The 72,089-nt window shown below is 31.1% G+C and overlaps 4 protein-coding genes and 2 long non-coding RNA genes across 6 annotated transcripts; 3 read left to right on the top strand and 3 right to left on the bottom strand.

The window, feature by feature from the left end:
* Positions 1 to 12,698: 12,698 nt before the first annotated feature.
* Positions 12,699 to 16,086, top strand: LOC115697034 (protein CROWDED NUCLEI 3). The gene is made up of 3 exons (XM_030623930.2): positions 12,699 to 12,865; positions 13,441 to 13,525; positions 13,818 to 16,086. Exons 2-3 carry the CDS (start codon positions 13,442 to 13,444, stop codon positions 15,933 to 15,935), a joined length of 2,202 nt encoding a protein of 733 aa, XP_030479790.1. The 5' UTR covers positions 12,699 to 12,865; position 13,441; the 3' UTR covers positions 15,936 to 16,086.
* A 17,711-nt stretch (positions 16,087 to 33,797) lies between these two features.
* Positions 33,798 to 35,589, top strand: LOC115697060 (uncharacterized). The gene is made up of 2 exons (XM_030623971.2): positions 33,798 to 34,289; positions 35,369 to 35,589. Exons 1-2 carry the CDS (start codon positions 33,861 to 33,863, stop codon positions 35,441 to 35,443), a joined length of 504 nt encoding a protein of 167 aa, XP_030479831.1. The 5' UTR covers positions 33,798 to 33,860; the 3' UTR covers positions 35,444 to 35,589.
* An 876-nt stretch (positions 35,590 to 36,465) lies between these two features.
* Positions 36,466 to 39,399, bottom strand: LOC133029276 (uncharacterized). The gene is made up of 4 exons (XR_009683429.1): positions 37,454 to 39,399; positions 37,155 to 37,318; positions 36,955 to 37,072; positions 36,466 to 36,872 (listed from the first exon to the last, which is right to left on the bottom strand). It is a non-coding gene; the product is annotated as an uncharacterized LOC133029276 (long non-coding RNA).
* Positions 39,400 to 46,018: 6,619 nt separating this feature from the next.
* On the bottom strand, positions 46,019 to 47,952 carry LOC115717107 (uncharacterized). The gene is made up of 2 exons (XR_009683428.1): positions 47,150 to 47,952; positions 46,019 to 46,266 (listed from the first exon to the last, which is right to left on the bottom strand). It is a non-coding gene; the product is annotated as an uncharacterized LOC115717107 (long non-coding RNA).
* A 1,911-nt stretch (positions 47,953 to 49,863) lies between these two features.
* Positions 49,864 to 52,919, top strand: LOC115697058 (BAG family molecular chaperone regulator 4). Its single transcript, XM_030623967.2, has 4 exons — positions 49,864 to 50,223; positions 50,500 to 50,756; positions 50,842 to 50,988; positions 52,541 to 52,919. Exons 1-4 carry the CDS (start codon positions 50,010 to 50,012, stop codon positions 52,736 to 52,738), a joined length of 816 nt encoding a protein of 271 aa, XP_030479827.1. The 5' UTR covers positions 49,864 to 50,009; the 3' UTR covers positions 52,739 to 52,919.
* A 7,340-nt stretch (positions 52,920 to 60,259) lies between these two features.
* Positions 60,260 to 66,404, bottom strand: LOC115697041 (ammonium transporter 2). Its single transcript, XM_030623940.2, has 4 exons — positions 65,594 to 66,404; positions 65,206 to 65,491; positions 64,392 to 64,495; positions 60,260 to 60,916 (listed from the first exon to the last, which is right to left on the bottom strand). The coding sequence occupies exons 1-4, from the start codon at positions 66,209 to 66,211 to the stop codon at positions 60,449 to 60,451; spliced, it is 1,476 nt and encodes a 491-aa protein (XP_030479800.1). The 5' UTR covers positions 66,212 to 66,404; the 3' UTR covers positions 60,260 to 60,448.
* Between the last annotated feature and the right edge of the window lie 5,685 nt (positions 66,405 to 72,089).

Here is a 72,089-nt window from a genome sequence, read left to right as displayed (position 1 = left end):
TGTCCTTATAAATTAAAAAACATGATATTATATTGACACTTAATTAAAATCTAATTAATCTTTAAAGTCTTGATTTTTATTTTTTTAATTATAAATTCTAATTAACTAAAGTCTTACTGTTGCTATATTTTTAAACACTACGCAAGTATACGCAATCAAGTAGTAAATCTCACACAGGTGAGGTCGATCCCACAGGGAATTGGATTAAGTACTACTAAATTATACTTATGATTCTATTCGGTAAATCGAAAGCAATTATGATTTAAAAACAGTAAAATATGAAAGAAATTCAGAAAACTTAAGAACACAATTTAAAGTTAAGCAAGATGAGACAATAGGGAGGAGAATCCTGTTGTTGTTTACCCAAATCGTTAATGATTAATTACTATCCTATTCTTGAAGTGAATGACAGATTATGAAACAACCTAGATCCTTTCAGATCTTCTAGATTCTAAATCACATGTTATCTAATTAATTCCTTAATTAAACTAACATGAAATCAGCATTAAGTAATAATCTACTCGTCACATAAGTCATGCGAATACTTTCGTTTCACATAGAACATCGATTATCTTAATTTTAGCATTCTCAATTCTCACTTTTCAGATTTTGAATTGAGATCATAGAGCATGCACAAGGTGATCAATCTTAAACATGAAATTAAACACAAATTAAGATAATTTCACAAACAAGAATTGAGGAATGGTAATTAAACATTAACTAGGCAAAACATTAAACAACAATCATCATCCTCCCTAAATGGGAAATTTAGTTCAGAAACAAATCCATAACCATTCCTATGACAATATTCAACATAAATAAATTAAAGAGGAATAAAGAAAAGAACTGTTGGTGGATGAATTCTGGATCTTCACTTGAATCTCTATGCTCTTCATGCCGCTCTCAGCTGTGTTTTAGGGTTCCAAATCGCTCTCCCTGACTTTCAATCGCAGTTTTCTATTTATAATTGAAATTTAGGGTTCGATGGACGAAAATGCCCCTGGTCCGTACGGGATCTCGCCGCGGCCAAGCTTCCTCTCGCCGCGGCGAGAAATTGCCAAATTTAGGCTCTCTCTCGTATCTCGTAACTCGCCGCGGCGAGCCTCTTCATCGCGCGGCGGCGATGCTTCGAATTCTCGAGATCTAGCCGCGGCCAAGTTGTGTTTAGCCGCGGCCAGATATGCACAAAAACTCAAAAATTGAGTTTTCTTCGGCTCAGCACGTCTTTTAATGAATTTCTGCACCCGAGACCTCTTTTATTCCAAAGAACCTGAAAACATAGAAAACAAGCGTAATTCCGTCCCAACACAGCTAGAAATGCACATAAATTGGATCCAAAACATAGGCTAAAAATAGCCTAACAAACTCCCCCAAACTGACTCTTTACTCGTCCCCGAGTAAACTAAGACTAAACTAAAAAAAAAAAAAAAACTGACAATGATAGCTGAACTTTCCAACAATTTAATTGTTACCACCACCTGCACAACTTCAATCCATCAATAACCAGAATTTCAACTTGCCAACTCTAAGAACTAAGTTGAATGTGCAATTTACAAGTAAGTAATTCATACAAACATAAAGCATCGCAATTTCCATCAATATCACAACTGTTCTAACTTTCCAACATCCCACTAACACATGATCAATAAGTTTGAATGACATACCTCTCTCCACTAATGTTGACAAATTTCTATTCGGAATCAATAGGTCTTTTTCGGTTAACATCACATGGCTTAGGTACATGGGTAGGTGAGAAGTCATTTAGGCTTTACTATACCATAAGCACTATTAACCAAACAAGCCTAGACATTGATTTTGCTTTCTTTCCATATATCCCAAAAACAGAAATAAGAGATTGCAATTTTTCTTATGTGTGTACCTCATAATTTTCTTAACTTTTTTTTTTCAAGAAGACACATTTTTTTTTTTTTTTCATAGGCACAACACACAATATTATTCTTTTTTTTTTCAATCTCTCATTCCTACACTTTATATTTTTTCACTTACAGCACTTATTCCCCCCAAACTTGCTTCAAGGCTCATGGCATAATAAGATATGTTCAGGGTGAAAAAAAGTTCAAGATAACGCTCAGTTAAGTGGTGAAATTTTTTTTTCAAACAGGCTAAGGCTCAACTTTGGGTATACTATGGTAAAAAATTCATAGGCAGGCTTGAAAGGCTCAATCGTTCCAAAGAAAACTTGCCTAAATCACTTTCCAAACAAAAATCATCAAGGATTTCGCTTCAAGAGAGTATGTCAAACAAATTCTATTCCATGTTCAATCAATCATTCCACAAACCAAATAGAACAGAGGTGATATGTGAGAATAGCAAATGTTTTAAATCTACATGAATCACTTCCTAGCACACATCCAATTTAATTCAAACAGTTGCAAGTCAAGCACACAGTTATGTTTTAATCCATTGCACAAGTGAATAACAGTAGTTCAATCAATATTCCAGCTCAGATATCAATACATGACACTAACAAAAACTAACTAAACGAAAAAAAGAAAAAAAAACTGAAATAAACTGAAAAAAATTAAATCTCTCCCCCCAAACTAAAGATGCACATTGTCCCCAATGTGTTATTATAAAATTGTGGTTGAGAGAGACTTACCTGAGCGCCACATCAACAAGCGGTTGACGCCCGTAATAAGCGTCATGCAAGACAACTTGAAAATTGTTGTTGTACTTGCCTTCAAGCTTGGCAAGTGATGAGTTTGAACCAAAATCAGCACCAACAACATAAGACTTTGGATGATGAGCTTGGGGAGAAGCCTTTCGTAGCTCGTAGAGGATATGATATGATGTAGATGAAATATATGGATTCATTGGTGGTTTATCAGTCAATATCATTGATGAAGTCGAAACAATGATGTCATGTTCTTCTTCATCCTCCAATGTCACAGTTTCTACACTTTCATCTAACAACCCTTCTTCTTGTTGCTCACTCTCCACTTGGCTATCCATACCCTCACTTGTGATTTCATATTCAATGATTTCCTCTTCACAAGGATCTTGATCTTCAATTGTAGGCTTATTATCCTCCTTGTATTCAAATAATGACCCTTCTTCATTGTACCAACAACTCTCATAACTTTCATCATTGGAGTTATTACATTCTGAATCATGAGTCATTGAATTATCACATAAGGATCTCACCATGTCAGTTAAGCGGTTAATCTCTCCTGGAAGTGATTGTAGAAGTGATAGTAGTTGCTCCTCTTTTTCAGTTTGTTGGGATGAATTTGGGCAATAAGGTGGGTATTGGTGACTCCAACCCTGAAGTGATGGATCCCAATGCCAGTCGTAATCAAAATCTGCCATATCATTCAACAGATTTATTACATCATAGCCTCTCATTAATAGAGGTGCTCCAGTTGCCTCTGCTCCATAATCAACCCAGCTTCTTGTTTCATCATTAAGCCCATTATAAAAGAGCCACGTAAAACACCCACTTGAGAAAGTGGGATAACATCTCTCTCCAAGCTCTTTAAATCTCCTCCAAGCAGAATAGAATGGTTCATTGTGTTGTTGGGCAAAATCCTCAAGATATAACATCTGGATTTATCTTGCAGGTCAAACTCATAAGTAACACATTAGTAAAATTAAAAGAAAAATAAAACTAAATTAATACTAAAAAGATAAAAATTTGAAACAACAAAATTAATACTAAAACTAAAAAGTAAAACCAAATTAGAACAAAATTTAATTTTTAATAATATTACAAAAATTAATCTAAAAGAAACAGATTAGAAATAAGCAAAAAGAACCAAAGTAGAAGTTAGTATAATTTTATGTAATATCAATCTTTAACAATTCCCCGGCAACGGCGCCAAAAACTTGTTGCTATATTTTTAAACACTACGCAAGTATACGCAATCAAGTAGTAAATCTCACACAGGTGAGGTCGATCCCACAGGGAATTGGATTAAGTACTACTAAATTATACTTATGATTCTATTCGGTAAATCGAAAGCAATTATGATTTAAAAACAGTAAAATATGAAAGAAATTCAGAAAACTTAATAACACAATTTAAAGTTAAGCAAGATGAGACAATAGGGAGGAGAATCCTGTTGTTGTTTACCCAAATCGTTAATGATTAATTACTATCCTATTCTTGAAGTGAATGACAGATTATGAAACAACCTAGCTCCTTTCAGATCTTCTAGATTCTAAATCACATGTTATCTAATTAATTCCTTAATTAAACTAACATGAAATCAGCATTAAGTAATAATCTACTCGTCACATAAGTCATGCGAATACTTTCGTTTCACATAGAACATCGATTATCTTAATTTTAGCATTCTCAATTCTCACTTTTCAGATTTTGAATTGAGATCATAGAGCATGCACAAGGTGATCAATCTTAAACATGAAATTAAACACAAATTAAGATAATTTCACAAACAAGAATTGAGGAATGGTAATTAAACATTAACTAGGCAAAACATTAAACAACAATCATCATCCTCCCTAAATGGGAAATTTAGTTCAGAAACAAATCCATAACCATTCCTATGACAATATTCAACATAAATAAATTAAAGAGGAATAAAGAAAAGAACTGTTGGTGGATGAATTACGGATCTTCACTTGAATCTCTATGCTCTTCCTGTAGCTCTCAGTTGTGTTTTAGGGTTCCAAATCGCTCTCCACCGACTTTCAATCGCGAGTTTTCTATTTATAATTGAAATTTAGGGTTCGATGGACGAAAATGCCCCTGGTCCGTACGGGATCTCGCCGCGGCCAAGCTTCCTCTCGCCGCGGCGAGAAATTGCCAAATTTAGGCTCTCTCTGTATCTCGTAACTCGCCGCGGCGAGCCTCTTCATCGCCGCGGCGACTGATGCTTCTGAATTCTCGAGATCTAGCCGCGGCCAAGTTGTGTTTAGCCGCGGCCAGATATGCACAAAAACTCAAAAATTGAGTTTTCTTCGGCTCAGCACGTCTTTTAATGAATTTCTGCACCCGAGACCTCTTTTATTCCAAAGAACACGAAAACATAGAAAACAAGCGTAATTCCGTCCCAACACAGCTAGAAATGCACATAAATTGGATCCAAAACATAGGCTAAAAATAGCCTAACAAACTCCCCCAAACTGACTCTTTACTCGTCCCCGAGTAAACTAAGACTAAACTAAAAAAAAAAAAAAACTGACAATGATAGCTGAACTTTCCAACAATTTAATTGTTACCACCACCTGCACAACTTCAATCCATCAATAACCAGAATTTCAACTTGCCAACTCTAAGAACTAAGTTGAATGTGCAATTTACAAGTAAGTAATTCATACAAACATAAAGCATCGCAATTTCCATCAATATCACAACTGTTCTAACTTTCCAACATCCCACTAACACATGATCAATAAGTTTGAATGACATACCTCTCTCCACTAATGTTGACAAATTTCTATTCGGAATCAATAGGTCTTTTTCGGTTAACATCACATGGCTTAGGTACATGGGTAGGTGAGAAGTCATTTAGGCTTTACTATACCATAAGCACTATTAACCAAACAAGCCTAGACATTGATTTTGCTTTCTTTCCATATATCCCAAAAACAGAAATAAGAGATTGCAATTTTTCTTATGTGTGTACCTCATAATTTTCTTAACTTTTTTTTTTCAAGAAGACACATTTTTTTTTTTTTCATAGGCACAACACACAATATTATTCTTTTTTTTTTTCAATCTCTCATTCCTACACTTTATATTTTTTCACTTACAGCACTTATTCCCCCCAAACTTGCTTCAAGGCTCATGGCATAATAAGATATGTTCAGGGTGAAAAAAAGTTCAAGATAACGCTCAGTTAAGTGGTGAAAAATTTTTTTCAAACAGGCTAAGGCTCAACTTTGGGTATACTATGGTAAAAAATTCATAGGCAGGCTTGAAAGGCTCAATCGTTCCAAAGAAAACTTGCCTAAATCACTTTCCAAACAAAAATCATCAAGGATTTCGCTTCAAGAGAGTATGTCAAACAAATTCTATTCCATGTTCAATCAATCATTCCACAAACCAAATAGAACAGAGGTGATATGTGAGAATAGCAAATGTTTTAAATCTACATGAATCACTTCCTAGCACACATCCAATTTAATTCAAACAGTTGCAAGTCAAGCACACAGTTATGTTTTAATCCATTGCACAAGTGAATAACAGTAGTTCAATCAATATTCCAGCTCAGATATCAATACATGACACTAACAAAAACTAACTAAACGAAAAAAAGAAAAAAAAAAACTGAAATAAACTGAAAAAAATTAAATCTCTCCCCCCAAACTAAAGATGCACATTGTCCCCAATGTGTTATTATAAAATTGTGGTTGAGAGAGACTTACCTGAGCGCCACATCAACAAGCGGTTGACGCCCGTAATAAGCGTCATGCAAGACAACTTGAAAATTGTTGTTGTACTTGCCTTCAAGCTTGGCAAGTGATGAGTTTGAACCAAAATCAGCACCAACAACATAAGACTTTGGATGATGAGCTTGGGGAGAAGCCTTTCGTAGCTCGTAGAGGATATGATATGATGTAGATGAAATATATGGATTCATTGGTGGTTTATCAGTCAATATCATTGATGAAGTCGAAACAATGATGTCATGTTCTTCTTCATCCTCCAATGTCACAGTTTCTACACTTTCATCTAACAACCCTTCTTCTTGTTGCTCACTCTCCACTTGGCTATCCATACCCTCACTTGTGATTTCATATTCAATGATTTCCTCTTCACAAGGATCTTGATCTTCAATTGTAGGCTTATTATCCTCCTTGTATTCAAATAATGACCCTTCTTCATTGTACCAACAACTCTCATAACTTTCATCATTGGAGTTATTACATTCTGAATCATGAGTCATTGAATTATCACATAAGGATCTCACCATGTCAGTTAAGCGGTTAATCTCTCCTGGAAGTGATTGTAGAAGTGATAGTAGTTGCTCCTCTTTTTCAGTTTGTTGGGATGAATTTGGGCAATAAGGTGGGTATTGGTGACTCCAACCCTGAAGTGATGGATCCCAATGCCAGTCGTAATCAAAATCTGCCATATCATTCAACAGATTTATTACATCATAGCCTCTCATTAATAGAGGTGCTCCAGTTGCCTCTGCTCCATAATCAACCCAGCTTCTTGTTTCATCATTAAGCCCATTATAAAAGAGCCACGTAAAACACCCACTTGAGAAAGTGGGATAACATCTCTCTCCAAGCTCTTTAAATCTCCTCCAAGCAGAATAGAATGGTTCATTGTGTTGTTGGGCAAAATCCTCAAGATATAACATCTGGATTTATCTTGCAGGTCAAACTCATAAGTAACACATTAGTAAAATTAAAAGAAAAATAAAACTAAATTAATACTAAAAAGATAAAAATTTGAAACAACAAAATTAATACTAAAACTAAAAAGTAAAACCAAATTAGAACAAAATTTAATTTTTAATAATATTACAAAAATTAATCTAAAAGAAACAGATTAGAAATAAGCAAAAAGAACCAAAGTAGAAGTTAGTATAATTTTATGTAATATCAATCTTTAACAATTCCCCGGCAACGGCGCCAAAAACTTGTTGCTATATTTTTAAACACTACGCAAGTATACGCAATCAAGTAGTAAATCTCACACAGGTGAGGTCGATCCCACAGGGAATTGGATTAAGTACTACTAAATTATACTTATGATTCTATTCGGTAAATCGAAAGCAATTATGATTTAAAAACAGTAAAATATGAAAGAAATTCAGAAAACTTAATAACACAATTTAAAGTTAAGCAAGATGAGACAATAGGGAGGAGAATCCTGTTGTTGTTTACCCAAATCGTTAATGATTAATTACTATCCTATTCTTGAAGTGAATGACAGATTATGAAACAACCTAGCTCCTTTCAGATCTTCTAGATTCTAAATCACATGTTATCTAATTAATTCCTTAATTAAACTAACATGAAATCAGCATTAAGTAATAATCTACTCGTCACATAAGTCATGCGAATACTTTCGTTTCACATAGAACATCGATTATCTTAATTTTAGCATTCTCAATTCTCACTTTTCAGATTTTGAATTGAGATCATAGAGCATGCACAAGGTGATCAATCTTAAACATGAAATTAAACACAAATTAAGATAATTTCACAAACAAGAATTGAGGAATGGTAATTAAACATTAACTAGGCAAAACATTAAACAACAATCATCATCCTCCCTAAATGGGAAATTTAGTTCAGAAACAAATCCATAACCATTCCTATGACAATATTCAACATAAATAAATTAAAGAGGAATAAAGAAAAGAACTGTTGGTGGATGAATTCTGGATCTTCACTTGAATCTCTATGCTCTTCCTGCCGCTCTCAGCTGTGTTTTAGGGTTCCAAATCGCTCTCCCTGACTTTCAATCGCAGTTTTCTATTTATAATTGAAATTTAGGGTTCGATGGACGAAAATGCCCCTGGTCCGTACGGGATCTCGCCGCGGCCAAGCTTCCTCTCGCCGCGGCGAGAAATTGCCAAATTTAGGCTCTCTCTGTATCTCGTAACTCGCCGCGGCGAGCCTCTTCATCGCCGCGGCGACTGATGCTTCTGAATTCTCGAGATCTAGCCGCGGCCAAGTTGTGTTTAGCCGCGGCCAGATATGCACAAAAACTCAAAAATTGAGTTTTCTTCGGCTCAGCACGTCTTTTAATGAATTTCTGCACCCGAGACCTCTTTTATTCCAAACAACCTGAAAACATAGAAAACAAGCGTAATTCCGTCCCAACACAGCTAGAAATGCACATAAATTGGATCCAAAACATAGGCTAAAAATAGCCTAACACTTACTCGCAATTATCTTCTTTCATTCACTCTCCACCACACTTACATTGAAAATGATTGACAACGAAAACATAGAACCTATAGCAAATTTGTCCGAAGATGAAGATAATTTTTTTTCATTTCATGAGTTTTGTGAAAAAGAAATGTGAAGAAGATGTCTCTGACATGAATAACAGTGGAATTGAGCATGACACTAAAGATGTTAGCCATGAATGGATTGATACTGATGTAGCTGTTTGGAGTGATTTTTTAAATTTTTTGCAGATTGATAAAAATTTAGAAGATTATATAAGTCCATCCATACCTGTAGATTAGGATGTGTTAGACAAATTTCTCTCCTCTTATGGACAACTTTAAGCAACCAATTATTTTAGGGTTGCATTTGGGAGACAAACCTTTTGGGTAGCTGGGACAAGGAATATTGGAACTTTAACCTTTTTGCCCTGTACATAATGAAATACCATTCAACCTTGAGCCCGAATCTTTAATTAAAATTACATTGAAAGGCACTCATCAATGGAAACTAGTTCTAGAAAGAAAGTGCTAGCAACAACAATAACATTTAAAATTGACTCTCATTCCTATGGCACATTATCTTGCAATCATAAACTGTACTGTACCCAAGCTGGATCGATAAAAAAACATACTTTTCAAACACACATAGTTGATGATGAAACAAATCTAAACAAGAATAAGATAACAAATATAGTCAGAACCTAGATGAAGTACAATATTGACAATACAAGAGAGGATATTATTAAGATACATTGAAATACAAGAAGTATAAGGAAGTGTAATCATTTAAAATTAATATTATAAGTATAATAAAATTTTAATTATGAAATTATATGTGTATAATTTTAAATTATTAAGAGTTTTGTTATATAAATTAAAATAATTTAAGTGTAAAAAAAAATTGCTAAAAGATCTTTATTTAATAATAAATTACAAAAAATTAATTAATAATCATACTTAATTTAATTTTATAATATAATTAATCTTAATTAAAGTTTTAAAAGGAAATAAATTAACAGGTTAATATCAGGTTACAGGTCATTTTTAATTTTTTTTATTTAATTTCCAAATTAATCACAACCATTTAATAATGATCTAATGGCTAAAAAAAAATATAACCACGTGGTTACAATAAAAATGTAACCATTAGAACCTCCTCCTTTACTATTATACTCATAAAAGTAACGTTTCTTATAGTGAAATAGAATGAAATTTTATCGTAAAACTAATTAGTAATAAAAAAAAAAATAACACATTCTTACTATATATTCTATTCTTTCTACACATTAGTCATTGTGGTCTACGGATGCTTTTAGGCATTTCTTAGCATTTGTCTTAAGATAATGATAAGATGTATATATATATATATCAAAACTTTGTCGTTATCTTGTTGACTTATCGTTCTCTATATGTAGTTTTGTCAATCTCGATCGATCCATCTATTGTTCTAGAACGTAGAATATACATAGAATGGAATCATGACTGCATGAAACGTATATATATAGCTATATATATACCTAGCAATAATAATAATAATAATATATAAATAGCATAATAACACTTAATAGTGATTGTTCACTATTACAAAGTACACTAAAACTGCCATTTTGGGCTTTCCCACAACAGTCATAATCAAAAAGCAAAAATTAAGACAACACACGTACTAATTATTATTACTATACACACTCTACTCTTCTACTACTGTTGATTAGTAATATCAAACTTTATTTATTTTTATTTATTTATTTTAGTACCTAAATAGTCAAAACGATGATTAAACGGTACACTGATGACTACTGAAGTGATGAGTAGTTTGTATAAATCTCCCCATTTTTTTTAAGCTTTTTCTCATAATTGACAGTGCTAATTTGTCAGTGCTCGGTACTAAGTAGGTATGTGCTACACATCTTTTTTTCTTGTTTTATTAAAAATAAATAAATTAATTGAAAAACACCAATATATAATTTATAATTAAAAAACAAATTGGCTCCCCTTTCTAGATTTTTTATTTATTTTAATATTAATCAACCTTATTATGCTATGTGGGTCTAACTGATCAATTTTCAAAATTTTTGTGGTCTTGTACTTGCAAACAGGCTCTACTATTCGGCCCTTAGAAGATAGAGCTGGCCCAAAAGAGTTACATTAGATGGCCCAGTCCTTTGACAGTCATATATAGAAGTAGAATTTTTAAAGGATTTTTCATTTTTATTTGTATGGTACAAGTTTGTAAGAATATGACTTTGTTTCATAAAAAAGTTATTATATGGGAAATTCATCACCCCAAAGAGGTAACTGATTACTCTCCTGACTAGCTACCCTAAAGTAACTGGTTACCTTTTTTTTTTTTTTCCCATTTTTGTTTTTTTTTAACTATTTATTGAGATTTTTCCAAAAACCATATTTTTTTTTTCTAAAAAAAGGCCATGTTTTCACATACTTTGTACAAAAAAAGCTATAAAATTTGTAATTTTCTCGAATTTTTATGGCTTTTGTATTTACAATTGTGAAATTGAAATTTGCTGCTAAAACATTTTAATTTTGTATTTATTTATGGATATATATAATTGTGATGAAAGTACCAAAATATTAAAATTATTATTTTATCATCGAATCCTATAAATAAAATAACTAATATGTAATTTATATTTTAATGAGCTTGTGAAAATATTCTCAAAATTAGGGCTGCTTATCGAAACCAGAAAATCGCAGTTTGAATTCAGACTGCGATAATCTATACCATTGTAGACTGTAACTAGGGAAACTCTTTTTGGTGGTCTGGTTAATACGGACCGTTTACCGCATAATGGTTCGGTTGCGGTTCGTAATAATTTTTTTTTGAGTGTAGCGTAATGGTATTTTTACAATCATATATTAGCTTAATAGTTTAAGGGTCCTAGGTTCGAACACATGACATCTCCCTTTTTTCCATCCCTCCCTCACCACTAAGCTAGGCTTAGTGGCTTTTGCGGTTCGTAATAAATAGTTAACGATTAAATCGGATCGGACCATTTATAATAAATAATTGATTTATATATATATTTTATATATGAATATATGTATAATTTTGATTTTTTTTTTTGTATGTCAAGGTTTTTATTGCATGAATTTTAGAGTTTTATGTTTGACTTTTGAGAATATTTTTATATTGTTATTTATATGTTATAGATCTGTTACTTATCATGTTAAATATATATTTTGAAAAATAAATTAAAAACTTAGTAAAATTGGTAGAATTACTTAAAAAAAATATGAATAATTATAAATTCCACTGAAACAGTGGCTTCGAATCAAACCAAATCGCTTAATAGTTTGGTTTAGTTTAGTTTGAGAAATTTATTAGTTTGGTTTGGTTCAAAAAAATATGAAAGTTCTTACCAAACCAGCACCCCTAGTCAAAATACCTTACTACTACACTAATAATAAAAAACACCACACATGCAATATTTATTCTTTATTAATTATATTTATTTTCTTAATTTGTAGGGAGATTTTACTCTAGTTCCATCTCTAATTCAGTGATATAAAAGTAGTGTATTAGTTTTAGCATAGTTTCAATACAAAAATATGTGCTAAGTTTAATACATACTAAAAATCATTTAAAATTTGATATAAAATATAGAAAAAAATTGGTTAATAAATTCTACTTGTGGGAAAACTACATTTACTTTTTCTTGTATTTTGGTAAATTTAAATTTGGACCAATTAATAGTCACGTATCAAATTGTTGTTTTTTCACTACACCATAAGGAAAAGTTTTGGTTGTGGGCCCAATGAAATGGAAATGGGCTTGCAACTTGGACTCTTGCCGTGAGGATCGAATAAATAGATGCTGAAGCCCACAAATCAACACATCACTCTCTTTCTTTCTCTCTCTTCTTTCTCTCTCCTCACACACTAAAATAATCCCAAAAAACTACACAAAAACAAAACCAAAAGGGAAACCCTCAACGGATCTAGGCTTTTGATGCTCTTCTTCTATGCTCAACTCTTCCATGATCCCTTTTTTTCTGCTTCTTCCGGTATATTTTTTCCCCTTCTAATTTAATGATTATTTTGTTGCTTTTTATATAATAAAAAAATTAAAAAAGAAGTTTTTTTTCCTTCTCTGTGTATTGGTTTTATGGGTTTTTTTTCTTTCTTTGTTTTTGTTTTGGTTATATGGATCAGCTTCCTCTGGTATATTGGTATATATATATTTTCCGTTAATAATTTTTCTTTTTTTGAGAATTATTTAATATTTTACTTATTTATTTTTTAAAAAAGTGATGAACTTTTATATGTTTTAGCCTTGAGGTTAATGGTTTTTTGAGCTGGATTCGTTTTGTTCTGATCTTTGTTTTTATAATATGTATACACACACACATAAAATTTAAGCGTGTACTTTGTTTGGTATATGGTCAAATGGAAAAATTTGATTAGCTGGTAATGGTATACCAATGTAAAATTCAAAGGCGATGCTGGCTATGATTCTTTACATGCTGACATTGTTCTCTTTAAGTGTTTGTTGGGAGCTTAAATGGCTATCTGTTACAAGCTTGTTATCTTTTGTTTTGTTAAATAAAAGTTTAAGGTTTTACTCTCTTGAATGGAATAGGATGGACAAGAAGGTGTATGATGACAGCTTTGTAGATGATACTGGCAGTGACAATGAACGACTCTCTTCTCTTTATGCGCCTGAGGTTTGTGCTTTGTCCCATAGGCTCTTACATGCATACACTTTCTTAATTTCTGTTTCTCATTGACAATGAGTGAGGCTGTCGTCATTATGCTCATGTAACAATTCATATTATACCTTATGCCTTACAAGAAGCCTGTTGCCTGTTGGGACTTAACGATAGCTTCTGTACATATACCATGTATTTATATGTATATATATATATGCATAAATGTTAAAATGAAGCAGAATGTAAGGTTGTTATGTAATCAAGTCTTTCTCAAGCACCATCTTCTTTGTTTGTATGCAAAAACCAGCCATTAGGGGGAGAAGATGGAGAGCAAAAAGCTAAACGGCTTAAAGCTTTAGCAGAGGCTAAATACAAGGCCGCCAACCTCAAATCAGCTCTCAAAGATGTGAAGCGAGCTTACCGTCTCTGTCCGAACCTTGATGGCCTCTCTTCCATGGTTACCTCATTTGAGATCCTCTCTGCTGCTTCAAAATCAACTACCCATGATTGGTACAAGATCCTTCAAGTTGAGCCCTTTTGTCATATTAATACTATTAAAAAACAGTACAAGAAACTAGCTCTCCTTCTGCATCCTGACAAGAATCCCTACTTGGGTTCTGAGGAGACCTTTAAGCTCGTGAATGAGGGGTTTCGGGTTCTTTCGGATAAGGTACAACGAAAGGAGTACGATACAAAGCTGAGAAATCAGATTCAAGATGAAAAGATCAGGGAAAGTAAGGAATTTCCATTAAGTGGTGAGACATTCTGGACGACGTGCTCAAGATGCCAGCTTTTACACCAGTTTGAGAGGAAGTATTTGGGACATAATTTGGTTTGCCGGAGCTGTCGGAAGTCCTTTGAGGCTGTAGAGGTTGGGAATGGTGAGACTGCTAAGCATAAATTTAGGTTTAGAAGTGAAAGGTTGAAGAGTAAGAATTTGGATGGTGATGAGAGAATTGCAGGTTGGATTCCAAAATCAAAACTAAGTAATGTTGGATTGGAAAGGAGCCAAATGGACAGTGGTGAATTGGGCAATGAGAGAGTGAAGAGTGTTGAATTGAAGAAAAAAGATGGAGATGTGAAGAAGGGTGTTGGTGGTGGTGAATGGAGTGGAGGGAGATTGAGGAAGAGAATGAGTAGTGTTGGCGATGTCATGGAGAGGTCTCAACCAAAGAGGGCAAGAATTGATGAAGAAACAATGACACTGGCTGAATTACGGTCTGAAATCAAGAGCAAAACAAGACAGGAAAAGATGTCGAAATTGAAGGTGAATGAAGAAAAAGAGAAGGCAAAAAGACAAATTGAAGAAAAACAGAAGGCAAAAAAGGAGAAGGAAGAAAAGGAGAGAACAAAGAAGGTGAATGAAGAAAAAGAAAAGGAAGAAAAGGAGAGAGCGAAGAAGGTGAATGAAGAAAAAGAGAAGGATAAAAAAGAGAGAGCAAGGAAGGAGAATGAAAAAAAGGAGAGTGAGAAAAGTGAGAGGGCAAAGGAGAAGGAGATAAAGGAGAGGGCTAAGAAGGTGAATGAAAAAAAAGAGAGGGCAAAGAAGGAGAGCGATAAAAAAAGATCTGATAATTCAAAGGAAAGCAAGGATTCTGAGACTCAAAGGTGCTCATTGTTAAAGAAGAGCAAGGACTTACAATCAATGAAGCATGGGACTTTAGATAAGATTAGGACCTTGCCATTAGAGGGGGATAAAATGTCAAAGAAAAGTCTTTCCGGTATAATGCTTGTAGAGGATTCAGATTTTTATGACTTTGATAAAGATAGAATTGGGAGAAGCTTTAAGCAAGGACAGGTTTGGGCTATGTATGCTGACGATGATGGGATGCCAAGAGATTATGGTTTGATCGATGAAGTTGTTTCTGTAAATCCTTTTGAGGTGAAATTAAGCTGGTTAGATTTTCAGGATAGCAGAGACGAAGGGTTGCTTTGCTTGGAGAAAATGGGCTTTAATCTATCTTGTGGGAGATTTAAGGTTTCTAGGAAGACTTCTATTGATTCAGTGAACATTTTTTCTCACGTTGTAGATTGTGAAAGGGCAGCTAGGGAGGTTTATAGGATTTATCCAAAGAAAGGTTCTGTTTGGGCTGTGTATACTGAATCAACTTTTAGTGCCGAAGGAAGAAATGTTACAACTACAGACAGGCGGCGACACTATGACATAGTTTTGTTCTTAACAACTTATAGTGAGATGCATGGTCTGAGCATGGCGTATCTTGAGAAGGTTGCTGGGTTCAAGACTATATTCAAGAGACGTGAGATTGGTTCTCATGCTATTAGGTGGCTAGAGAAAGATGAAGTTCAATTTTTTTCACACCAAATTCCTGCAAGAAAGCTCTCCGGTGGTGAAGCTTCGGAACTCTTGAAAGATTGCTGGGAACTTGATCCTGCTTCCCTTCCTGCAGATTTCCTATCCTCATAGGAGAGATTTTGTTTTATTTTATTTTTGGATTTCAGAATCGTAGGGCTCCTTTGTACAGTTTTATAATTTCAGTATGATGGAGGAGTCACGTAATTTTGAGGGCAAATATTGAGAAAAATATTCAAATAAAAAGGCTGATCATTACCTTAAATTAAATCTATTAAATTATAGTATCTATAATGTATGGCGCAGGTCACCCGATCATTACCAACCACTCTAATAAAGTTGAGAATACGTTTAACTACTGTGAGCCACTACTCAATCTTCATCACATCAGGACCTCCCAGAAACACTGGAGGTGCTTACTTACGGAACCTTTCGTACAACAGTTTCATACGGTTGCCAATAACAGGTTGTTCTGCTGGCACCGTAGGAACTGCAACATGCTGAGGAGGCACGGCATGAGGACCCTACTGTCTCAATCTCTAAATTTCTTCATCCTGTTGGCGGATTCGGTCTTGCATTTCTGTAAACCTTTGCTCCCAATCTGGAGGAGCTTGTGGTGGATTTAAAGGACAACCACCTTGAGCTCTGCCACGGCCACAACCGCGACCATGGGGATTCTGGGGAATTTTATTTCCCTGACCGCCTCCGGTCTCAACCATGTTACCCTGACTTCTTGTATTTTGTTGGGCGTCCATTTTATAGGACTTAGCCTGCGAACCCATAAGCCAGGCAGGTTAGATAGCGATCATAAGCTTAATACCGCTCTTATGGACATAAAGGCAACACACTTAACATAAATCAGTATAATCTAATATGATTCCTAACATGCTTTAATAATCATTTAAAATACTAAACAAGTACGGGTTTACTGAACCGTGAACCGAGCTTTCTCTGATGAAGATTGTACATGTCTTAGCAAGCTTCGGTAGACAAAACTGGCGACTCTGATACCAAAATTGTAACGTCCTAATACTAAGGCACGCTATAGTGCTTTTCAATTACAGTGCAATCTTCGCTAATCAAAGAATTTTCTTAAAAAACGTATCAAATTAAAACTTTTATATTAAACATTAAACTTTGTATAATATCAAAATATTTACAAATGCTGGGATCCTGTTTCCAAACTTCTAAAACATAATATACCAAAATACATATTAATCAGGTCGTGCAGTGACTACAGAATACAGTTCCCAGATGTCCCGAGACCGAACACTCCAGGTCGCGCTGCTTTGACATGTACAATCTCATCCTAGCTCAGGTTCACTCCTGTTCAGCTTTTGCCTTTCCTTTACCTACACATGGAAGCAAAACTGTAAGTCGACAGACTTAGTAAGAAAAACATATAACATATCATATAATTTTCGACTTGTATTTAGGGGCCCATACACTTATTTACAAGGCTCAACAGATGAGTAAGAACGTTCCATACCAGGGTATAGCCACCATACCACATACACTACGTACCTCACTGTACAAATGTTGGTAGGTTTTGTTTCACACCCTGAGTACCACTGAGTGATGACACACACTCAGTATCTGTTGGTATCACTGTAATGTACTCTCAATTAACATTCACTATACCAATGCACTTTATACCTTACTGTACAAGCGTTGGTAGTGCCATTAACAATTTAAGCATGCATATACACATAACATATACATACACTCGGATATTGATATCACACATTATATTCAGTTCTTACCTTCTTTCCGAATTCAAGTGTGCTGGCCGACCTGAATGGAAAGTTTCGTGCTAGATGGATGCCCTAATCACATTATGAAACCAGGTAAGTTACATGATCAAAACCCTAATCTTGGGAAACCCAAAACCATAACCGTAGGTTCTGTTATACTTTCTAGGGGTTAATCTAACTCTGGAACTAGAGAAACACCCAATCACGGCACAGAATGGACGAAAATTGAGAAAATATTAATACGGACTGTTTACCGCATAATGGTTCGGCTGAGGTTCGTAATAAATAGTTAGCGATTAAACCGGATCAGACCATTTATAATAAATAATTGATTTATATATATATTTTATATATGACTATATGTATAATTTTGATTTTTTTTGTATGTCAAGATTTTTATTGCATGAATTTTAGATTTTTATGTTTGACTTTTGAGAATATTTTTATATTGTTATTTATATGTTATAGATCTGTTACTTATCATGCTAAATATATATTTTGAAAAATAAATTAAAAACTTAGTAAAAATAGTAGAATTACTTAAAAAAATATGAATAATTATAAATTTCACTGAAACAGTGGTTTCGAATCAAACCAAATCGCTTAATAGTTTGGTTTAGTTTGGTTTGAGAATTTTTTTTTTTTTTGAAAAGAAGATCTTTATTAAACAAGGTCCTTCAACAATGAGGAAGATAAAGTAGCAGGCATAGAAATCCTGCTAACAGTACAATCAGCTTTAGAATAAGAGTCCCTTGCAAGGAAATGGGCCACATTATTCGCGGATCGTTTTACAAAAGAGATTGAAACATTAAAAAGAACAGAGAGGAGCTGTTTGGAGTCGTTGATAATGCTACCATATGGAGAAAACATATGGACTTTGTTGTTGATGGCATGGACGACGTTAAGACAATCTGATTCCACTTGAACGTTCTGCCAGTTGTTTGCTTTTATCCAACTGAGCGCTTCTTTTATTGCTACCGCCTCAGCGATTTCAGCACGCACAGAACCAAGCTTGCTTGATTGAAAGGCCAGTAAGAAGCTGCCATCATGGTCTCTTGCAACAAAACCCCACCCGAAGCTTTTCTGATTAGCAAAGGTTGCCGCATCTACATTAACTTTGATCATTGGGTATGTCGGTTTAGTCCAGCGCTCAAGACTATTTGTAGTACTAGTAGCACTATTGGAGAGAGTCTTTGAAAGGGATTGAGCACTTTTCCATTGATCTAAAGTGAGTGTTGTAGATGAGATAACTCTGTCGACAGAAGGCTGAGTTTTATTCCATATGAGGTCGTTACGGCATCGCCATATGGCCCAGCAGAGCATGGATATGGATTCGATTTCAGAGGCAGGCCAGTGAGAGAGAACGTGATGAAACCAGGCAGCAAAAGTACTTTCAACACTATCTCTTGCAGAGCCATGGACATTTCGAATGCAATTTTTTGCGAAGGAGCAGTTAACAAAGAGATGAAGTGAAGTTTCAGGAGATGCATGGCAGAGTGAGCAAGTAGAGTCAATTGCAACATGTCTGGTTTGGAGTTGTACTTTGGTGGGTAAACTGTTGCTACAGGTTCTCCAAAGAAGGTCTTTTACACGAGGAGGCAGAGACAATTGCCATAAGGAGTTCCAGAATGGTGACAAAGGGTCAACACCCCAATTACCTTTCAATTGTTACAACAGGTGGTATGCGGTTTTAACTGTGTAAATACCAGTTCTTTCTTTAAGCCAGTACCAGTGGTCTTCAGAACTGGATGAGGGAATTTGGAGCTGAAGGACAAGGTCTCTGTCACGATCATCAAGAAGATCATTCAAGATATCAATATCCCAATCTTTGGCATCTGGTTTAAGGAGAGAAGAGACATATTGATTGTGTAGTGCCGGATGAGATGAGTGAATAAAACCATCGATTTCAGCAGGGAGCCAGGGATCATTTAGTATGCTAACTGAAGAGCCAGTCCCTATAAAGTATCTGCAGCCAGCACGAAGGAGATTTTTTATTTCAAATAAACTACGCCAGATGAAGCTCGAGTTTCCTCCTAGCTCAGAGTTAAAAAATGAGGTTGTTGGGAAATATCGAGCTTTGAAGATACGCCCAACAAGGCTGTTATGATTAACCAGAAGACGCCATCCTTGTTTGCCTAGAAGAGCAAGATTAAAATCTCGCAGATCTCTAAATCCCATGCCACCTTTAGATTTGCTTTTGCTGAGATTTTTCCAACTCTTCCAATGGATTCCTTTGGAGTTTTCACTTTTAGATTGCCACCAGAAACGGTTCATAAGTGATTCCATTTGTTTGCACGTGTCTTTGGAGAGGAGGAAAACATTCATAGCATAGCTAGGGAGGGATTGAACCACGGATTTGATCATGACTTCTTTGCCGGCACGAGATAAGAACTTTCCATCCCAACTTTGAATCCTTTTTTGCATTTTGTCTTTGAGAAAGCCAAGAACAACGTTTTTATTTCTGCCAAGAGTACTAGGGAGACCCAAATACTTGCTGTCTTCAGTTGCTTCACAGATTCCCATAGAGCTACAAATAAGGTTTTTGGATGATTGGGTGGTGTTGCTGCTGAAAAATGCAGAAGATTTGTTGAAATTGACTTGCTGGCCTGATGCTTTTTCAAAGATTAACAAGAGCTCTTTTACTTTGTCGATTTCAGCAGCAGTAGCACGGCAATAGAGATAACTGTCATCAACGAAGAGCATGTGGGACACAACTGGGGCTCCTCTGGCAACTTTACAACCGTGTAACCAACCTCTGACTTCAAAGTGTTTTATGATAGCGGATAGACCTTCAGCACACACAAGGAATAGATATGGGGAGAGGGGATCGCCTTGCCTTATCCCTCTAGTTGGACAAAATACATTGGTCTCATGATTCCCACATATAACTTTGTATTTGACAGAGGATAGACAATGATGAATGAGTGACACCCATTTTTCGTGAAAGCCGAGTTTAAGGAGCATTGCATTAAGATAAGTCCATTCAATACGATCGAAAGCCTTGTTAAGATCAAGCTTGAGAGCCATCACTCCTTCTTTACCTTGCTGCCTCCTTTTAAGATAGTGAAGCACTTCAAAAGAAATCATTATGTTGTCAATAATGAGTCTCTCAGGTATGAATGCACTTTGATTCTCAGATATAATTCCTCCCATGATGTGTTTCATGCGGTTGGTGAGAACTTTAGATATGATTTTGTAGAGGACATTACATAAAAAGATAGGTCTCATCTCAGTGATGTTTCCAGGCTTTTTTTTCTTGGGAATGAGGACCACATTGGTGTCATTAAGATTGTCCGGGAGGGAGGCATTAGCAAAAAAAGCTTGGACTGTTCTGACCACATCAATGCCAACTATGTGCCAGAATTTTTGATAAAAGGCGGGACTCATGCCATCAGGTCCTGGTGATTTGTCAGGGTGCATTTGGAAGAGAGCATGTTTGACTTCATCATCAGTAATAGGCTGCAACAGATCTGAATTTTGCTCAGCTGAAACCTTTTGATCAATACAATTTGTAACAGTATCCCAAGTACACTCAGATGCAGTAAAGAGATTAGTAAAATAATCTTGAATTAAGTTGGTAAGACCATTGTTCCAATCGATACTTACACCAGAATTATTTTTGAGGCTGTTTATCTGGTTTGTACGGCGACGGGTGGAAGCAGCTTTGTGGAAGAATTTTGTATTTTGGTCACCTGAATTGAGCCATAGCTGTTTTGAGCGCTGTTTCCAGTAGGCCTCTTTTTGGGCGAGTACATCATTTAGCTTTTGTTGAGCATCTTTATACATTTGCACACTAAGATGATCACGACAGCCTTTGAGCTTTTTGATAGTGGACTTACATTCATTGATACGATCCTTGAAAGAGCCCGTGATGTCTTTACCCCAGCAGAGAAGGCGATCCCCACAGAGAGAAATTTTAGCTTGAAGGTCAAGATGGTTAGAAGAATCCCAGGTGTCACGAATGATTTGCTCACACATGGGCTCCCCAATCCAAGCATTTTCAAAGCGAAAACGATGGATTTTAGAAGCCGAGAGTTTGAAGCAAGGGTCAAAAAGGAGAGGACAGTGGTCTGATGTGGAAACTTCAAGGTTATGGAGTCTTGCCATCTGAAATAAATCAAGCCAATTATGAGAGGCAAGGCCACGGTCAATGCGAGCTTCAATCCAGTTGGAAAAACCATGACCTCTTTCCCAAGTGAATTGGTAACCATAGAGAGGGAGATCAATAAGAGCACAATCTGAGAGAACTTTTTGGAAGCCATCGATTAACCAAGAAGGGTAAGGGTTGCCACCTTTTTTATCTGCTTGGCTGCAGACATTGTTAAAATCTCCGATAAGGCACCAAGGTTGAGAACGATTGTCTTCATAAAGAGTGCGAATAAGTTGCCAAGTATTTCTTCTTAAAGATCTATTAGGCTCACCGTAGATACCAGTGAGTCTATACTTAGGGTAGGAATTGATAGAGATGGTGCAGTCAATGTGATTGTTAGAGTACCCATGAATACAAGCTTCTTCAGAAAATTTCCATAAGAATGCAAGACCACCACTGTGGCCTTGGGCCTCAACTGAAAAGGCCCCCTCAAAACCAATAGTAATTTTTAACTCTTCAATTTTATTTTTATTACGAAGAGTTTCACAAAGAAAGATGAAATTGGGCCTCTTTTGAGCATTAATCTCAATAATGAACTGTTTGGTCCGTTGATTCCCAAGCCCCCGGCAGTTCCAACTTAAGATACTCATGGTGTATGGCGAGTTCCATCTGTGAAACTCGCCAAAATACCATTTTTTGAAAGCCCATTGTCAATCTGGTTCTGAATTAGCCCATCAACCTGATCCACATGAATTTCCTGGCCCACAGAATCATCATTAGAGAAGTCCTCTTGTTCGATATCAAGCATATCCTCAGTGCGTCTACGCTTGACATCTGTAATAATGAGACCTTTTTTCATGCCATTGGCATTTAGTTGGGCAGCTGGAGATTGAGTAAGAGTAGGGTCAATAACAGGGTTGTTAATATTGACGTCTTTGACATTGTTGTGATTGGCTCCATGATTAATGGGATTGGAATTAACTCCTGATACATTCCTGATCTCATCCAGCAAAGCATCTGAATCGGTGGCCATGTGCGTAGCACTAACATCACGGCGAAGAGGTGGCCATGTGCAAGCTCCGGATTCCAACCAACGTTACGAAGCCATTTCGAACCAATATACTTGCTTTGTTGGATCGGTGTTGCTTTCATCCAAGTTCCGTATGGCTTAGCAATTTGGTCAAGAGGGGTTTGAAACAACTTAGCACAGAACCGCTCGGTATGTCCGATGATTCCACAAATAAAACAAAATGTGGGGGCACGTTCATATTTGAAGTAGACCCAGAAACTTTCATCACCTTCGGGACTGATCTTCATTTTCCTTCTGAGGGGCTTTTCAATGTTGAGGGTGACACGAATGCGGAGGTAGTTTCGCCAAAATCCTTTGAAATTATTGGGATCAGATTCAATGAAGACTCCAATCCTGTTTCCCACATCTTTAACTACTCTTTCAGACATATAACCAGGTTGCATATAAAATATTTGAATCCAAATATCAAGCTTGTTGAGAGGGATAGTGCGAGGATCATCCTTCTTGGTAATACGATTGATGATAAGAAGTTTTCTAAGACAAGTCCATGGACTGCCTATAAGAATATTTTTTATTTAAGGAAATATATTTCTATTTAAAGAAATAAATTTCTATTTAAGGAAATAAATAAATAATTGATTTTCTGATAAATGAATATTTTATATTCATTGAATCTGGACAAAATCAATTATATAATATTCTATATATGGTCAAATTTCTATATTCATTACCTGATTTGATTTCCTGAATTAATTGTCAAAATATTCTGACAATTAATGTGGTCACAGATACTGATGGAGTATCTCACCTATAAATATAGGGTCTCGGTCCCCGAGCTCCTCACTCATTCTGTTCATAACAGCAAATTCCATTTAAAGAGAGTTGAGAGAGCGAGGAAGCCCGATTACCCACATCAATCGGTTTCTTTTGCAGATCATGCTTATGTGGGACTAAAGCTCAAAGATTCAATGGCTGGAGGTATTTCGATCCTTAAATTATAGTGCATATATGATTTATTAATTTCGCACTTTATTCATAATCATGTATGTTTTAGTCTATACAAATAAATGTCTAACAGTTGGTATCAGAGCGGATTATATATCTCTGCCTTGATTTATTTTGAGTTTCATGTATATATATATATACAAACGGGGTTTTTCATTTATAATATAAATTATATATATTTTTATATATATACCTTCATATTATATAATCCTGATTATATATATTCATACTCAATTTATTTTTTATATATATAGATTCATCTTCATATTTATGTTCATATATATATTATATACATTTATTTATACCGTATAATATATATATTTCTGGGTATACACTTTCATATTATATTCATTTATTCATTGATTTCTTTCCATATAATTAATTATCATATTCTATTATATATTTTTATGATATTTTATATGGTTTAATGTGTATATACAAGTATATATGTATATATATACGTATACAGTATCGATTTTTGTTTATATATATATTTTATATATATATACATTTTCTTTTCATTTATGTATATATATTCATATTCATATATATACTAGTAAACATCCCGCGCTTCACGGCGGATATATAAAAAATTTTAAATTATATATAAAAAATAAATTGTGTATTTTAATTATTAATAATTACTTAATAAAATTTATATTAAAATTGTAACTTTACTATTAAAAAATTTATGATATAAATACTTAAAATATTAAATTTGTTGCTGATAAATACCGAAATTCAAAAAATACTAATATAAATCTTCATTTATGGTTTAATTTTTATTCAAATGTGTGTGTTATAAGTTCTGGGTTCGAATTTTATTGTGTATGTTTTTAATGTTTGAGTTTTAGTGTTTACTGAGGTTCTAATGTTTGAGTTTGTGTTTATAAGATCTGTTTTTATTTATTTATTTTTATAGATTTTGAGAACTTAAAATTTGATGTTGTTTCTATTGATTATTAGGATTAAAAGTTTGATTTTTCATACAGGAATTAAAGTTTTTCTTTTCGTTTCATTAATTGAAAAATATTAATAGAAAGTTTATGGAATTAGAATTTTAAATATATGAAAATAGAATTGAAAAATATCATTTGAATCGAGAATCAAAGTTTATTGTTAATCTCCTAACAAAAAAAAAATTATTGTTAATCTATAAAAATAATATGGCGGGAAGAAGATGGAAAAATTAATTTTTATTTCATTTAATATATATATATAATATTTTTTTGAATAATATGAATTTATTTTAATTAATTTTTGTTTTTTAAATTATTTTTCTAAAAGAATTATTAGTTTGGCCAATACTATATTTACATATGGTATTTTATTGATTAACTAACACCACGTCACCGCCTCATACTTTTCCTTTATATAAATAGATAGATATATAGATATATGAATATATAAATTATTATACCATGCATGTAAATGCGATCTATATATATATATATTACATGTATTCTCTTACTCGATCCTTTTGAAAATAAATTATAAAAGGGAAATATTATTTACACCCCTAAAATTTCTAAAGACACTCCATTTTAATAATTTATTTTATATAAAATTTATATCTTCAATACTAAGTTTTTTTAACTTTTTTCTTCCAATTCATATTCTTAAAAAATATACCTATCAAATAAAAATAAATTATATTTTAAATATTATAACAAAAAATTTATATGAAATTTTTTTTAAAAAAAGATAAAATATATATATATATACATGAGTTAGAAAAAATTATGAAAATAAAATCAAAATAATTATTGGAATTAACATAAAATAATGTGAGGAAAAAATTTTAAAAAAATATTTAGAGTAAATTTTAAAAATTATTTAAGTTTATATTTTTTTAATAATAGGGTGTATTTATCATTTTATGGGGTGCAAATAGAACTCCCCATTATATAAATATAATAAGGGTATAATTAAAATAAATTAATAATTAGCAAAGCATCCTACTATTTACTTAATTAATTAATTTTTATAATATTAAATGAGTTAGATACATTTTAATTTTTCAAGAAAGATTTTGTATATATATGAAATAGGAATGGACGATATTTTGATGTTTTTATTATTTAGTAATGCTAAACTTTAAAAAATTTAGTAGATATTTTAATATTAGTAGATTAATTAATTGATTAATATTTATTAATTTAATAAAAAATTAAAAATATGAGAGAATTAAGGAGAGAATAAATTAAGTTATTTATTTTATTTATTTTATTATATATAAATAAAAAAGTGATCCATGAATTTCTCATAATACATTTTATTTTTAATATAAATAAAAAGTTACCCATGAATTTCTCATAAACCAAGAATTTTTGTTATATAGGCACACTTTATATAGAATAGATATATACACTTTTATATTCATATTTCATAATCTATATGTTCATATATATATACACATTCATATTTATATTTATATACTGTGTATATACATATAATTTTCATGTATATATGTTTATATATAATACTCAATGCTTTTATATTTTTATTGCATAAAATTGTATGTAATACTCTCTTCCATACATTAATGATGATTTTATGCAGTATATTCATTGTATACGAGTATATATATACATGAAAGTTTTATTTTTAGGTCTGTAATTTTTTCATTTTTATTTTCGGTATTTATTTCGAATCCTCTATTTATTACTATATTCATATAATATTTTAGATCGATTTTATGAATGAAAAGGATTTAAAAACCATCTGAAAACTGAAAAAATTCTCTTAAGAACACGATCGGACCCGAAAGAATTTTTATGAATTTAAAGTCTACATTTTACGTGTTTTCAATACTTGAAATCAATATAGATCTTTCAATTTTTTTTCATTTAGATCATTTTGGAATTGATTTCATGATTTTTGGAAGTTTAAGGAAAATTGATTATGTCGTTTTTCAGGGCAGATTTTTCAAAAAAAAAAAAAAAGGAAAATTAAGAAAAATTTAAGAAAATTCCGAAATTTTATTATTTTGATTTATTTTTGGAATTTTATTTTATTTCCTTATTTTGTTTATTTAGTCAATTAAATTACATTTGTTTAAACTTTCCATTCTTATTTAATATATATCTTCATATATTATATGTTATTTAGTAATAAATTATTATGGAAAGTTTTTAATTTGGTAAATTAATTACATGCTTTATTTTTACATGTAATTACAATAATTGTGATATTTTAAGAATGTGAATATTTAATTATTCTACAATTAAGTGCGCAATTATTATATTTATTTACCAATTAAGTAATTTATTGATTAAATTAATTGATAATCTGCTATTAAGTATATTTTTTAATTTTGCATTTAATTCATTTCATATAATTAATTGTACTAATTTGTATATTTACCTTATTTATACAAATTAATTATTAGTGCAAATATTTAAGATATTATATGGTCATAAATGCATAATTAATTATATATTATGGAATTAAGCATTTAATTTATTATCATACAATAATTGTATTAATTTGTATTTATTTGACAAATTTATTTTTAATACAATTAATTTTGATTTGTATGATTTAAATGCTATACATAAATTCCTTTTATAGTGCTAGATATATTTAGCAATATTCAACATTAAGATAGGTTGAATATTTTATTATAGTACATTAAGTTTCATAAAACTTCATAAAATTATTCATAAAATATTCATAAAACTTCCTAAAATGAATAAAATATAAATAAAATGTAAGTAATTTTGTGGTTTGACATAAGAAAACATGAACTTGGGACAAATGCTCATATCTAGAACGGTTTTTAATGATCTTCGGACGACCACACTAGGAGCACTAATCTCAGTGATTGTTTATTATGTTAATAACGAAAAAACTTTTAGGTAGAGCCCAATACCTAATGTCAAAGTGAAAATATAATTTTATATAATTAGGGAGTAGCCACAGCATCCTTATTTGTATAAAATTATATATTAATTAAAATTCATCTTAATGGACATAACTTGTAATTAATTATATAGGTATAATAATTTTACCCCACAGGGATTTTATTATATTTGTATAATTAATTAGGATAATATGTTAAATTAAATTCTCTTAATTTACCCCACAGGGAGTTATGGGGATTTAATTTAATAGTGTTATCACAAATTTAATTAAAGATAGATAATAAACCTTCATTTTCCTAAACTAATTGTTTAATTAAATCTATCATAAGGTTCATCTAATTTTATTAAATTTAAAATTTAGCCCACAGGCAATTTTGAATTTAGTAAAATTTTAATCTTCAGTTTATACTTTGGTGTCTAGTGAACCACATAATTTTAAATAATTAGGGAGTAGCCACAGCATCCTTAATTATATAAAATTATATATATTAAGTGGATTAAGATCACATAATGGACATGAATTATGTGAACATAATAATCTTACCCTACAGGAATTTTATTATATTTACATAATTAATATGTTAAATTAAATTCTCTTAATTTATCCCACAGGAAATTATGTAGATTTAATTTAATAATTTTATCATAAAGTATAAAATTTTGAAACATTTATAAATATTTAAGTGTTTCATACCTTTCATTGAGATAGAAATATTAAACTTTAAGTTTTTCATAAATTGTGTAAATCTATCATAATCTACATCTAAATCTAATCTTATTAAATTAAAAAATTTAGCCCACATGCAATTTTTGTTTAATAAGATTTCATATGTAAGCATGTTTATTTATTGGTAAAAACATGATTCATTTAAACCTCAAAACTATATATGTAATTCTATTACATCACTATTCATAAATTTCTTCCATACCAGTAGAAATTTCCAAAAATTTATTCTGATAACTTAATCTAAAATGTACAGTTTTTACTGTATAATTAAGAAAAATAAATCACACTTTATTATCAACAATAAATTTTAATTTATTGTGTATGAATTCATTCTAATATAGTTAATGTGATTATTAACACATAGTGGATTATTTTAAATTGTTATTCAACATTCATAATTTCTTGCAAGGTTTACAAATAAACCTAAGAAAGTCAGTAACTGTGAGCAAATCTTATCCACAGACAAGATAAGTTCTCACATTTAGAAGTTTAAGGAACAAGCAATACAGTAGTGACTTTGTTTTAAAATTGGCAAAGACCTTTATGTTCCAAGATTCTATTGAAACTTGATTTAGACACATTTAGAGGTCTTTACTACAAATGATGTCACTCATAAAGATATGCAAGTTCAATCTCACAATAAGAAATGTGTTATTAATAAGAATTCTTCTACATTATAGCACCAAAAATTATGGAACATATCTCCATAAATAGAATAAATGTTAGTAAATGGTGGGGATATTCATTACACTTGATTTTACTAACTTTATTTAGAACTTGTGTGAATTTCATTAAAAATATGTATTCCAACAAGTCAAAATCGGTGCATAGTAGAATTCTATCATATTAGAAATCATACAAGTCAATTAATTTTGAAGACATGGACTCAAATTTTGCATCTCTTTTTTAACGATTACTCACATAAATAATTTTTCTACAAAAGTATAGATTTATATGTTTCAAATACATTTAAATCTTAAGTAGAGAAATGGTGCATTTTGCATATTAAGATAGTGAGATCAAAAATAAAATGGAGAATACTACATTAAAATTCGTGAGTATGGATAAACTCCCAGTCTATTTGCAAAGTTTCTTTAAAAGCATGGGTTCATTGCCCGATACATATGCTTGGTACACCCAAATTATAGTGTGTGACAGATTTAAGAAACTAAGCATTTTTTGGACATGGGGTGGAGCCTACATAGCAAACTCCAATCTTTCCTAAATCTTTGTCTATTGATACTCTTCAATGGGGTGTACATATCGAATCGTGTTCTAACCAAAGTTGTTTCTCAAACATATTTTGAGTTGTGATAAGGTTGAAAACCGACTTGATGACATGTACACATTTTATAAATACCCATATATAGTTAGAGTACAATTGTCAAAGAAAAGATCTGGGTCCTAAACCATAAATGAGCATATTTCATTTGAAAAGCTATAAGGTTTAAGGGTTACATATTTTATTATCCATCTCACAACACTAGAACTGTGGAATTAAGAATTGACTTGATCAGTGGGAGTGATCAATCTAGGAACCTAGTTTCTGAGAAAAATCATTCATATTTTCTCAAACTTCCACCTCAAGTATTAGATTAATTATGATTTAGTACAACAACCCTTAAGGTTAATGGTTATTGAGAATTCATAACTAATCATTAATAGTCTACAAGTCATTGATAAAATTCTAATAAGTTATGTTATTTAGTAATTGCTTATAATTTCTAAAATAACATGCATATTGAAACATTTGCTCTTTTAAGAGTTTGTTGGTCCATCCTTAAGATGACTTATTAGAACAATAAGATCAATGTTTTCTAGTGATTACATTTTGTACAATAAGAGTTCAACTACAATATTAATTTGAGACACAAATTAAATTATAGAATGATAAAGAATTGAAGTTGTAGTACAACATGCCATGAATGAAGAAATGAATATCTTAAAGAGCAATAAAGTTTATCTTTAGTAAAGTTGTCTAATGGGGTGGAGAACATTAATTAAGCATAAATTTTTTCACCAATAATATTCATTAGGAAACATTGAGAAACATAAAGATATAAAAGAATATTCATTGCTAAGAAGTTCATTTTGAAATAAGAATCAGTAATAAATGAGATTTACATTCTCACTTGTTTTTATAAAAGATTCTATTATAGACCTTGGCATTTGTTGCTTGTTTTAATTCATTAATCAATTCCAAACAGTGAACTAGAGGAGAAGGTATACAGACTGCCATAAAGATTTTCCTCTAATAAGTGGTGAACATATGCAAGCTTAAAGTGTCTACCTATAGATTAAAACAAACATCTCACAAATTGGTATTATATCATCTTTTCCTTTAGGTTTGAAAAGAGAATTATGGAAATAATTATATACCAGAAGGTTAGTGGGAGTAATATTTGTTTTATACATAGACAATATGTTACTTGCAAATAATGATAAAAGTTTTCTATATAAGTTGAAATAATTCATATCTCAAATTATTATTTTGAGATAAGGAATATAAATAATATATATAATTTTAATTAATTAGAGAGTAGCCACAGCATCTCTGATTAAATAAAATTATGTATTATTCATCTGATATAACTTTTATCTTTAAGTGTGATAAATTCAACTCGAACCAGCATCTGAAAAATGATCTGGAGTGAGAATAAATTAAGAACATTCATTTGCTTCTATTTTAGAAGCCTAATGTATGCCTAAGAGTCTGAATAAGACTTTGCATTACATTTGTTTCAGGATCGGTAAGTAGTATCAGAATAACTAAAGTTAAGACCACTTTATTCTTCATACAAAGTGATGAGGTGTCTTTAAGATACTAAAAATTATAATCATACATATTTGTTAACATAAATTGACCATCTAGAAGTATAGTTAACCAATTAGATTCTTCCACACTTCACTGGTTATATTGATTCACGTAAATCAATATTTTATTACAACCTTAAGATTACCAGTAAGTTATATTGTAGAGAATCTTGATTGTTATTTCCACTATAGAAGTCAGATTCATTTATTGTTTTGAGGATACATCTCGTATGATGTATTATAGAGTTTCATAGTAGGCCTAGAGTTCAGAATTACAGTTTCATTAGGCCATTAAGAAAATTTTGCGATAAATTCAGCTACAATATTTATGGCTAATAACTATAAAGTACTGGTCGAAGCTAGCATATCGACATTAAGTATTTAGTCATAAAAAGGCGTGATAAGTGGTCATTAATCACGCAAACTGAATTGGGTAATCGCATATCCTTGACTAAAGGCATGCCGCAACACAAATTCAAGGATCATAAAGTAAATATGGGATTCAGTTAACCCATATGCAGTTTTTTATTTGTACAACCAAAAATTATTCAATGAAACTCTAATTTCGATATTTTCTCATATTTATGTGCACCTTAATTTCATCTAAGAAAATTATCGTAAGAGGACTTGAATAAACATAAGGGTTAGGGTTTATTCGCTTAAGTACATTGCCACATAAAGTACATTGTTATATAATAAATATATTGTAATACATGGAAGATAATACTCGACTTATAATGAGGAAATGTCGCTATGATTCGTATGTTTATTATATAATGAGGAACGTTTGGGTTTGAATGTTTTAGTCTAAATGCTGACCAAGTGGGAGAATATAAGAATATTTTTTATTAAGGAAATATATTTCTATTTAAAGAAATAAATTTCTATTTAAGGAAATAAATAAATAATTAATTTTCTGATAAATGAATATTTTATATTCATTGAATCTGGACAAAATCAATTATATAATATTCTATATATGGTCAGATTTCTATATTCATTACCTGATTTGATTTCCTGAATTAATTGTCAAAATATTCTGACAATTAATGTGGTCACAGATACTGATGGAGTATCTCACCTATAAATATAGGGTCTCGGTCCCCGAGCTCCTCACTCATTCTGTTCATAACAGCAAATTCCATTTAAAGAGAGTTGAGAGAGCGAGGAAGCCCGATTACCCACATCAATCGGTTTCTTTTGCAGATCATGCTTATGTGGGACTAAAGCTCAAAGATTCAATGGCTGGAGGTATTTCGATCCTTAAATTATAGTGCATATATGATTTATTAATTCCGCACTTTATTCAGAATCATGTATGTTTTAGTCTATACAAATAAATGTCTAACACTGCCATCGATAACTCTGTTTATATCAACGTCATGGTAAAATTGGAATAAATATCTGTTTAGGCCTAATTCTTTGCAGAACATACCCATACCTGGTTTCCACAATGATGCAAGTTGGTGCTGTATGGTGTCAAAATCCATTTGGTGATCCTGGGCGAAAGTACCAACTAAACACCATCTGGTATCGACTCGTTCTTCAACTGTTTTGAGATGTTGTCCAAGGGTTTTGACATCTTCTTCTTCTTCTTCGAGGCTGAGATTGGCACAGATGTCCTCTATCTCATGGGGTGTGCGACTGGAAGAAGCCATAATGATAAAGAATGAAAATAGAGAGAAAGACGATTGGTAGAGAGGGGCTGGAGGCAGGACAATAGAATTGGAAACAAAATCACAGAGAAACAGAACGGACTATGTCAAAAGACATCACTGGGGTATCCTGTTTGAGAAATTTATTAGTTTGGTTTAGTTTCCAATATTCAAAAGATCGTTATACTGGTTTGGTTCAAAAAAATATGAAAGTTTGTACCAAACCAGCACCCCTATTCAAAATACCTTACTACTACACTAATAATAAAAAACACCACACATGCAATATTTATTCTTTATTAATTGTATTTATTTTCTTAATTTGTAGGGAGATTTTACTCTAGTTCCATCTCTAATTCAGTGATATAAAAGTAGTGTATTAGTTTTAGCATAGTTTCAATACAAAAATATGTGCTAAGTTTAATACATACTAAAAAATCATTTAAAATTTGATATAAAATATAGAAAAAATTGCTTAATAAATTCTACTTGTGGGAAAACTACATTTACTTTTTCTTGTATTTTGGTAAATTTAAATTTCGACCAATTAATAGTCACGTATCAAATTGTTGTTTTTTCACTACACCATAAGGAAAAGTTTTGGTTGTGGGATGACTTAGCTTAGGCCCAATGAAATGGAAATGGGCTTGCAACTTGGACTCTTGCCGTGAGGATCCAATAAATAGATACTGAAGCCCACAAATACATATTGAAATGAAAACCACAAATTTTGATTAAATATGAAAATTAACACAAAATAAGTTTATATTGAATATTTTCAAATTAAATTATTTTACATTTAAAATCATTTACTTGTTACAATGATACTATATCACAAGAGGAGATTGCCTTCATTAAACTCTTCGGAGTGCTTATCTAAGTCAAAACCATCTACCTATCTGCCACGTATGAATCCACGTGTCACAAACTAATAATGACTCTTGAACCTTCTCATGCCACCGTCAAACTTCTCCACAACCACGTGTCAAACCCCCACGTACCCCAAAAACCACCACCTCTATAAATAAAGTTCCACAAACCTCTATCATTATCATCCATACATAATAAACCCAATTAATCCCATTAATAATTTTAATCATGGCGAGCGAAGAGTTTCGTTTGGTGTCACCAAAAATAAGCAACGAAGGAAAATTACCAAGAAAATACACAGAAGAAGGGCAAGGAGCGCAGAAGAACTTGTCTCCACCATTAGAGTGGTACAATATTCCTCAAGGGACTAAGAGCTTGGCCTTAGTGGTTCAGGACATAGACGCACCTGAGCCAAGTGACCCTATTGTGCCTTGGGTGGTTTGGGTGGTGGCCAACATTCCACCCACCCTCAAGGGCCTCCCCGAGGGGTTCTCCGGTAAGGAAGGGGAAGCCGGAGAAGACTATGCGTCGGTTCAAGAGGGTTATAACGATTCCAAACTTCCTGGGTGGCGTGGACCTAAGGTGCCTCATAGTGATGCTCATCGCTTTGAGTTTAAGCTTTATGCTTTGGATGATCTAGTTCATCTTGGCAACAAGGTATACATATATATTCCTCATATAAACATATACTTATATATTTATATATATTTTTATATAAATATATAACTAGTTGATGTTTTGTATTTTTTGTTTTTTTTTTTTGAAATGGGGTTTAAAATTTTGTTCTTTTGAATTTTTTTTTAAGTGAGATATGGTACTCAATCGTTGCATTTTCAATTGATGAGTTGTGTGTATAAAGAATATTCAGTTAATTAATAATATACTTTTAAAGTTAAATAAAAAAAATGCGATTAAACTTAAAATTTCATTACATCAGGTTAATGGATTTAATTTAATTACAATCTGATCCCATACATACTGAGTTTGAATATTAGATAAATTCAATTTTTTTTTTTGGGAACAAAGATAAATTTAAATTAAATCAATAAATATACTAGAAATACTTTATTTAGTTGGATGACTATAATTTAATATATAATTAGACTTAAAAATATTAGATGTCATATTTTATATACAATATATATATCAATATAAGTTATAAATATATATTTATTGTTTTAGAGTTTTGGTAGGTGATCCTTTTTTCGTATTTCATATTTGGTAAGTGATCTTATTGCAAGTGTTAGGGTGTTTATTTTAAATTATGAAAATTTGGGTAAATACTGTATGTTTTTTTTTTTAAAAGTTCCCAATTTAATTTTTTAAAATAATACAAAATAGAGCTGATTTTAATATTTGTTAATAATAAGCAGATAATTTAAATTTTTGTCTATCCAGCTTTAGAAATTGGTTTTAAGTTTTCGGTTGTAAAATAGAGAAATATATGTGTATAATTTCTCAATGAGCAGTACACTTTTATTAATTAGTTAAATTAGATGTATAATAAAGAAATATATATGTTCATGTTTGTTTTTTATTTATAAAGTAGATTTTTTTTTTTTTTTTTGAAATTATATATTCAAAAAATTTGAAAAATGTGTAAGCGCCCTATTATAATTACATCAGTTTAATTAAAAAAAATTAGGATTTAATTGATTTGGTTACTGGTTTTAATTTATGAGTGAAGAGATTGAATGTTTTTTGTTTTGTGTATTATCATTATGGTTATTAATTAGGTTACGAAGGACAAGCTGTTGGAGGCAATAGAAGGGCATGTGTTGGGAGAAGCTGAACTTGTTGCCATTTTTTAAATTAAAGGATACATTTCATTTCTTAGCCTTTAATAATAATAATAATAATAATAATAATAATAATAATAATGACATTTGTACGGACCATTTGATAATTAATGTCTTTTATTTGAAATATATGTATAATAAATTAGATTGAAATATTATGATTAGAATCTTAATAACTTACCATATTTTAAAATTTGTACTTTTTTTACAATACAGTTGTTCTAATTAAGCTGAGATTGCATCAAACTAGTCTAAAAGATTAATGGTGCGTTTATTAAACTCTAATTGAAATCAGAATAATTAATAGGAGAAAGAAAAAAATCAGAATTATATTATTTTGTTTACATAGGAAAAGTAATCGGAATATTTTAATTTAATAAAATTGTTATTATTAAAACATATAATTATTTTCTGTTTATGGATTTTTAAGGGGTATATTTGTCTTTTTTATTTTTAATTAATAAAATTAAAATTAAAATAAATTAAGTAAGGAAAGGGAAAGATATTTCTTATAAAAATCGGGGAGAATTTTTGTTTTGTTTTTTTTTTTTAATTTATGTAGATTCTACTAGTTTTTTTTTTGTTTTTAAAATTTAGTAAACAATTGTATGAGAATCAATACCATACTATTCATTTCTATTTTTTTTTTAAGTAAACATGACATAAAAGAGAGCAACCCTTACAAAATTGTCAAGAGAAGTGATGAACCAAGAAACATCTTGTTGGCTAACATGCTTTTTCCTACTATGAACAATTCTTCTATACATCATGTTTCAATTTTTTATATTACTCCAAAAAGCGTTATTTCAATTTCATCAAGTCTCCACATGTAGTGCACCAAAAGCATTTAATACAATAATTTAAGAAAAAGATAAGCATCAGAATTAACGAGTTCGAACTATTTATAATATTTTATATTTTGGTTGGAATAACAATAGTTATATTTTATTAATACTAGTGAGTTTCCACGTGCAATTGCACGTGTTAAACTTTTCATTTGAATTTTTTATCTTCATTTTTAATGCTTAATTAATTGTGATAAAATATAAAATGTGAAATTAAGATTTAATATTTTCAAATGAAGTTAAAAAGTGTAAATATATATTATATTATACAATAATAATTATAAGCTAGTTACTTAATGCTAAGCGTTTTAATTACATATATAACGTGTCCTACATAAGATGTTTATTATTTAAATATATTTTACATAGTATTTATAATATTTGTACATAATTTATATATTTATTTATATTATTTTGCAGATACTTCAAGTATCATTCGTAGTATTTGAAGTGCTTGATTCACTATCACTTTCGAGCAGTGAGATAACATTGTATTTGGTTTGACTCCCACCACTATATGCATCCGCTCTTGCTTTTAAGTAAATAAAAAATTTACTCACTGTAGAAAGCCTTGCAACCGATGATATGTTTTGATCCTGTTATTAATAATATCATTGAGAAAGATAATAATATTAATGTACGTTAATGAAGTAAATGAATTTAAGTAGTACAAATTACACTTGGGATGTGAATAAGCTCTTGTGCGGTACAATTTAACATCTTTTCTGCATTTTCGCCGAAGAACGTTGCTATTAGTGAGCCTGTGTGGTCTGTTAGTTGAGCTTGAAAGCGGCACCTAATAAATTCAAATACAAATAAATTTATTTAAATCACAAATTATGATAGTAAGATTTGTGCTTAATTGAGTTAATATGAACCTTGGAATTGTCTCAACAGATGATTCGTTGCAGTTGTAGCAGTTAAAACATGATGTTTGATTGTCAAGATCTGCTTTCTGGCGGCATTTTATGCAAGTCATGTACCAGAAGGGTTGTCTTAAATTCTTGATGGAGATTGATGCATTTATCCAAAAAGTAGTTTGCTAATAAAGCATAATATAGTTATTGAAATAAAGTATATAATATTATGTAAAGCCAAAAATAATTATAAGCACTATAAATACCGAGAAAAGAAACTAATTAGTTAATTAAAAGTTAAATAAAAATATTGTACGTACCTCTTGTGGAAGATTTTGAATGCCATTAATAGTAATGATATTATTATATTGAGGAGTTCTTAGAACAGTTTGACTTGGGAAGAGTCTTTTCTCATTGATAATGGCAGCAATGTATTCTTCATTGTTAATGCTCCTATTAATTTATAGGATTAAATTATCAGATATATAAGAATTATTTATAGATAAGTGTAATAAAGAATAATTTATAAAAAATAAGTATGAATTAGTTTACCATTGACGAAGCTCATTTATTTGTGGAATATTTGTAAGATTAATAATAAATGAACTTTGTTGTTTGGATGATAAAGATATACCTATTGAATTGTTAAAAAAAATATATTATAAGATGTCTTTTAATAATACTAAATAATTAGTTGAAATAATTCTAACCGTTGTGTGAAACAACTTTCAGGCGTGTTCCTATTATAATAGGATTTTGTGGAAGAATTTCACATATTGTTTTTCCAACGGTCTCAGTTAGTTCATCCCACATAGTTAAAGTTTTGGGTTGCAAGCTGCACAAATATATTTTGTTAAAAATTAACATAACATATGCAGTAATTTTTTAAAACTATAAAACATATTAGTTTTAAACCTTTGATCAACAAGGAGAAATTCTTGAATATTTGCAGGTCCAGACTTTGTGTGGATTTTTTTATTGGATCAGCACTTAATACAACTGCAACAATATCTGTAATTAACATTGAAAACAATATCATTAGTAATTTGACAATAATAATGATTATGAAAAATTAAAATTATATAAATATTACCAACAGAAGTTTTTGTATCAACGTAGGCATCTAGTTGATCAAGATAATACAAGTTGTAGAGATCTTCAAAATTCCATTGGTTTTCGTCAGTAGTTTCCTCAATTGATGTAGAAGTATTGAGGCTCCATTCAAATTGGTTGTCAACAATTCTAAACTCTTCTTGTACTGGCTTTATATAAGCATTGGAAATTAAGTAGACTTGTGAAACATTTAAGGTATCTCCGAAATGATGGATTGCATTGCCATACAAAGTAGCTTGTATACGATTTTTCTATTTATAATGAATCAGAAATATAGAGAATGATGTCAGAAAGTATTTTTTGTAGAGATTTTATAGCTAATTAATTAATAATCTTATATAGCTGAAACAAAATTTACATTCAATTTATATAGCTTATATAGATTTATGAGTTCTAATAAATATACCTCAATATCAGCAAGAATTATACGTTGGTACAATACTCCATTGCAAGAGATACGTGGGATAAGTTTTTCAATAACAGTAACTTTTGCTATCCATCCTCTAGTAGATGGTGTAATTTCTCGTAGTAATTTATACTGAGGATTCATCTTTGATCTGTAAAAAGAAATAACAGTAATAAGTTAAATTAAAATATATAATCAATATTGATAATAAACAGTGAAAAGATGTATAAGAAGAGAATCATACATAAGAACTTTTATATAGTATTGCTTAATAATAAGATTTCTTCATAAACAATGTTCAAGGTATGATTATTGTCAGCTTCGTTGCCTGATGGTGGTCTAATGAGAACTCTTAAAGCTGATAAAGTTTTTGCTCTAGATAGAGCAACATATAATTGTCCATGAGAGAAAACAGGCTCTGGTAAGAATACACCAACAGAATCTAACGTTTGTCCTTGAACTTTGTTAATAGTCATAGCAAAACTTAATCTAATGGGAAACTGAGTGCGTTTAAATGGGAATATATTTTTTTCATTTTCCAATGGAGTAAAAGGTATTCTGGGTAAAAAAATTCTCTTTCCACAATGATCACCAGTAACTATTTCAGCATCAATAATATTAGAGCCAAATTGTCGACATATTAGACGTGTTCCATTACATAATCCTTCAGAAGTATTAATATTACGAAGTAATATAATTGGACAATTTAATTTTAGCGTTAATTCATGGGCAGGGAATCCACTTGGTGTTAAGCTATTCATGAAGTCTTCTTGTACTCCCTGTTCATTTTTATCTACGGTTTCATCAAAACTATAATATTTTATGGAGTTACCCGGAAATCGATTAATGAGAATTTTATTAATATGGTCAACATACTCGTTTTTCGGAGTTAAAATCACGCGATTGAGTATTGTATTCATATTTTCTGTGTAGTTATTAATATCTGGAAATACGAAATCTATTAAGTTATTTAGCGAAGTATCATCATCCTCATAAGGTAAAATCATCGATGAGAGTAGTTGTATCTTTCCATCTATAGTTGGCTCGGTTCTATTGCCAATATTTAATAAATAATTGCTAAATAAGGGATCTTGTTTGGCCCGCATATTGTCTGTTAATGTAATTTTAGTAAATAAGGGCAATAACTCAGATTTTACTAAACTTGCATTAATCATTTGTTCTCTTGTACCTTTAGGAACAATAGGTAATACTTGACGGAAATCACCTCCAAAAACTATAACTTTACCACCAAAAGGAAGAGTGGAATTATTTATGTCTTTTAACATATAGTTTAAAGCTTCAATAGCTTCTTTGTTTGACATTGGTGCCTCATCCCAAATAATAAGTTTTGTTAGTTGTAATAATTTACTTAAACCTGATTGTTTACTAACTGAACAAGAACTATAATTATCTAAGTGAAGGGGTATTTTAAATAGAGAATGAGCTGTTCGACCACCAGGTAAAATAGAAGCTGCAATACCTGAAGATGCAACAGCTAAAGCTATTATTTTTTTTGAACGAACTGCAGCCAAAATAGTCTTATATAAGAAAGTTTTTCCCGTTCCTCCAGGGCCATCAATGAAGAAAAGGCCAATTTGATTGTTGAAAATTGTATTTAATATTAAGTCGAATGCATTTTTCTGTTTCAAATTTAATAAATTAGCAGCTAATATATCTTCTTTGCTAACAACAATTGCTAATTGTTCATTAATCTCTTTATATTGTTTATCAATTTCGTTATCAGTTATGTAATTATCAACTAAGTTATAATCATTGATATCTTTTCCCATTGATTCTAGAATAAATTTAATGTGATTTAGAACATGAGTTCTGATTGTAGATGGAGTGTTCGTTATAGTATAATAATCTTCAGACATTGGTTGTTCAAATTTTTCCCACAACTCTTTAGGGTTAGTAGGTTTACAGTATACTAAGATGGTAGCAAACAAACGACGTAAGCTATAGGGCATATTAAATGATGAGGCTTCTGATAAACATTGTTCTAGATTTGTGTCAGCCTCTAATAATCCACTAAGTAAAGCGGACTTCTCGAAAAGAGGTTACCTGTTTACCTTTAACTGTCTTTAAATAGTGAAATGAGGTTGGCCCACGAACATGATTTAATAATAAACGTAAAAAATACCTCTCACCTTCTATTGGGTTAACTGTAACAAGCCTACCAAAAGTTTCGAATCGCTTTCTAATGGTCCAAATTTTATATTGTTGGTTCCAAACAAAGTGTTCTGGAAACTCTCTGTAAAGTAATGTTTTAGCTTTTTCATCAATTTTATTCATTTCAAAAAATTCTGTCAACATAGATTTCGATATGTTATTATCACTTATAACATTATTTAAATAAGCTGTATCTTTAAAAGTAACAGATTGTTTATTTTCAAGATGAACTTGTAACACTTGTACATGTGGGTGCATCTCATTTAATGTAAATGCATATATTCTCCATGTAGCTTCAGGAGGAGAGACCCATCTACCAAGTTGGTAGAGATCTATTTCATTAATATCATTTTGATCATTTTCTGAATTAATGTGGACAACAATACGATCATGTCCTTTATAGACATATTTGTATAAATATTTGACAGCTTTAATAGTTGAACAAATTTCTACATTAAGATGACAGTTATATTTTGCAAGTAGATAAGGATTATAAGGGATGACCCAACGATTATCTAGATTGCTACCTCGTATTTTAACTGATATGTTATTGTCTCTTCTTCTATAATTTGGATAAGAATCATTTCCATAAGTTGTTTGAGGGTAAAACGATTTCGGATAACGATTTCGACATTTTTTATTTTTCATCATGCATACATTTGTTGGATTAAGTTGACCACAAGGACCATGCATCATATGTTTAATGACAATGGAGAAAAGATATTGATTTATATTTTTATCGGGTAATTCAGCACAGACAAATCTGTCGAATGATTCTGGCGCTATAATTTTTGATTGTGGTTTTAAGATAATTAGAAAATGTGCATGTGGTAAGCCCCTTTTTTGAAATTCTATGACATAAATATAGGCAGCTACAAGTCCAAAAATTTGTCGTTTAAATAGATCTATTTTTAATTCTTCTAATTTTGCTCTAAAGATCCTTGCAACTAAATCTGGTCTATTTTGTACTTCTTCATTTGGAAGTAATTCTTCTTTAATTTACGGCCGTTTGAATTACATGTTATTGTTAAAAAAATATCTGGTTTCCCAAATCTTTGAACTAATGACATTGCATCGACATATCGTTTTCTCATATCTCTAGGTCCACCTATAAAGGAAGCTGGTAAAATAATTCGTTTGCCAATTTGTGAACCTCGATTTTCTCCAAGTTGTATACTATCAATTACACCTTGATATAGTTCACACCTAATTTGATCTTGTTTTTTGCGAAGAAAATCTAGTCTAGACGTTTCAAGCTTCACATACATATCTACAACATATTGTTGTAACAGTCGACCTGCATGAAGTAGTATCCCTTTGTCGGTTGTTCGAATTTGTAATTTATAGCAATAGTATTCTCTACAAGAAACAACCAATCCTTTTTTATTCTTATTAGTTAATTTTTTCTCTTTTTCTAACTTTTGTTCAGCAGAGGTGGCTCTAGTTGGATCAATAACTATTTCACTATCATGAGAAGTTTGATTTCTATTTTTATCAGCTCGATTAATTTTCTCATGCCAACCAGTTTCTCCATAAGGAAATAACAAAGGATATTGTAATGGATCGTAACAACCGTAATAATACTGTACTTTATGACTAAAGCCTGCATGGCTATATACAACAATCTCACGATCTGTTGTTTCTCTAGAGGAGTTATCATCGATCCATACTGCAGCTACTTGTGAAGCTAAAGGAGCGTTGTATACTCTTTGATCTAATCCTACATTAGACTGTATGTGAATTGTGTAGTTCTGTAAGTTAGGAATGTTTCTTAGACTTCGGAAAAATAAAGAATAAGGATTCATATTTATGATTTCTATAAGTTTTGAAACTATTGTTTGATTCATTTTTGATGATACATTGATTCGGTTTTCTATTTCATGCTCTGTATCATAGAAGTACAATTGTAAAAAAGATGGTCGGCCATCGTGTGGAAGTAGTTCATTAATATAATGATAAACTTGTCCTTGTACTCTAAACGTGTATATTCCTTTGTTTCTTTTGCCTAAAGTTTTGTCATTTTTAGCGCCGAAAGAAGTGAAAGCAAAATGATTATTATAAGTGCGAACATACTTTCTAAAGTGTTCAGATTCTACTGTTGAAGATGTAAATAATTCATAAAGTGTAGTCGGACAATCATTTGATTTTAATGAGACTTTACCATCCAGGCAACAAAAGCCATTAGGTTCATGGGTAAATCGCTTTGCTTGGCAATGTTTGCAAGTAGAAGGTTGCGGTAATAATGCTGGTTCATTTGGTATGTCATTTAGAGTTTGGTGTATAATTAGATTGGTGTGTATTTTTGGTCCATTGTAAGATCTATTATGTTCTTGTTGCGAAGAAGTAGATCCTATAATAGTTTATTTATTAAGTTAATATTTTTTGCAGATACATAAAAATTGAGTAAGAGATAAGGGTATATATAACTAACCGACTTCAAATACGGTATTCCTATATTGGTCACGATCATCAATTGTTGGTGTTTTATGTGAAAATAGGATTTTCAATTTAGCAGGGGTAACTTAGATTTTTTTTTCTTCTATTTATTGATTGTGTAATATGAATTTTTTCGGAATATAAACTAACCTATTTGGTAACCACGAGCTTCTGTTTGTTTGAGTTTTTTTGTTCGATATGCAATTCGGTTTTTCTCATTTATTTCTTTTTTCCTAGCTTCCGATAGATTTGAGCGCCATTTTTTTGTAGCTAAATTTGCCCGTTTCCTTTTCTCTTCCTTATCGAGTGGCATGGTTATCTATTATTTTTAAGAGTATAGCAATAATATAATAAGTTTATGAATTTATTATAATTAAAAAGCAGAATACTATTTTATAATCGTGAATTATATATATACAGGTTTTTAAAAAAATAAACATTGTTGTAGTAAAAAAATAGGAAAAAAAGTTAATTAATTATTTATGTAAATAATAAAAAGGCATACCTTTATTGAAGTTGAAATTGAAGAAACAGTAGAGAGTAAATATATAGCTGGTTTTTTTTTCTTGTAATATCTACAAAAGGAAAATAAAATGTGATATTGATATTAATATATACACTAATGAAAAAATACCAATTTGAATATATACACTATTAGAGAATTGTAATAGATACACTGTTAGAGAATTGCACTAATAAAAGATAATTAATTATGTGTTTGTGTTGTTTTTTAAAAAAAATCATAAATCACAATGATGCTATGCAGTTTGAAAATAGAGAAAATGAAGCATATATCCACCGTCCAAAACAAACTTATTTAAATATAATCATAATTCTAAGTTTTTAACAAACATAAAAAAACAATAAGAACGTTCCTAAAATTGTAAATAACCGAAATCATAACTATTGGGATAAATTTTAAAACTTAGAAATAGTAGTTGAAACTGATAAGTCAATCTTAGTTAATGTATATTTACAGAAAAGTTATTCATGCAAGCAGAAACTTATTCAGAGTTGAGACAATTAAAGATATAACATCACAGTACATTATTATGTAAGGTTTAATTAAAAGATGATAATAATCTTTCGATGCTATAAATTCTAATATAATTTTGAGAAGATAAGTTACAGATTGAACAAAATAAAATTTTTCTATTATTGTTATGGGTTTTATTCTATGTTTAGTGTATCACTTGAATTTGATTTTTATTTATAACAATATTTACTTTTGTTGCAAAATGTATTCTCTTTCTATATATCGATGCTATATTTTGTTGGTTTATCACTTATGAAATAATTTCATAATACACATAAAAGAATTTTTCGTAATACATATATCTATAGTTTATCAATTGAATTTGATTTTTATCTAGAACATCATTTACTTTTCTTATAAAATGTATTCTGTTGGTACATATGCATGCTATATTTTTTTTGGCTTATCACTTATGAAAAAACACTCATCATGCACATAAAAGAATTTTTTGTAATACATATATCTATAAGACCTTGAAAATTAGTAAAGAACAACAATATTTAATCAAATTTTCCAATATGATGAATGTGTTTTTTTATGTGTAAAGATTCTATAGTCAGATTGTACTTTTCTAATTTTCTATGTCTCTTACATAGACAAAGATATCTTCAGGTTTATGAAGCAAAAATTTTGGTCTGAAATGTTTATTAAAGTTAATAAAGTGCATGGTTTCTCTCTCTCTCTCTCTCTGTCTCTCTCTCTCTCTCTTAGTCAAAAGATAATCTTGGACCTAAAGATCTCATAGGAAAGAACAACTATCGGATGAGGCAGAGCTATAAAATCTACAAAATGACGAGAAAACACTTAAAGGACTTGTGCAGCAGCTTAGAGGTTAATTCTCTCAGTTTTCCTAAACATGGTTATTTTAAAACATATATATATGTATTTATATGATATTTGTATCATCCGTACACTTTAGGGAAATTGTTTTAATTGCAAACAGGCCAATATCTTTCGCTGTTACAATTGATAATTGTTTGAGAAAAATAACCAATAAAGAATAAAGAGATACAATTAATAAGAATTTGTATAAATAATTATTTTAACACCATCCTTAAAACTGATGGTAATGCTACAAGAAGCATTAAGCATTATGAGTTTATTTGAAAGAAAACGAAAACAAAAAATTGTATATTATTATTGTGTACCCTATACATCCACACTCTAACATCAAAAACAAGTACTGACTTTTAAAAAAAAAAAAAATCAGCCAATAATTAAAAAAAATAATAAAAAAGAGAATTTTTTTTAAAGCTTTAAAAGTAAAAAATAGTAAAAAAAAATAGGTAGAGAAAGTATATATGTTAAAATTTTCATTAATGATAAATTAAAATTTGGGAAAAAAATTAATGTTTAATGTAAATATTTATTTTTATAAGCATTTCCTTTAAAAATTGAGAATGTTATTAACTACAGAAATCTATACCTGCTATAATAAGCTACAATCCATCTTTATTTTTCTTTAAAAGAATTTATTTTTTCATCAATAAGGCAGGTCTATAAGCAATCCTAATAGTGCAAGATCCTTAGCAACTACTAAAATCTTGAATTATTAGCAACTGCTTAATGTGCTTTATCTATGACCGTCAATGAAAAATTCACAATCAATTATTCTGATCCTTGTTAGAGAGATCCTAATGTCCTTTATCATTTTATGGTTTCATGTCATCTGAAAAACACTTTTTTTAATTTTTACTTGGTGACAGAAATAACTACAGGACATCCATGAATATGTATATAATAAAAATTTAGAACCCAATTAATTACAAAGTTATTTGGATGATAGCAGAGCAAACTAACAAAATAAATAAATGAACCCCTTAAAACAAAAATTTGAAATCTTTACCAATAATTGAAATAAAACAAGAACATCAGTTACTGTAAATATATTTTACAATTCAAAGAATTAACCTTTAAAGGTATGAGATAATTTTGTAATACAAATCCACCAAAACAGAATTAGAACATGCCTGCAAAAGAGAAAAAGGACACAGAGAGAGAGATGTTTAGCCTCATATGCAACTACACGAGTATATAAATAAGAAAAAATTTACAAAGATTCAATCACAAACTGAAAACATACACATATAATACTCATCAAAGCATAAAACTTAAATTCATAATAATAAATTTCACCAAATAAAATCATATATACATGAAAGCATGATTTAAGTATACATCAAAACAAGTCTATATAATGATTCACTAAACCAAACCTGAGAGTTTGAAGAAGCAAACTTCTATTTCTTAAAACAATTTATTTGATAAGTTTGATCATGTTAGAATAGTATATTTATACTAACTTTTAAAGAGAGAGTAACTTTCACTCATATAACACGTATGTATAATGACTAAGCAGTGATATACCAATTAGCTCAACACGTAGCAAAATGTAAGATAAAACCCAAGATTTATCTTCAAATATTTTAAAAACTCTACCAACAGATAATCAGAAAAGTAAAAACTTGATATTATAAAAAAATCAAAAATTTAATATTGTAACACGTATTTGATGAGTAAGCTAATAGTTGTATATTTTTTCTTTTTCTTTTTAAAGAAAAAAGAATCAAAAACGTTATCTAATTTTTTTTTAACTTTTTCTTTTAAGGGCAAAATTATCCGTGCATCAGTCCAAGAAATTTGAAAACAAAAAAATTTACATTAAAGCAGATAAATTTCATCATATGTGACATTTATATCTACATATAGAGAGAAAAAGGGGTAAAAAATTAGGGATTGGAAGAAAAAAGTGAGAAATACAAATAAAAAAATTAGGGATTTTATATTTTTGTGTGCAAATGGAGACAAAGAACGGTAAAAAAACATTAGAGATTTTGAAATGAATAAACATACCTGGTGGAGGTCTGCATGTCGACAATATTGACCGCCGTGATGAATTCGGTGGTGCTGGTGGTGGTTGCTGCCATCGCAAGCCTTCTCTTGTCATTGATCTAATGGACGTTGTTATTTGTTGTCTTCATCATTTCCCAACTATACACAGTAATTGCAGAGAAACTGAGAGAGAGAAGAAGAGGAAGAGAGAAGAAGAGGAAGAGATAAATATTTAAAAGGAAACTTTCAGAAATATCAAAAGAGGATTAATATATTCACCTTCAAAATATTAGGAGAAAGAATTAAATATAATATAATATTAGAAAATAGGAATATGTGAGCTGTTAATATAATCTAATATTGACTCTTACACTTATTTTACCTTGAAAATCTTAATTGAAAATCTTAATTAAAAGCATTAAATATACCTTTACGCTTTGCTGTCAATTGTTACACTTTTTGAGCTTTTGAATTTCTTAAAGGGTAAAATGGAAAATATTTAATATATTAAAAGCATTACATTAACCAAAACATGAGCTGTCAAATGACTATTACACTTTTTGAGATGAGTTGTCAATTAAGACAGAGAATTATTAAAAGCATTACATTAACCAAAACATTAGCTGTCAATTGACTATTACACTTTTTGAGATGAGTTGTCAATTAAGACAGAAAATTAAATAAAGGTGAAAAGGCAAAATTGTTAATATTGAATTTCTTAAAGGGTAAAATGGTCTTCAAACTATCACCTCATTACAACACTTTTATAATAGTAAGATTTGCTTACAGGTTCGGTTTTGGACAGATTAGGTCTGTGCCTAAAGTTTAGAGTTAAGGACTTAAAAAAATTCCTTTAAAATATTTTTTCCTTATGGTTCATTATTTTAGGACCAACTTAGAAGATTACAAGAATATTTCACTTTCACAAAGATTATAAGATGAATTTTTTCTCTAACCTTTCTCTCTCTCTCCACCCTTACCCAATGATCTCTCTCCAACCTTACCCAATGATGATATCACTCAAGCTGTCAATAATCTGATACATAATAAATTATAAAGGTGATACTATATATAGGTTTGTATTGTTGCTAAAATTAGCTTTGTTAATATCATTACTAATTAAGTCTTTAAATCAGTTCCAATAACGTTCTTTCTAAACAAATTATCTGGACGAGTTGATTCGGATAGGATCATATTTTTGGATGAGTGTTTTGGACTGACTACGAGATATGTGGAAGTACGTTCCAAATTGATGACAAGTTATCTAAAAATTTTTTTATAGATGACAAGCTATCTGGTAGGACTATTCGGACTAGCACAATTTTCTGAACAAGCAATTCAAAATATCGCCAAGCTTTCTGTAACTTCTTTCTAGTTGCAAGTTGAAGTTGCTTGACAAGTTATTATTACATGTTATTGTTCTCTAGCCCATTCCAAGCTCAGCTGAATTTTATCCCAATCAGCTTTAGGCAGTGCTCAAATTTATTACTTAGTACTACCTTGATAATCATATCCGAAGGATTATCATCAATCGGTACTTTGACAATCTTCACAACTTAATTTTTTCTATACAACTTTTCTGATGAAATGAAGCTTTATACTTATGTACTTTGTATGTTTATTTTGCACACAATTTTTGGTTAATTGAATTACACTTTAATTAACACAACACACATTGGTAACTTTCTAGTTAAGTTTTAACTCTTTTATCAATCTAGTCAACCAAAGTGCCTCCTTGATCAACTTCCGTTAAGGCCATATATTCAGATTCAGTTGTCGACAGCTCCACCACCTTTTGATGGTTTACTTTCCAACTGATTGTTGTACCAAACATGTTAAAAATACAGCCATTTAATGAATGTCTTGTATCAATACACCCTGCATAATTAGAGTTCACATACCCATTGATAACATCCAAAACTTTAATTACTCTATGTTTTCATGCCAAATACCAATCCCTTGTCAACAAATTCCTTTAAGTATCTTAAGATCCACTTCAGGGCCTCTCAATGCTTTTGTCTAGGGTTTCCCATGAATCTACTCAACATTTTAAGTGTACATGCTATGTCTGATCTAGTACAAACCATGACATACATGACGGAGCCAACATCAATGGCATACGAAACGTTTGACATTTCAGACCTCTCAGTTTCATCTTTAGGCATCTGAGTAACACTCAATTTAAAGTGCTGTGTAAGTGGAGTGCTTACTGCCTTTACATTACTCATTTCAAACGTATCCAAAACTTTTTTGATGTAGCTCTTCTGATTCAAGTACAATAGCCTCCTTCCGCTTTTTCTTCTAATGTCCACGTCTAAGATTCTATTTGTCGGACCAAAATCTTTCATTTCAAACCTCTTCTTCAGCCGTAGTTTCAAGTGTTTGATCTCATGCATACTCTTGCTGAAAATTAGAATGTCATCTACATACACCAACACATACAACGCATCTCTTTTTCTTTCTCTGAAATATATGTAGAGATCAAACATATTTCTCTTCAAACCTATCTTGACCATAAAATTATCAAATCTCTTATTCCATTATTTGGGAGATTGTTTCAAACCGGGACTTTCTTAACAAGCACACCGTGTGTTCTTTTTCAACTTTCAAGATGTTTCATTAAGATTTTTCTTTCAAATGTTATACGTGAGATTTTTTTATTTTATATGAAATAAAATTGTTTAAATATTAGACACAGATATATATATTTTTTTTAATTTATTTTATTCCAGAAAAATCTATTGCTTTGGACCGTACAATACAATACAAAACCTTTCTTCTTCTTCTTGTTGCTCTCTTTCTCTCTTTTCTCCACTTTCCACAAAACGACACTTAATTCGTTGTCGTTTCTCTCTGAGGAGAATATTCCAATCCAAACACGATGAACAACGATACCTCTGTTCCTCTAGACAGAGACGATGACGTCGATTGGGAGATGAGGCCCGGCGGCATGCTTGTTCAGATGCGAGAAGACGAACTCCACGCCGCCGCCGCCACCGGAGCTGCTCCTCCTTCTCGTGGTCCTATGATCAAAATCACTGTCTACCATGACACGGCTCACCACGAGCTCTTCGTCCCTGCTCAATCCACTTTTGGTATATTTTATTTAATTTGGTTTTTTTTTTTTTTATTATATTGAGTATTGGTGTATTGGGATGATTTGACTTTATGCTTTGCTAGGGTTTTAGAAGCTTAATTTTGATTTAGTTGAGTTTACGAAGCTTTTTGTCACACAGGGGAGAATTTGGTTTTTTGTTCATATGGGAATTTTCATTAGTGTCTAATTTTTCATTAGTGACTTTTGTTACTTGTTTTTTATATGGGTTCTTAATATTTATGGTTTGAGCTTGTTTGAATTGATTGTATTTTAGGGGATGTAAAGAAGGTTCTTTTACATAAAACTGGTTTGGAGCCCAATGAGCAGAAACTCTTATTTAGGGGAAAAGAAAGGGAGGATGAGGAGCACTTGCACATGTCAGGGGTAAAGGATAAGTCAAAAATTGTACTTTTAGAGGATCAAGCAAGCAAAGAAAGGAAGCTTGAGGAGATGAAGAAGAGCCTTGAGATAGCAAAAGCATCTGAAGCTGTTGCTCAAGTCAGAGCTGAAGTTGACAAGCTCACAGAAAGGGTAAATTAATATTCAATTACCATATGAGGTTGGGATTTCAGGGAGACTCATTTAGTGTCTTTTAATAGTTTATTCTTTATTGTAGGTTGATGCCTTGGAAGTGGCTGTGATTGGTGGAACCAAGGTTGAGGGGAAGGAATTTGATGTATCAACAGAGTTGCTCATGAGACAGTTGCTGAAGTTGGATGGTATAAAAGCTGAAGGAGAAGCGAAACTGCAGCGGAAGGCTGAGGTTTGTACTTATTGTTTCAAAATGCTAAGTTTGTTTTCGTTTAACTTTTGTTTCTGATCCCATACTGTGGAAATCTACACACTCATCGGTTCTCTGTTTTCTTTGCCAGCACCTTTTGGAGTCATTAGTTCTCTCCAAAGGGGTGTGTAGAGAAAGATTTGTTGAGACAGTGATAATTGACAATAAGTGGCTGCATTTATAGATACTCCATATCTAAGGATTTCTTTCTTATATTATATGGTAGTACATGGTACTTATATTGTACTGTAGAGGAGATAATGAAGATGCTATGATACTGGTGTTAGATTATATGTTCGTATTACTCTAGTCCTTTTGTTTTGCCACCCATGCCTGGGGAGTAGGGGTTCTGCTAGTAATTGAAATATTACTTAAAATCTAGATTTATCACAATGGTGATAAAGGGAAATATAGTTAGTTACCTTCTCAATTCAGTTGTAGAAACAAGATGCATTTCATGCTATTATGGACATAGGAGCATGGAACACAAGCATTTAAGCTTAATCTACTTTGCATGATGATGCATTTACATCTATTTATCCGTCTGCTTCACTTAGCATTTATGATTTATGTGCATTCTTCATCATCATGTTCATAATAATTATTGTTAGACTTAGATTTCATTTTTTATGCCTTTTCTTTGTTAAAGTAGTGATGCATATTATCTACAGAAGGGATTTGTCTCTACCAGTTTCTTCTGTATAAAATTAGCCACTTTTAGTACCACTGCCTTTTTTCTCGTGTACTATAGTGAATTGTGCTGAAACCATGAGTGAAAGCTAATTTTTTGACTCACGTGTCTTTTTGTTGAAATTATACTGTGTATAATTGTCATTCTTGTTAGTTTTGAAGAGCATTTGGGTTGCCTCTTTGATGCATTTCTAAATATAGAACAATTTAAAATATAGCTGCTCCAATGGTGGTATAAGCTGTGTTCTAAATTTAGCATGGTGGGCATGATGCAAATCAACATTAAATACTTATTCTTTTGCCATTATTATTATTATTATTATTATTATTATTATTATTATTTTTTTCAGTTTCTAATTATTATCAACATTAAATGACAATATGACATTTTGTTTTTGACATTTTTCAGTAAATACTAAATGTCATTAATTGACCCTTGATTTTTACACCAATTTTATATTTGGGTATTTTGGAACACAGCTATAAAATTTTACAGTTGTGCCAAATATATTATTTTATCGACTTGTGTGTGTGCTAAATGTAGCACAATATTTGCTTCTCTCATTAAAGATTGTCTTATGTTTAGGATATTGCTTCTTGAATTCCGGAGAGCATGAAATAGAGGAAGATGATTCTAATCTTGTGATTTCCATTGTTTTATCGTGTAAAAGATGTATATTGTTTTGCTTAAAGTATAATTGTTTTTAACTATTACAGTAGTGGTCATGTCATGTCAACTGCCTCTAGTTTATACTATTTTAGATATTTCAAGTTCCGTTAACCCTGGTGATGTATATTATCGCCGAAAGCTGCTTTATTATCAACTTACATCTCCCTTTAACAGGTACGTCGCGTCCAGAAATATGTGGACGCACTGGACAACCTGAAGGGAAGAAATGCTAATCCAATTAACAACCCTAGCAATGCTGTATCAGTAACAACCCAATGGGAGACATTTGAGAATGGTGTGGGAAGCTTGAGTGCCCCACCCCCGACGCAGTCTCCAACAAAAGTAAACCAAGATTGGGAACGGTTTGATTAGTGCTAAGTTATATTCATGTGATCTATAAAAATTATTGTAGGATGTATACACACCAATTATTATTTGAATAACTTTGATTCTTCAATCATAGTGTGAGTTTGGTTGTGGTACGAACTTGTCTAGAAACTATAACGATAATTGCTGTGCTCGGGAACAAATGAAATTAGCAGGCATTTTATTAGTTTTTTTGTGTTCCTTTTCTGTGATTAAGCTGCATATATATACATACCATATGTTTTGCTCTCAATACGATATTTGTAAATGTTATTATATGTATAGATTGTTTCCTCTGACCTTATCAGCAAGAGCATAGGCTTTCTTATAGACAAAGCCTCCAAGCATCGAGTACCCTGAAATCTTATAGACAAGATGAGCTTGGAGGATTACTAGCCCCAACAAGACTTGCATAGTTGGGCGCTGTTTCGGAGACCATTTTCTATGTATTGTTAGCTTGTTCATCCAACCAGGGGCCGCGTAAACGAGAGAGGTTCTGAGCATTATACTTGGTTATTGGAAGAGTTCCATGGTTTTTCTTTTTTTGGCTATATTCCCTTTTTAGTGATTTGCTGTATATTTCTCTACTTGGGAAATTCTTCATGGGATTGAGATTGTGGTTATAGGTTGTGAAGGTTTGAAGTGAAAGTGAAGAGGTGAGATGAACATTATATGAGATTCTCAACTATCTATGGATTACTTTACCTTCTCTTGCTTGGGTTCTTGAGGCTATGCGAGTTCTATTTCTTGGATTGGTCACTGAGATTTTACGAGGGGCAAAAGTCAGTCATTCAAACACCATTCTTGTTCTCTTTTTCTTTTAAGAAAAAAGCCTTATTACATTTTCCTAATGAAACCAGAGAGGTACATTATTATTATTATTAACTGAAAATTTTCATTTAATTAGATTAATTTAGTCTCAACAATGACAAAAATATCACTCGAAATATTAGAGTTTCAAAAAAAAAAAAAACAATCAACATTTAGTTGAGAAGTTCTTGCAATTTGATGAACAATTTGATTAGAGAATAATTAAAGAATTCAAAGGGTATTTGCAATCTTCTACAACACCATCAAACATAGATAGCATTACCTTAAGACTAAGAACTGCTTGCACTAACACTAGATAATCGATCTCGACGCTACTGATCAATGAGTAATCTCATTTCAGCCACGACAATATTTCTTTCAAAGTTATAGCTTCATCAATCTCATGAAGTACAACACCCTCCTTTAATCCCGAAATACTAGCCATCACAAAATTGTGATGATCTCTAATCACTCCACGAATCCAAACTTATTTCATCTTTAAATATAGCTGCATCGATATTTACTTTTAAATTGTCAACATCGAGTTTAATCTACAGCTCAACACCATCTGCAAGACACCAAGTATCCATCGATAGAAAAAAAAATTCGTATTTTAAGCTTTTCTCCATTAATCAAGACTTTCAAAGGGTTATATTATTAATGCATATTGATATTTTCTAAAATAATTTATGAATATCCTAATATTTATGTATTTGGTATCATTATAATAATAACTTTTTAACTTGCTTCATCCAGTTATAGGAATGAAATTTATTTTACTGAAATAATTATATAAGCTACCTTTTTTTTTTTGGATATAGTATGATTAAATTTTTTGAGAATTTACGATGTAGATATTCGTAATAGTGCAAGAATTTTCTCGAACTAGAATAGTTCATTATCTAACTGAAAGACATGCCTTGTCAAACCATGAACTACGGAAATAAGCAAGCTACAAGGAATAAAACTGTCTCTGAAAATTTAGACAATAAAACTATAACATTCTCAAATAGCACACCAAAAGAGTTAGAATTTCAACTTATAACACTAAAATACTACTTGAAATATCTCAAAATAAATATGGGTAAATACCATTTTGGACCCTGTGTTTTGCAAAAGTTACAGATTAGACCCTGTGTTTTGTTAAATGACAAAATGGACCCTGTATTTTCTAAAATAGTAAAAATAGGACCCTGAGCTTAATTTTTGATAACTTTTTTTTTAATACAATCAACTTGAAGACAATGCTTAATACGAACAGATACAAAAAATGTAAACAGTTTTGTCATATAGCACTTTTAGATCGGATTATAATTAAACTTTATTTTGACAAAAAATCAATTCAGGGTCCTATTTGTACTATTTTAGAAAATACAGGGTCCATTTTGTCATTTAACAAAATACAGGGTCCAATTGGTAACTTTTGTAAAACAGAGGGTCCAAAATGGTATTTACCCAATAAATATCAAAAAATAAATTGTATTAAAATAACTATCTATAAATAAAATAATATATTAATAAAATATTAAAATTTTCTGTCTTTATAACTTATTCAATTAAGTAAAGGGCTATTTTCAAAAATATGGGAAAAATTATTAAGGTTATGATAAATATGGCATAAAAAGTAAATACCACTAAATATGGCATTATCTAACCAATCAAACTAAAAATATGGTTTTTTTCTAAAAAAAACCATACAAAACATTAAAAAGAAATCTGAATTTAAAATTCATAAAAAAATAAAAACTTAATTAAATTACCATAAAAAATATTAAAATTCCCTTCATATTTATTTTTTTTAAAAAAATAAAACAAATAAAACTATAGTGATTGCCGAAGTTGTCACTCGTGCTGGAAAAGTCACCGGAGTTTACTGTCGGCACCGGAAAAGTCGTCGGAGTAGCCGTCGGTGCCGAAAAGTCGCCGGAGTTGCTGCCGGCACCGAAAAAGTCGTCAGAATTAGTATTGTCGCTGGAAAAATCACCAAGAAACCGGTTTCTTGATGTTAGAAATCGGTTTCTTGGTGATTTTTCGGTAATTTTACCAGTGACAATGCCAAGTCCGACGACTATTTTGGAGTTTGATGTCGGTGTCGAAAAAGTTGCCGGAGTAGTTCCTGGTGTTGGAAAAATCGCCAGAGTTATTGCCGGCGTAAAAAAAGTCGTCAGAACTAGCATTGTCGCCAGCAAAATCATTAGAAAAATCACCAAGAAAGTGGTTTTTTCATCAAGAAACTGGTTTCTTCACCAAGAAAGTGGTTTCTTCATCAAGGAACTAATTTTGTTACACAACAATAATAAAGATTATGAAAACAAAACAAAAATGATATACACTGAAAATAATTGAAACCAGTTTCATCAATCAACCAAATAGAGAAAAAAAATATAAAAAAATTACCAAGAAACTGGTTTCTTCATCAAGAAACCGAAAAAACCAGTTTTTGGTGATTAGCCCGATAATTTTTCCGGTGACAATGACAATTTTGACGAATTTCCTAGAGTTTACTGTTGGTACTGAAAAAGTCACGGAGTAGTATTTGTCGGTGTATTAGTCGTCAGAGTTGCTACCAACGCTAGAAAATTCGTCAGGCCATTGTCGTCAGAAAAATTACCGGAAAAATTACCAAAAAACTGGTTTCTTCATCAAGAAACCAGAAACCAGTTTCTTGGTAATTTTTCTGGCGACTATGCCAATTCTAATGACTTTTTTGAAGTTTACTGTCGGTGCCGGAAAAGTCGCCGGAGTAGCTGCTAGCGTCAGAAAAGTCGTCAGAATTGGCATTGTCAACGAAAAAATCACCAAGAAACCGGTTTCTTAGACTTTAAGAAACCGGTTTCTTGGTGATTTTTGAGTGATTTTTCCGGCGAAAATGCCAATTCCGATGAATTTTCCGGCGCCGGCAGCAACTCCGACGACTTTTCCGGCACCGACCGCTACTCCGGTGACTTTCCGGCACCGACAGCAAACTCCGGTGACTTTTCCGGCATCAATGACAAATAAAACTTCCTAAACAAATAAAAACAGTAAATATGGGATTTAGAAACCTAATTACATATATATGGCATATCAAATACCATACAAAAACCTAAAAACAAAAAAATACCATATAAATTGGCCAAACTTAAATGTGCCATATTTATCATAAGAACTTTTAAAATCCCATACTAAGTGTAATTTCCTCTTAAGTAAAACTAAACTTAATGAAATAAAACTTAAAAGAAACTAGCTAAAAGTATTAGTTGTGAACAATAATTTAATAAAATTATTCCCAAAAAATTTAGACAATACAATTATAAGACGAACAAGTAGCATGCCAAACACTATAAACTATCATGACAAGTTCCTAAAATATCTACAAAATAGAATAAAATAATAAAAGATAAATTAGCACTCAAATAATAAATATTAATATAACCAATAAGAAAATTCTCAAGAGGACATAATTTTATTAAAATTGAACTTATCTGCAAAGGTGAAGAATTTTAATTCGATGGTTAAATGGATAATAGTCCAAAAGACATAACTAGTTGCACAAATCTCATAATGGATACGCCCAAAACAATGACATAACCCAGCTGATTACAAACTAAACCAATTATAATCACAACAAAGCCAAACAACACTTTAGAATGATTGAGAAAAAAAATAACAAGGTTAAGACATTATTAGTCGATTTCAATGTACTAAATATTTTTTATACACCTAATGGCCAATTTGCCCACTTATGGAGACTTTTTTGCCTTGTTTATCCTAAGTATTAGTTAGTACATTAACCAAAAATAAAGGGAAAAAATAGAGACAAAAAATTCTTTGTTGGGTTATTAATATAAAATGAAGACTTCCATTAGTTGGGCCACATAGCATAGAGCTAGCTGATCAATTGTATTTGGTTCACTTTTTATTCAACAAAAAATTAAATAGATATATAAGTATTTCAATTCATGATAATGGTTTATTTGATAAATGTCTAAGAATACTCCCAATAGTTCCTTTAAAATTAGCTTTTCTTTAAAATGAAGAACAGAAGAGGAGAAAAAGTGTAAAAATAATGGTCTAACAAGCAGGACCGGTCCTGAGATGAATGAGCCACAGACAATTTTTTTTTTTCGACCCTTACTATAAAAATAAATAGTATTTTTAAAAATTATTAAAAAAATATGTATATTTTTTAAAAAATATTTTTTTTTATTTGGGCCCCTAAAATGAGTGGACCCTAGGCACAAGCTTAACCTGCCTATGCTCAAGGCCGACCCTGCTAACAAGTGATGTATTTTAAAGAGCAATATAAAGAATGTAATAGTGCTTCAAAAATATTTTAATAATATATAAATAATATTTTATTCTTATTTTATTATGTATATTATATATATTAAAAAATTATTATTTAAATGATATAGAGAAAAAATAAAAAAGTTTTTGTATGGTATAATGTAAAAGTTTAATGTAAAATAAAAAAAAGGATAAGTTGATAATTACCTCTTTTAATTACACATTTATCAAAAATAACTGCAAAATAGATTTAATTGAAATATATCCTATTTTATAATTGATTTGCCCAATATACCCTTACATTATAAGTTTTAACTTTGATTAATTGAGTTGCAGGGGACTCCTATTCCTCCATAGCAACCGAACGTACACAAGCTCCACATCAAGTCCTCCATTGCCAACGTCCCTCCGATTACTCCACCACCGACATCAGTATTGTATTTTTGTAATTACAACTACAACCGTCACCATCCTTCAATTTTCAAATGTACGTAACTTTGTTTTTCTATTTTCTATTTTCTTTCTTTTTGAATTTGTTTAGTTTCTCTCTCTAAATCTTTGTCCAAAGCACTCAAATTTCTTCACCGATATACTTGTAACCAGATTTTCCACAAACACACACACATATATATATATATATATAAAAAAAAAATTCGTAATAGATTTTAGGTGTAACTCATGTGTTGCTAATAATAGAGGAGAGAATTTAAAAATAAAATCTTTAAATGGAATAATGATAATTAGCCAACCAATTTGAACAAAATTACCTTTCTCTGATCAGTTAGTAAGAGAAGAAACACAAACAGGCCAATAAATCATGAAGATTTGGCGTATCTGATTAGTGATTACCATATTCTCTCTTTGAAATGGTGGCTACGAGTCTATAAAAGCTAAACTTTGAAGATCTTCATGGGAGTAATAGTGTTTTTTGAGGGGTGGAGATAGGTTTCAGCAAAATCTAAATGAAAGGAGAATAATGATAGGGGCAAATTTGGTAGGTAATTTGAAAAAAGAGGTAGAAATGAAAAACTATAAAAGAGAGGGTAAAAATAAGAGATAACAATGTAAAATGGGTATAGAGTCTAATTTCCTCAATAAAGAAAGTAGAGTTTAAGTAATGTATTTTAAAAAATAGAGTAAAGAAGCTGTTGGGAGTACTCTAACATATACTCATTTAACTTTATACTCGTGGAGTCGTGGTGATTATTTATTTATGAACATTACTATGGTTATAGATAGCGTCTTGTGATTGGTTAGCAATATTTTATAAAAGTTATTATATTAAATTATATGAGATTTAATATATTTTTTTTTTGACAAATATAAGATTTAATATTTAATTGCACTGTATGAGGATTAAGTACCAATAAATGATTATTTACTTATTTGACCTACTTACAATGTTTATTTGAATTTCTAAGCACATCATTAGTATCTTTTAGTATTTCTTTTTATTTATTAATTTGATGTACTTACAATGATAGTTATTTTATTGATGAGTATTGAGTTTTCATAAACTATTAATGACAAATATTAATTTTCCACACTAGGATTTTTACATAAATTATTATTTTTCATCCAATTTTAATATTTATACGGTCAAAATTAATTTTCATAATTTTATAATTTTTTATTTGTTTGGTAACAATTTTAATGAAAACAACATAAAAACTACACAAAAACAACATAAATACACAAACTATTAACGTAAAATCTACAAGTAAAAAACATGAAAATAACGTAAAAATACAACAACATAAAAACAACAATTTGCATTTTTGTAAAAAATAAAGCTTACTGTACGTAAAAATGATTAAAAATTCGTTAAGAAAAAAAAAAATTATTAGCTGATCATAGGTCTTATTTGGTTAAAATTATATTTTCCTATAACGTAAATAAATAAAAAAAATTGATTTTTTTTTTTTTTTAAAATTTTTGGTTACTATTATGGAGAGATTCTTTTTTTTTTTTTTATAAAAATTATTTTAAAAGTGTGAATATTATTATTATTTTTAAATAAATTAAAATGATTATTATAATTGTCAAAATAAATTTTCAAACATCCTAAGAGGTAGGAAGTTCTTTCTTAATCTTAAAAAACTGCATGTATGGCAAGCAGTTCAACAATTAACCAAAATTAAGAAAGTTTTGTATATTTTATATTTTTGGTGTAAAAATTTCAAAATATAATATGTTGTGATAGTATTAATCACTCCTAATTGTCAATTAGGCAAATACGAATTAATGTGTCGATTAACTCTTAACTAGGGTGATTAACTTGTTTGACACATCTTCATTAATATATTTTGTCACCACATCATTGTAACAAGTCTTATTATAGAATTATTTGTTATTAAGCATTTCTATTAAAGTGCCTAATACTATACTATATGTTGTGAATTGTAAAGTATATATAATTTTATAAATAGATTTTTTTTCCTTGTCTCATGAGCCAAAAAACCAAGTAAGTTTTCCATTAATGCTGTTCTATTTTCTTACAAATTTACAATTAAGAAACTGAACTTCAAAGACGTAAAAATTTAGAACAAAAACTCTACTTACACTAAAAAAAAATGGGTAACTACACAAACTGTTCGACGAAATGCCTCAAAGAAACTTTTCTTCAAAAATCTCATCTCACAGATTAATAGTCACACCTCTGGCTCCATTAATATAAGGAGAAGGAGCAATCAACTCCTCACCATAAGGCGCCGCCGACGACGACATGGCATTGTTATTATTCCACCCACTGTGTCTGGTAGGATCGTACTTTTCGCCGTCACCCCATAGAGCATAAGCTTCTTCTCCGTGGACCGCATCGTCTCCGATCATCAGCTCATTATCGGGCATTCTTAGTGGTATGAATACCCTTATGGCTAGAAGTATGAGGGTTGTAGAAACAAGGTTCCATCCTATCACAAACAGGGCTGCTACTAATTGTTTAACGAACTGTAATCCACCGGTTCCGCCGTAGAAAGCACCCCGGGAGCTTGATACCGGTAGTATTAACCGGCAGAGCTCTGGCTCGGCGAATAGGCCGGTCAGAAGACCGCCTAGTAGCCCCGCCACCGCGTGGGTGTGGAACACTGCCAAGGCATCGTCCACCTATATAAATATATATTGAAGATAATTTATTAGCAAAAATGATCATCTAGAGTGATTTAGGTATCACAAGGTAGTGCCTTGATGATAATAAAATATATTTATATAATAATTATTAAATTAAAATATATGAAATTAAATATTTAATAACACCAATAATATTATAATATATATTGCGATGGTGCTTGCGCATAAGTCAGTTAGGCTTACGTTTAGAGCATGTTTAATGGTAACATTTTTTGAAAATGTTATATATTTATACATCATCTAAATATATAATATTTTATTTTATTTTTATTCCACATCATCTCTAATTGTATAATACCTTATAAAAATATTATAATCATAATCTCACCAATTATTATATATATATATATATTTTTTTTTTTCTTTATTAAACTATTATATATATTTTGCACCTTTAATTTTTTATTGTATAAAGAAAAGATAGCATCAATGCCATTGAGTGACATCAATACAAATTTTCAAAAATATTCTTTTATCTCCAATGGTATAGTATCTTTATATTTTGTCATTCTAAGCATTTTACTTTATTAAGTATTCTCCAAAATATTATTATTGGAGATGCTCCTATTATATATATTTTATTAATTTTAGAAATACCATATTCTTTACTAATTACCATACATTAGTCTTAGAAATCTCTTTTTTTTTTTTTTTTTTTTTTTTTAATGAAAGTCATTTTATTAAACGAAAATCTCTATTACTAAATTAGGCAATAATTCAACTGGAACATTCATATTGGTTAGGTCTGAATTAAACGTTGTACAAATCTAATTAAAACAATAGAGATGACTCAAATAAAGACAGCAAGAACAATGATAATGCAAAGACTAATCCACACAAAGACCACCAAATGAATACTAATCACGATTAGCGCCTTATAATTGAATGTTGCTATGCAAATCCCTTTTCTCTAGTGGCTTTAATCGTAATTTTTTATATACAATAAAATTGTTACATTGTACTAATTTTCTATATAGAATGATTAATAATCCAATAAGTATTGTTTCTTTAGCAGTCAATTAATGTTCTCAATAAAGCAAAAAAACTCTAATTTACTATTCTTGGTATAAAAATGAAGAAATACACAAAGACGTGTTAAGATTAATCATGAAAAAGAGATATATATCTTAGGGAATTTTTGTGGTCAATTCATTATCACTTATTGACAAAAAAGACTTATAAAGATAATATAATATATATTCTTAATTAGCACATTATTAATTGTTTGAATGATATCATTTCTGAGTTTGAAAAAGGGTATACCAACAAATTGAATCCTTATTACTAAATAAAATTGCAAATTCAGACAAATAATGGCGGCTAATATTGAATATCGATCTAGAAATGCAATAATTTTAAAGGGAAACGTAAAAAGATCGACTTTGAAAAAATAATTCTTTAAAAGTGGAATAATTAATATAGAGAAGAAGTTGTAATAATTATTCATACATGTATACATACAAATCGAGTGCACATGCAGTACAGTTAAAAATAATTGAAAAAAGAATAAAAATTAAAGATAATTGAATAATTTTCTATATTAATTTGGTTCAAATTAGGTAGTGTTGAGTGTATATTATTGACTTTGTTTCTTTCTTTCTTTCTTTCTTTCTAATTCTTAAAATTATCAAACAAATAATAATAATAATAATAATAATAATAATAATAATAATAATAATAATAAATAAATAAATAAATAAAAAATAAAGTTTTCATCAAAATTAAGTCAGTCAGGTACTGTTTAAATGTATTATATCATCATTAATACAAGATTTTTTTTTATTATTATTTTTATATTTTAATTTTTTTTTTTTTATATTTTTACAAAAATTTAAATAAAAATCCATATAATAATTAACAGGACAATTTAAATTATAATTAAAATTCATATAACTACTCATATACATTAAACTATAAATTACAAAAAAAAAAATTGAAAAATAGTATATAAGGTAATTTTCCTATTAATAATTAGGATTTTTTTTTTTTAATTTTTACACTTTAAAATAGTTTTGTTTTTTGGTTTTTTATGGTAATTCACATAGCAACTCACACTTAACAACCTAAATCGCAATCAAAATTCACATATTAACCTAAATAAAAAATACCAAAGCAACTTAAACTATAAATTTGAAAAAAAATAATTAAAAAAAATAGTATACGAAATAATTCTCCATATAATTACTATAAAAAAAAATATTACACTCGTAGAATATTATCTCAAAGTGTTTTGACATCTCCTTTAAAAGAAAAAGTAGTGTTTTGACACCTTATTACAATGTCTACTAATACTAGCAAAGTTCTATACTTATTGAAGTAATTAAGGTGATGTTTGATTATGGTAATAATAATTAATATATCTATTATATTGTTTATTTTTCTATTTTAATTTTTGCAATTCATTACAATATAATGGTTATTAAATTAAGTATTGTAATGATAATTACATACCAAACTAATGTAATCTTCATTATAATTACAATCCACCATAAAAGTAAAATACTATTTTAATAAAAAATATAGTAAAAAAAATTCAAAAGTCCATATTACTTTTTCTTTTGAATATTTTATAATTATAAAATAAAAATAATAAAATTATTTTAATTCATACGCATTTTATTTTATTATATTTTCATATATCAAACTTAATTTTGATTACAATGTTCATTACAAATCAAACATTATAATTAATTTTTATTACTGTTCTTATTCCATTATAATACCATTACAGTTACTATTACGATTCTCTTACACCAAACTAAATACCACCTAATGACTAAATACCACCTAATTAATAAGTATTGATTATAATTTGAAATTTAAAGGGATATAAGAACACAACAAATAAGGAAATCATCTAAAAAGAAAGCTTATTTATGGATCACTAAGAATTCGATGCCGGTCTATTCCCATTTCCCATGTTTGTGTATATATATAAAATATAATATATGGACCCACATTAATTAATAATCTTATACCTAACATCTTTAGAGTTAATAAAAAGTGGTCTGAACAAACCAACAAAATAGGGGGCCATGCTCATGCCATTCTATATTTGTTGAGAAATACTAAAAAGTATCAGTGGTGCCAAACACTCTCTTACATGTTAATATCGTTATTGGTCTAATTAAGTATCGGGTTCCATATAATTTAATATAATAACTTTTAGTAAAGTATCGCTAGCCAATTGAAAGACGACAAGTCTTAAGGGTGCTAGGCACCACTAGTGCCCAATAACAATGCTCGTATTTGTTTCATGTTAATTGATTACATAACATAATAACTATTCTTCCTAGTTATTTTATCACACCTTCAAACCATGACAATTAAATGGTGGATATATCATTTTTATGTTATGTTTGATGTGATTAAACAAAAAAAAAATGTATCTATTGCATCACACATTTTTGTGTTATTATTAATGTAAGAAAAAAGAAAAGAGAACACTCACCTTTTGTAATAGGGTAGACTTTTTATGAAGCACCATCATTGACACCCATGGAACACTACCTGATAGTATTCCCATCACTATAGCCGCCCACGACTGAACCAAACCTACGTACAATACAATTATTAATCACTAAACTAATTTTATTTAGAAAAATTAGAATTTTTACTCTTGAAATTTGAGATGTGAACTTTTAAGGTTCTTAAAAATGTTTCTTAAACTATTGAGATTGTTAGATTTAAGGACTTTTGTCTAATTTTAGTTAAAAAAATCTAACATGGATGAAAGTTCAGGAGACATTATCTAGTATATGTCAAGATTGAAGTGACATAATTTGGTAAATATTAAAGACTAGGAGGATGGTTTAGTACATAAACAATTACTAAAATAGTTAAATTGAACGAAATTAAACAAAAATTCTTAAATCTAACAATCTCAATAATTCAAGGAGAATTTTTAACGGCAAAAAAAGTTTAAGGGACATGATTTAGTATAAGTTAAAATTTAAAGGTAAAAATCTTAATTAACCTTTTATTTATTACTATTAATTTTACTAAATAGTATTTTCATCTGAAATTAAGTCAACAATAAACATAAAAATAATCTCAATTTTATTGTTAATACTCTATAGTAAACTAGATATTGATTAGTTTATAACATCACATTATGCATTATTATGCATCATATTTAATATTATATTACTTGGCCCCGGTGTTGAACAAGTGCTAAAATAAAAAATAAAAAAGAAAGGGACCCTTCAATTAATCAAATCTTTAATTAATGAAATGTTTGAAAAAAAAAAATAACAAATTGTTACCTGCTCCGGGAGTAATACAAGCAAGTCCGGTCATCATTCCCTGCACGGCGCCGATCACCGACGGTTTCCCGAAAAAAATAACATCAAGAGTAGTCCACACAAGAAGACTGGTGGCTGCACAAATATTAGTGTTCAACACCGCCACCGAAGCGCTTATGTTGGCCGCGTAAGGCGCTCCGCCGTTGAACCCCGACCACCCCATCCACAACAGCCCCGCACCAACCAACATCAGCAGCACGTTGTTGGGCGGAAACCTTTCCCTATCACTCTTCAGCCTCGGCCCAACCTAATGAATCAAAATACCAATTGTTCTTTAGAGTGAAGACAGAGAAGTTAATATAAATCCTAAAATTTACATATACACAACCGATGTGGGACAAAATATTACCCAATAAGCTGCGGTGAAACCGGAGATGCCTGAGGCGAGGTGGATGACATAGCCACCTGAGTAATCAATTACACCCCAATGGTAAAGAAACCCACCACCCCATAAACTGAAAGCACCAACGGTATAAGAGAAAACCAACCAAAGAGGAACAAAAGCCATCCAAGCTTTGATGTTCATTCTACCAAGAACAGAACCAGCTAATAAAATTAAAGTAATGGCTGCGAAAGTGAATTGAAAATAGACTAATGAAGCCATTGGGTAAAAGGGTTGAACATTGCTTTCGGGGATTTTGGCTCGAGAGATTAGGTACTTTTGGCCTAGAGCTGGAGCCCCTTTTCCCCAAAAGGGAAGAAGCTCGTCACCAAAGGCCATTCTGTATGCGAAAAGTACCCAACATATTAGGACTGCTGCAAAGGCATAGAGAGCCATGAAAGCTGAGTTCACAGCCCATTTTTTCTTGACTATGCTTGCGTAGATGACCACTAGCCCCGGCATACTCTGCAGCCCCACGAGCGTTGCCGCCGTCAACTGCCACGCGTTATCGCCTTTGTTTAACCATTCAGGGACTGCTGGTGTGACTGTTGTGTAGGCTATTAATGGGGGTGCAGGTTGAGCCATAATTTTGGCCTAATCAATTTTGTTTTGGTAAAGTTTTTTGGTTGTTCAAGTGTTTTTTGGGATATAAATATGTAAGTATTGATCTCTCAAGTGAAGTTTCTATTGTAAATTCAAAGATGTTTTCTTGTGGATGAAGATATATATAAAGATGGGAATTGGGAATGTTATTATGAATGTTTGACCAAATGTAATTGTATTAGTACTTTTTCTTTTTTTTGATCTAATATTTTGTGGATTGGTTTGTTAAACATCTTTGTCAGTATGAAAATGTGTTGAAATTTCAATGGCTCGCTCGTGTGGGAATGGAAAGGGAAGGTCATGCCTAGGTGTACGGTTCATTTGAAAATGAGAATATAATTTACATCTCATGTTTTTTTGACTATACATAACGTACAACCTTTTTCTTCTTAGAAAAAACTAGGAAGAAATTGATTTATATATATATTTATATAATTTTACAACATATGGTACACAATACTCTTATAAATATTATTACAAATATCTATATATATGAAATATAAATCTATCCTTTCTCTCAAAAAAAAAAAAAAAATATAAATCTATCCTAACATATGATACAAAGTTTATAGAGTATTATTATTTGGAATTTTAAGGTGTTCAACACTATGTTGATGTGATACTGAATAATTGTGTGGTGAAACAATCACCCTCAACACACCATTGTTCTGCTACTAACATTAGAGACAAGATCACATGAACCAAGAAAACAAAAAAATAGAAGTTGTGTTAGGTTATTTTTAGTATTAATTTTAGATTAAGTTTAGTATATTTTTAATTGAGTTTTAATCGTGTTTGGAGTATTTTTACGCTTGTTATCTTTTATTTGTGCAGATTCAAAATAGAAAAAGATTAGAAAAATATCAGAGAAAAAGATGGAAAAAATATAAAAATATCATGATATTTAAAATAGAGAAAATTGTGCAAGAAAATAAAGTTGAAACTTCAAGCCTGAATACGACGATGTTCTGATTAGATTTTGGAAAAAGTCAAAACATGAAAGTTATAGATCTCTCTTTTATCTTTCCAAAACATTTTTAATCGTCCAATTCCGAACAATATTGAGAGAGTTATGGCCAAAATACTATCAGTCAACGCAGCAGAAAAAAAATATCTCGTTTGAGGTTTCCCAAAAATTTAAATCCGAATGGGAATTTAAACATGTGCGTTTTTTCCATCTTTTTAGGCCTTCAATTCCTATATAAAGGGAAGAAGGGAGTTGATTTCAGCAAACAATTTCAGAGAGAAAAAAAGAGAGAATTCAGATACAGAGTGGAGAGATCAACTGCAATATTGGAGGCATACTTCTCAGGGTTTTCAGCAATCTTCTCTTCTTCTCTTCTCTATTTTCATCTCTTTTCTTAAAGTTAATATGTGTAATTGTGCTTCCATGAACATGTGTAGCTAAATACTTTATTAGGGTTAGATGGATATTGTTTAACATTGTTTGATGGTTTTAATATGATTTATTTTCCCCGTAATTTTTATGTATTTTATTTCATTCGTACTTATTTACTTTTAATTGTCTGGCCACCAATTAACTGTTTATGATTTTGATGCGAGATCTGAGAAGTGAGTGTCAATTATGCTATAGTGAAATAAAACTGAGTTTCGATATAGGACGAGAGTACCTATATGGTTTAGATAGCTTATAGGGTTTCTGTGTTTAATGCCTGTTGCATGTTAAATTTATCACGAGAGTAGAAAGTTTGCATGTAATTGAGATTTATGTATTTGAGAAGACTATAAATTACCTTAGTAAACCTGCTATTGCATAGAAATTAATATTAGGAAGATAATTATATTAGGCCATAATCAATAGAAACAATTGAAATCGAAGCCCTAGTTTTTATTAACTTTCAATTTTCTTGAATAATTGCTTCTTACTAGTTTCTTATTTTTAATTCCTTCTTAATTTTTATTCAACCAAATAGAAGTAAAGGTTTAATTTTAACGTACTTAACTGCACTCCATGTGGGATCGACCTCACTCCTGGTGAGTTTTACTACTTGAAACAATACGTACACTTGCGTGTGCAAAATATCGCAACAAGTTGAAAAACCAAAAAAATGAACCTTTGGACTAGAATACTTGATTAACACATATGAACACAAGTCAATGACGAAAATGAAGAGCCCTTTATTCAATATTGATCAGCATATACATAGAGGAAAATTCGTATAAATTACAAAGCAAACGAAAGAAAATTACATAAAAATCTCACTTGAGTTCTCTCAATTAAATACATGACAATAGCTTTACATCCCTCAAATCTCACTAAGTTTCTTTCTAAGAATTACAATTGAATTTCTATACAAAATGAATCTCTAAAATGATCCCTAAAATGAGAGGCATGGCTGCTATTTAAGGTGTTGGTTGGAGCTGATTTGAGCTTGATTAAAACACCAACCAAAATAACTAAGTTCATGCCACATAGGGTTAGTTTGTAGCTGATGTGGCAGTGAGTAAACTTCGTTGAATCCACTACAAACCTACCTGATTTGCCAACCTGCTTTTCTTCCCATTACCCTGTCTGTTGCTATTGTTTGGCCTCTTTCCAACTTGGTTTGAACTACTGTGATTTTGTGAATCCTTGTTTAGCTGGATGGATGTATTGGTGTAGTAGTGTGTTATTGAGTTTTCTTTTATCCAATTGTCTCCACACGCCGGATTGCTTTTTCGAGCTTTATAAATTGATCTGCTCGGTCTAAGAATTCTACCATGGATCCCATAGTTAATCTATTTATGTCTTTCCATAGTTCTCCTAGGGGTTCTCAGGATTGCGGCCAGCCTTCCTTCTTCGGTTAATCATTTGACCTTTGTTGGTTCAGTAATAAACCTACTAATGTAAGTGTTGGGATTTTCCAGTCCTATCCCTACACAAAGTCAACTCACACACATAAACACAAGGTCAATCTTGACCTTTCACACTTCAGCAAGTGGACACAAACTGTCCACGTATCACATACAATTTTGACACATTACTTTGCTTAAAACATTCAACTTTACTAAAACAGTAGGCAGAGAAAATTGATCAGGTTTTCTCAGCTTAGTTTCTAGGGTTAGTTTCAAAGATGAGCATGCAATGTTCAAATGATTTAGTACTAATGATGCAGAAAAGAAAATGAAGAAGAAGAGAAGCAAACACAGAGAATTTATAGAGGTTCCCCCTGAGTTGATGGGGTACTCCTCTTGAGCTCGCCTCAGAAAATGAGCACAGCCCTTGCACTATTCAATCAAGATCCAATACACGATTTGGTGGAGCTTCCAGCTACAAGATCAACTGGTAAGACTCTATTCTTTACTGCTATTATTTTTCTCTGGTTTCTACTTCTTTCTCTCTCAAGAACAATCTCTCTCTTCTCACAGATTCTCACTCTTTCTCTCTTTTTCTCAACTCTGAGTTCTTATCTTTGAACTCAGAGGAATTACAGGGTTCACTCTCTCTCTCTCTAGTCTTCAGATCTAGGCCGAAATCGAAACTGGGAGTGGATATTTATACTGCTGCAATAGGAGAAGAGTAAGTGGCCTTGGGTGATGATTAGGCAGTTATAATACTTCTGTTGTTCTGTTATTTTAGTTAATTACAGTTAGGATCTTTGTTTGTAACTGTATTTTGGTTGTTGTGATAGTGCAAGTTGTTTTTCATGTAACTGACTTATGGGTAGGAAAGGCTTAGATGAATTTAATTTCAACAGTAAGCTCTTAAAGGTTCTCTTGGTATTTGCTTCACTTCTACCAAGTCTTCTAAGTAAGAGGAAGCTGACGAGAAGAGAAAAAGTGTGCATGAAACTCAGATGAGAAAGAAATCCATGAGCTGAACTTCCCCGGAGCTAATTTGAATTACCATTGCTGAGCGGCCTTTGCCAAAGTAGTTGGGAAGATCCTACACCGTACATTTCCTCTCACCCCTTGCAAGTATATTTGCATCTCAAAGTATTTAAGGTGAGACAAACGATCTTCTTTTCTTGTATACATCTTCCCTGCTGGTATTTTGAACTTGAGCGGTAGGTCGAGAGCATTGTTTTCTAATGAGAATGGTCATCCTCTTACCCAATCAAGTTCAAGATCTATGATTTTTTTGGTCGGTCAAGCCTTTTACAAGGCTCTTAAGTTGTTCTAATTGTGTTTGCACTAATGGATCAACTTAACTGTCTTTTGAACGACCTGTGTCACATTAGGATCTCTTAGAATTGGATCGGGGACATAATTGTTTGCATTATTTGGCTGGATGGTAGGAGAAACATTTTTTCTATCAAGTCCTCTTCTCCGATTCAGATCAATTCTGAAGGCGTGCACGGTACCCAATTGGTCACACATTAATGTGCCAAGAGGTCTTTGTGTCTGACCAGTTTGATCAAGGGGTTGGCTTGATATCTCCGTCTGAGTGTGGGTATTAAGTTGACCATTCCTTTCTAGGGAAAAATCAGGTGAAATCTGTCTATCTACCATTTGGCCCACAGTTTGAACTTGTGGCCTTAGATTAGATAGTTGAACGACTTGAGTTTGTGCAGTGTGATCATCTATATACTCTCCTGACCCATTCTGAGATCCCATGGGAATACTAGTATCAATCCCTGGTTGCTGGTCGGTGACTTGATAGGCCTTTATGATCAGTACGGTGGCTTGCTTGGAGCGGTTATCAATGGCCGCTTGTTGGGCTCCTATGATCCCCATCTCTTGATCCCTTCATTCCTCAAACTGGCGTCTCTGCTCATCAAAAGCAAGATTAATAGATGCTTGGATATCTTGTTGATCATGGTATAGAGTGTTACTGTGGCCCTACATTAGCCCTAGTGCAGCTCGCAAGTTCTGAAGCTTAGTGTCGTCTCTGACTGGCCTTTGAGTATTTGAAGTGGATGGGATTCCAGTTATTATACTGGTTTTCCAAGTTTCTTGCACACCTGGAGTGAACCCAGCCAGAGGGTAAGTCACTCCGTGGCCTGCTGTTGGTGGTTCAATATTAACTTGTTCGTGGGCTGCTTTAACTGGATCTCTTGCATTTCTAGGTGTATGCACGATCAGATCAATCACCATTGGATTGACTGTGTCAGTTTGATTCCCCTTTTGAGTTACAACCATCATGTACTGTCTTGTAAAAGACTTAAGACAAAAAACTTGGATGCCTTTGCTCTCAATGAAAGTACCAAAATATTGACCTCGCTTTTAGCCAACAACAGTGAGTCTTAATTGAAGTGATAAGAATAAATAAATAATAGAAAACAAAGAGTAATAAGTAAAGAAAATACCAGAATTTATAGAGGTTTGACCCTGTGATAGTGTTAATATAGCCTACTCCTCTTTTTGTTGTATTAACTTGTGAGTAAAGAATGAAGTATTTCCTTTCGAAAGCTCTTACAAGGATCTCTGAGCAAATTACTCTTAGCTTGTGATTCCACTCTTGAGTATTTTCTCTCTAAATAATTTTGTGTCCCTTGAATAGTGAGATGAGACCACTATTTATAGGGGATAATTATATAGTAATGATTTTCCTTAATCAATAAGAAATAAAATAGGAAAGTAGCATGTTTCTGTAATTACAATGAAGAAATTAGGAAATCTAGGCTGATTGTCTTCTCTAAAGATACGAATTGTAATACCCTAAGGTTTAATAACTGAATTAGTAACCCTAACTAAGTTAATTATTTTTTCAACAAAATAGTCAGCCAAAATGAGATTTATTTTTTGGGTTTCTTCATCCCAATCCGCCTCTGTCTCTCTCTCTCTCTTCCTTTCCATTTTGTGATTTTTTGTTGAATTTGGGGGAAAAAGCTTGGAGTAAGTTGTGCATGTTTTTGCTTTGGAAAATTTGAGGTAGTTATTTTAATCCTTTAGTTAAATGTTTTGATTATTTATTTAT

Source organism: Cannabis sativa, chromosome 7 (assembly GCF_029168945.1).
Source record: "Cannabis sativa cultivar Pink pepper isolate KNU-18-1 chromosome 7, ASM2916894v1, whole genome shotgun sequence".
Taxonomy (NCBI): Eukaryota; Viridiplantae; Streptophyta; class Magnoliopsida; order Rosales; family Cannabaceae; genus Cannabis; species Cannabis sativa.
This window is presented reverse-complemented; position numbering and strand designations above follow the sequence as displayed.

Excerpts from the sequence above, each read along its gene's own strand:
- LOC115697058 (XM_030623967.2), top strand. The coding sequence starts at position 50,010 with ATGAACAACGATACCTCTGTTCCTCTAGACAGAGACGATGACGTCGAT. Across the intron at positions 50,757-50,841 it reads TTGACAAGCTCACAGAAAGG|GTTGATGCCTTGGAAGTGGC; the intron begins GTAAATTAATAT and ends TCTTTATTGTAG. Across the intron at positions 50,989-52,540 it reads AACTGCAGCGGAAGGCTGAG|GTACGTCGCGTCCAGAAATA; the intron begins GTTTGTACTTAT and ends TCCCTTTAACAG.
- LOC115697060 (XM_030623971.2), top strand. The coding sequence starts at position 33,861 with ATGGCGAGCGAAGAGTTTCGTTTGGTGTCACCAAAAATAAGCAACGAA. Across the intron at positions 34,290-35,368 it reads TAGTTCATCTTGGCAACAAG|GTTACGAAGGACAAGCTGTT; the intron begins GTATACATATAT and ends GTTATTAATTAG.
- LOC115697041 (XM_030623940.2), bottom strand. The coding sequence starts at position 66,211 with ATGGCTCAACCTGCACCCCCATTAATAGCCTACACAACAGTCACACCA. Across the intron at positions 64,496-65,205 it reads TTGTATTACTCCCGGAGCAG|GTTTGGTTCAGTCGTGGGCG; the intron begins GTAACAATTTGT and ends TATTGTACGTAG. Across the intron at positions 60,917-64,391 it reads AGTCTACCCTATTACAAAAG|GTGGACGATGCCTTGGCAGT; the intron begins GTGAGTGTTCTC and ends ATATTTATATAG.
- LOC115697034 (XM_030623930.2), top strand. The coding sequence starts at position 13,442 with ATGGACAAGAAGGTGTATGATGACAGCTTTGTAGATGATACTGGCAGT. Across the intron at positions 13,526-13,817 it reads CTTCTCTTTATGCGCCTGAG|CCATTAGGGGGAGAAGATGG; the intron begins GTTTGTGCTTTG and ends TGCAAAAACCAG.